The sequence below is a fragment of the Sylvia atricapilla genome, chromosome 22 (genome assembly GCF_009819655.1).
Source record: "Sylvia atricapilla isolate bSylAtr1 chromosome 22, bSylAtr1.pri, whole genome shotgun sequence".
Taxonomy (NCBI): domain Eukaryota; kingdom Metazoa; phylum Chordata; class Aves; order Passeriformes; family Sylviidae; genus Sylvia; species Sylvia atricapilla.
Window position 1 is genome coordinate 4711845 of NC_089161.1, and position 66247 is coordinate 4778091.

At 47.0% G+C, this 66247-nt stretch overlaps 5 protein-coding genes and 1 long non-coding RNA gene across 9 annotated transcripts in view; 2 read left to right on the forward strand and 4 right to left on the reverse strand.

Moving 5' to 3' along the window:
- Positions 1-7950, reverse strand: part of AGTRAP (angiotensin II receptor associated protein) — a 9225-nt gene extending 1275 nt beyond the window's left edge. The window contains exons 1-4 of the mRNA XM_066334343.1: positions 7856-7950; positions 2639-2673; positions 2307-2418; positions 1542-1740 (exon numbers count right to left, since the gene is read on the reverse strand). Coding sequence (XP_066190440.1) covers positions 1542-1740; positions 2307-2418; positions 2639-2673; positions 7856-7882 — 373 coding nt within the window. The 5' untranslated portion in view covers positions 7883-7950. The remainder of the gene's footprint in view (positions 1-1541; positions 1741-2306; positions 2419-2638; positions 2674-7855) is intronic.
- A 6662-nt stretch (positions 7951-14612) lies between these two features.
- Positions 14613-21162, reverse strand: DRAXIN (dorsal inhibitory axon guidance protein). The gene is made up of 6 exons (XM_066334344.1): positions 20648-21162; positions 19130-19317; positions 18634-18745; positions 18187-18276; positions 17855-17944; positions 14613-15637 (listed from the first exon to the last, which is right to left on the reverse strand). The coding sequence occupies exons 1-6, from the start codon at positions 21105-21107 to the stop codon at positions 15525-15527; spliced, it is 1053 nt and encodes a 350-aa protein (XP_066190441.1). The 5' UTR covers positions 21108-21162; the 3' UTR covers positions 14613-15524.
- An 8488-nt stretch (positions 21163-29650) lies between these two features.
- On the forward strand, positions 29651-36008 carry MAD2L2 (mitotic arrest deficient 2 like 2). 2 transcript variants are annotated; one of them, XM_066334349.1, is made up of 9 exons: positions 29651-29713; positions 31786-31837; positions 32062-32180; positions 32713-32784; positions 33630-33730; positions 33846-33940; positions 34043-34116; positions 35098-35190; positions 35501-36008. In XM_066334349.1, exons 2-9 carry the CDS (start codon positions 31798-31800, stop codon positions 35540-35542), a joined length of 636 nt encoding a protein of 211 aa, XP_066190446.1. In that variant the 5' UTR covers positions 29651-29713; positions 31786-31797; the 3' UTR covers positions 35543-36008. The 2 variants fall into 2 exon arrangements, with proteins under 2 accessions (XP_066190446.1, XP_066190447.1); XM_066334350.1 differs by lacking the exon at positions 29651-29713 and having other exon boundaries at positions 31440-31837.
- LOC136370765 (uncharacterized) lies at positions 32260-35582 on the reverse strand. Its single transcript, XR_010745236.1, has 2 exons — positions 35462-35582; positions 32260-34919 (listed from the first exon to the last, which is right to left on the reverse strand). It is a non-coding gene; the product is annotated as an uncharacterized lncRNA (long non-coding RNA).
- A 1055-nt stretch (positions 36009-37063) lies between the features above and the next one.
- Positions 37064-42287, reverse strand: FBXO44 (F-box protein 44). Of its 2 annotated transcripts, none has more exons than XM_066334348.1 (6): positions 42203-42287; positions 39984-40297; positions 39236-39362; positions 38448-38543; positions 37987-38122; positions 37064-37271 (listed from the first exon to the last, which is right to left on the reverse strand). In XM_066334348.1, the coding sequence occupies exons 2-6, from the start codon at positions 40240-40242 to the stop codon at positions 37125-37127; spliced, it is 765 nt and encodes a 254-aa protein (XP_066190445.1). In that variant the 5' UTR covers positions 40243-40297; positions 42203-42287; the 3' UTR covers positions 37064-37124. The 2 variants fall into 2 exon arrangements, with proteins under 2 accessions (XP_066190445.1, XP_066190444.1); XM_066334347.1 differs by lacking the exon at positions 42203-42287 and adding an exon at positions 40414-40467.
- On the forward strand, positions 40741-45978 carry FBXO2 (F-box protein 2). 2 transcript variants are annotated; one of them, XM_066334346.1, is made up of 6 exons: positions 40741-40763; positions 42073-42397; positions 43481-43607; positions 43706-43801; positions 44889-45024; positions 45430-45978. In XM_066334346.1, the coding sequence occupies exons 2-6, from the start codon at positions 42154-42156 to the stop codon at positions 45562-45564; spliced, it is 738 nt and encodes a 245-aa protein (XP_066190443.1). In that variant the 5' UTR covers positions 40741-40763; positions 42073-42153; the 3' UTR covers positions 45565-45978. The 2 variants fall into 2 exon arrangements, with proteins under 2 accessions (XP_066190443.1, XP_066190442.1); XM_066334345.1 differs by lacking the exon at positions 40741-40763 and having other exon boundaries at positions 41865-42397.
- The last annotated feature ends 20269 nt before the right edge of the window (positions 45979-66247 follow it).

Below are 66247 nucleotides of genomic sequence, written 5' to 3' on the forward strand. Positions count from 1 at the left end.
GAGGAGGCAGAGAATGTGCATGGACAGCTCTTTATCTGTGGGCCAGGCATTTGCCATGGGGAGAAAGCAACTTGAATTACAGATAGCCACCAAACTAGGAGGGATTTGTTCTAAACAGCAAGGATGCTCCCAAGCAACAAAGAAGGACTTTGTGTAGAAAGAAAACAAGACAGAAAAGGCCAGGAAAATTTCAACACTGCTGGGTTCAAAATAAAATGTCAGATAGCAGGAAAATGAGAGGAAATTTGTCAAGCACATGAAGCACAAAACAACATAGTACTGATAATCTCGTAAGAAAGACCATTCAGGAGAGGATATGAAACTACAAATGTCTGAATTCCCACCTGTGCCTGAGAGGTTTGGGATAGTGTGGTTGAAAAGAAGTGCTGCCAAATTCCAAGCAAAGAGATGAACTCCTCAATTGATACCTACACTTTCTATGGGATACATATGTTGAATCCCAATGACAAACGCAGTGAGCAGCTAATAGAAACTGACACAAAAAAAGGCACTGCATGAGGCTTACATGCCCCCTGACCTAGGTAAGACCTATCCATCTGGATTTTCACAAGTAACTGGCAGAGACAACATCCACACTCCACTAGCAGAGAGGTGCAAATAGCACACAGTGCCCTAAGCCATGGTTCCCCCTCCTCTGCAGGTTTACACAGGAGTGTAACTCCTCTTTTCACTGGAGTGTGATCTTTGCTACCACCAAAGCAGAATAAGAGATAGCTTCCAGACACTGTAATGCAGGTACACCATCTTTTGTCCTGCATAGCCTTCTTAGGATGACAAACAGAACTGTGACAGGCTGTAGGTTTTGCCAGCATGAATTGAAGCAACAATCTCTGGCAAACAATCAATCCCTGGCAGCTGCCCAGGCATGAGCTAGTACCAGGCAGGAACGCTTGCAAAGCTCACCAAGACCCAGAACATCTAGCCACAGCCCATTCTCTCTGGTGATTTTTCCAAATTATCATTATGAAATAGAACCAGGGGAAAAATTAAATGTCTGCAAGCTAACTCCCATCAGGAAAACGTTAGTCCCATTTTCCATGTGAGGAACAAAGACCAAAGCAATCAAGGTAAATAGGACATGTGAAGCTCACAGAGAGCATGGAGTTAGAAATCCAGCTTTATTTCCTTCTTGTTCATAATCCGGCCAGAGGAAATACTGCCTCTACTCTCCCCCATAAGGAAAAGAAAGGGTTGACAAAGAAAAGACACCCAAAAGTTTCCAAAAACACACACAAATGCAGGAGGAGGAAGAGAGGAAAAGCCTCTCAACACCATTGTGGGCAAAATAGCTGTCAAAAACTGTCTGCAAGGGGAGAGAGAAAGAATATAAATGTAAGGCCAAAGACACAAAAGAATGACAAAATAGGAGAACAAACACAAGCAAGACAGAGCAAGCACCCTGTCTGCCTGGAAAGGAGAGCAGAACCCAGTTGCACAGAGCTCAGGCTGAAGGGTTTAAAGTGCAAGGCAGTGCTGGGGAGGTGACCCACCCTGACATGGAAGCAGAAAAAGCATCCTACCTATGTTAAAGGTGTACTCTCCTCCACGCTCCCGATACATTCGGTACACCAAATAGCAGGACACAGGTTTGAGGAGGAGACTGAAGATGGCCATGCCTATACTGAAACGCTTCGCATCACTGAGGAAGTCGTGCGAAGGGTAGAAGATAGAGATGTGAATGATGTCTGTGAGGACTGTGAGCAGCAGTCCAATCAAGAACTGGAAACAAGGACAGAGAATGGGACAGGGTTTAACCACTGACAGTAACAGTCAGCTTCTGTTTCCTGCGAGATCTATATTGCACAGTCATCCTTCACCCCAGTATCACATAGCCCTCTTGGTACTGCCCCAGGCAGACAGATACTTCTAGATGAATGACCTTTATTTTGTGCCTTTTCCTGTCAGATATCTTCTCATAACATATTCTAGAATTGTTTCTTTCGGTTTGCCAGTCTTTCAATGTTCAGAGAAGGATTTTACAAAGCCCCTCCAACTCAAGCATATTAAACACTTTGAGTCCTCATCTGGCATTACAAGTCACAGCAGCAGATAAAAAAAAGGAAGAATCAAATATGTCTCATCTCTGAGAAGAAAAATAATTGATGTGAATGCTTCTCACCATGGTTTACAGAGCTCATAGATTTATATGCTCTCTTAAAAAAACCCAAACCCACCCAAACGGAACTGCTGTGTTGGGAACAGCTGAAAATCATCAGTAGCTCAAACATTCTGCCCTCCACCCTCTTCCTGAGCAGCCTGGGGGAGACCAATACTTTTACACTCACCATCGTTATGGCATCGAGGGAATCTCGCTGCACAATGGCCCAGATCCCCACTGCAAGGACACTGAAATTCCCCCAGGCATAGGAGAATGGCAACATGTAATTCATGCATCCCCTGCCAAATGAGACAAAAAAACCCCAACAAAACAGATCACATTGACAATAAGCCTGCAACAGTTTGGTTTTGTCCCTGTTCCCTTACAAACACCTCACTCTTAGATGGAGGATCTTCTTGCACGCAGGCACAATCAGAGAGTGCTGATTCCCAGGGAACTTCCCATCCCTAGTTTGAAGGAATACCCTCTTCTCCCCCAGGCCAGACACTGATCACTCACCACACTGTGAGCAGCCAATGTACCAGAATGATAGCCTATGAAAAAAACAAAACAGGAAGACAGGTCAGCATGTTGGGAGAACTCTGGGAGGATCAATGTGAAGCAGCACCATCTTGTCCCCAAGGGATGGCTGGAAGAGTGGCCTGGACCCATGAACTAGTGCAGAAAGATGGTGAGGCAATTGGGACAGTGAAGACAAAGCTATTTTTCTCCTTATCTGTTGCTGAGTATTTCCTGTGGTGCTACACTGTGGTCATTCATTCTTGTCACCTCTGTTGACAGCTGATTCAGGGACCACTTGGCCTTTTCTAAATGGGTTATTAATTTTGAAACTCCAGAGGAGTTTGCACAGAAAGCCAGGCAAACTGATTTATGCTGTGCTAGCACAGTTTATACATGACCAGTCTGGCATCCCATCACCAAAAAGCCCACGGATAGCCATGCTTGCAGCTCCCAGAATTTCACTCCAGTCCTCAGCAAATCCTTCTTTTACCTCCTTCCAGTCTGTTTAGAGCAGTGGTCCAACCTCACTGCAGTATTAACAGACCTGAAGCTTCTTCCAGGACTCTGAACCTGATCCTGGCAGAGCACACAGCTCTGTTCACTCCCAGTGAAGCCACCAGATCCAAATGCCAACAGTGCCCTGAGTAGCAGTAAGATAATGCTGTCACAAATCCTGTACTTTGCACGTGTCCTTAATGATCCTGGTCCTTGTGCTTAATGGGACAGATCCAAGAAGAAAGGATCGTATTGTAATAAGTGATACAAGGATTCTCTTCACCACCACTTGCCATTTTTGTAACCAAGGAAACATACCCTACACGTTTATTCAGAATGGGAACAATACATACTTCAGGCTTTTTCTACATCTGTAGGCTGCTGGTGACTCCAACAAAGGGAGATCACTCATATTTGCTCTCTAAACATTTGTGAAAACAAGAATATGGAAGACAGGCTCTATTAACAGCCTCACCAAAAGGCTGAAGCCTGGATATATCAGAGGATCCATGGGTTACAGGCACACTTTCATTCTTTCCTAGCTGTGAGAAAGGCTTCAAATTGGCATTTCCACTCGCCTTGGTATTAAAAATAGGAAACCCACATTATCAACACCTTGCTGAAGCACACTCCCCCTCAAAGAACAAAAAAGAAAATTGGGAAATGAGTATGTAGCAAAAGCCTGAGCTACTCAGTGGACACAGAAAAGCTGTATACAGGAGCATTAAGATACAAACAAGAAATTAAGATCTACGGACATCCTGCTAGATTCCTTGACTTAAAACGTGCTCTAACTTAAAACAAAACTAGTTGCTGGAGAAAGAGTGAGGCTGTCACCTCCTAAGTGAAGCACAGCCAGGAAGGCACAGGGGTGGCCCAGCTGCTGTGGCTCACACTGCTCTGCAGGGACACCACAATGCAAATGACTTCCTGCTCTTCCTTCACTGCAGTGCCCCATCACAGCTGCTGAGCACTCACTAGACTTTGCTGTAACTTCCAACACCGCTTAGACAGATGTTTATTGATTAATTTGTTAATTGTTCATGAAAGCTTACAAAATGCTTCACCGCCCCTCCTGCTTCCCCTTCTCCCCAACTGTACCACAGACACAATGGAAAAACTGCTAATCAGTAAAATAAAGATGTTCCTGGATAAGAATGGAGACATGCAAATAGTGTTTACTCAAGAGACTATCACAACATCAGGAAAATTCTTAATTAGCTACTATTTAATTGCACATTACATACCCACAAGACCCCTCAAGGCTCACCAGTTAATATAATTAGGCAGGGTGGGTTTTTTTAAAAGCTGTCTAGATCAATACTGCAGTTACTAAATTATGAAGCATGTTTAGTCATCAGCATAAATTCAGGTAAACTAGGGCTGATTCTATGAGTGACTGCTGAAATAAAATCAAGATATTCCCTTTTTAGTTATTAGTCCAATTTACCTGACAGTTTTTCAGCACACTATGGAATTGGCTGGTGGTGTTAGTATGCTTTAACATAGAAAATATAAGGTTAATGAAAAACTAGTTACTGTGTGAGGTTAGTTAATTTGCAAGCAGTCTCCTGAAAAGACAGCAGAAGAATTTAACATTTTTCCATCTGTCCAAGGACTTAAATGTGTAGCTAAGACAGGGATACATTTCTTCTTTAGAGAAAATAACTCTTAAGACTTGAACTAGTGGTGAGAACAAAAAATAAAGGTGGGTCCTTTGTCCCCATCTCTTCTGGGAAAAAGGATGGCCATGTAATTAAAAGCATCCCTTTAGAAACTGGGGAGAGCTAAGGAGAATTCTTACCTCCTTTGCAAATCCCAGCATGTGATGGAATTAATTGCCAAGCATAAAAAGAGCCTAGGTCTGCCAGGGTCTCATTAGACGGGAAACTCTGGAATAGGAACTCCTTTAAACATGCTTCAGCACAGAACTTAGCACAAGGTTGAATTTCGACCAAGTTAAAAATGAAACAGTTCCAAATGACAATTATTTTCTTGTTGTATCTAAATTTCTATTTTACTTATTTTTTATTTTAGAGTGAGCTCACCTACCCTATGAGTGACATTCACCTGAGAACACACAAAACCAAAATATGAATCTGAGTGGCCACCTGTGAGGATGCTCCTCATTATTATAACAGAGTGATAATAATCAGTGCTTAAGCAGTGGGACTAGCTATCCAATGGGGCTGTCATGGCTCTGTTCTTATTTTAAAACTCAGCTGATTTTTGAGTTGAGCTATTTGATCTCACTTTGCAGCTTGCCTTGCTTTGATCAGTTTTAATCACATGACATACAGACATCCTTATTATTCCTTGATTCTGTGACTTAGCATTTAAAAATGCCTAAGCATAAAATGTGTGTTTCCAGGCACATGGATTGTAGGGCATTGTCTAGGCTTGATCAAAGTCAAACGTTGTATTTCGAGGCTCTGCATGGTTATTTCAATAATCATAGGTGTCAAGCTGTCATGGCAGAAGCACGGCTGTGCTGCTTGCCCCATGTTTTGCTGAACCATGGCTGTCAGAACCAAGCCAGTAGATCCTGTTCAGTGAGAATGTTCCCCACCCACCCCAAGGCAAAGCCTGCTACATTAATTTTATAGCTCGGCAAGGAGCTTTAAGAGACACCCCGAGGCTAAGATACTGCTACATTCTGGCACAAACACAGCTCAGTCATGCAGCTTTCTTGGAACTACTTCTATCACAAGGCTCATCTTTATAATCTCACAGAACCAGTAAGCAGATCATGCCAATGAATAGTAGCAGTGTGTGTTCCAGGCCCCTTCTGAGCAAGAATCTTCCCTACCTTTATGGTATTTTCCAGGGAATCAGGCCCTAACTCAGGAACAGTATGAAGTGTAGGCACAACTATTAACTCCCTATTCCTGTCTTTGCAGCTCAGAACAGAACTGGCAGACTTGATAACAAGGAATTTCTTAATGCTGAAAACAGTTTGCCAAGGACAAACTCATGCTTATTTAGTAAGAGATTGGGGAATGGTTGTCTGAAACAAGAGAAGGAAGGCAACATTTTAGTTTTGTTGTCCATTTCACATGGTAGAACACGTATTCCGTGTTGGCAAACTTTTTAATTAAATGTCCTTAGTTTTTACTGTTGTTTTAGCATGGAAAAAGAATAATCAAACCAAGCTAAAAAACAAAGCAGAACGCAAGATCTTTTAATCTTCTTAATGCCCTGGGAATCACACAACAGTCCAAACTTGTCAGAGCAAAGTATCAGCTAGTTTCCAGAATGTAATATAATCCACATGCTGGGCCTTGAAAAATCTATTTGCTTACCTGCCTCTAACAAGGGAAGCTGCTTTTCTTGGTGAACTAGTAAGAGGGGTATTCATCATTATATGAACACCAATCTTTATTTAATACAGCCACATGAAAGCTGTCCTGTACAAAGCTAAATTAATAATGGTAGCTGAGATAATACTATTCTCCCATCCAACCCATACGCAGCCTGGTCCAAGGCCACTGCTCACAGCTTAACAAATCACCAGCAAAAAAACCCCTGATGTGATCCATGATGTTTTCACTCTCTGGGCAAAGCTTTAACCAAAGAAAGCACCTGAAATACACCATGCTGTATCAAATGAAATCACAAAGTAGTGAAGCTGAGAAACGACACACACACACCTAGAAATCTCAGGGCTCTGAAAATGTGACAGACAAAAAAAAAAAAAAATAGAGGAAAATGTCATGTGTCTGGTAGCACAGAAGACATCAGAATCAAACATCAACATCAAAAGCAAACAAAAGTGTGATTTTAACATCCACTGGCTTGTCAGCAAGGAAGTGCTTCTTCCAGAAATGAAAAATATCACATAACTGGCTAGATCTTGGAAACCCACAAAGTCTGTTATATCTCCTTTCTCTGGTTATTTGGTTATTCACTGAAATTTCCAAAGTGCCGTCAACTGGAGCCTGCCCTCCCCAGCCGAGAAGCAATTGCAGTTATGTATCAGATGCTAACCCCCAAGTGAGTGGGCTTATTTTCTAAGATACTTTGTCTGACAAAGCAAAAACTTTGTCTCCTCGGGATCTTGTGCAGTGTTTATCTTGGCTTAGCTCTGGTCAGCTGAGCTGAAAACCCCCATGGACACTAGTTAATAGCCAGCTCTGGTCTCTGCCCAGTCCTCGGCCACTTCAGCAATATCCCCGAAATAAGAACAGACTTTGGAGTCATCAACTAGTGGGTTTAACCTGGGTAGGAAGTGACCCATGAGGATCATCGACTTCTGGCCCTGCACAAGACACCCCAAGAATTCCACCCTGTGCCTGAGAACCCTGTCCGAACGCTCCTTGAACTCAGACAGGCTTAGCGCTGTGACCATTGCCCTGGGGAGCCTGTTCAGTGTCTGATCATCCTCTGGGGAAAACATTTTCCTCAGATCCAGTCTAAACCTGCTCCGACTCGGCTTCATGGCGTTCAGAAGTTCCGCAGTCTTTGCCCATGTGATTAAAAAAAAAAAAAAGGAACTTCAGTTTTTCCTCCTCAGAGCGCTCCGCAGCTCGGAGCAGGGCCTCAGCCAGGGTCTGGACCAGGCATACGGCTGGAGAACATGCGGGAGGGGAGGAGGGACACAGGGATGGCCGATCCGAGCGCCCGCGGCTCTGCTCCGCTCAGCCCACCCCGGCAGCCCCCGGCCGCCCTCCCGCTCCCCCGGCCCCGCTCCCGAGCCCCGGGGGCAGCCAGCGCTCCTACCTTGAGGCTGACGGCCGGCAGCTCCATGGCACCAGCCCCGGGACAGCCGCTCACGTGGGGCAGGGCCGGGCTCGGGGCCGGCCAGGGGCGGGGGGAGCCGGGACACCGCCCCCGGGCCCGCCCGACCCTGCCCTGCCCTGCCCTGCTCTACCCCTGCCCTGCCCTGCCCTGCCCGGCCCGGCCCTGCCCTGCCCTGCCCTGCTCTACCCCTGCCCTGCCCTGCCCTGCCCTGCCCGGCCCTGCCCCTGCCCTACCCCTGCCCTACCCCTGCCCTACCCCTGCCCTACCCCTGCCCTGCCCCTGCCCTACCCCTGCCCTACCCCTGCCCTACCCCTGCCCTGCCCTGCTCTACCCCTGCCCTGCCCTGCCCGGCCCGGCCCTGCCCTACCCCTGCTCTACCCCTGCCCTGCTCTGCTCTGCTCTGCTCTGCCCTATCCTACCCTACCCTGCTCTACCCTACCCTACCCCTGCCCTGCCCTGCCCTGCCCTACCCTGCCCTGCCCTGCCCTGCCCTACCCTACCCTGCCCTGCCCTGCCCTGCCCTGCCCTGCCCTGCCCTGCCCTGCCCGGCCTTGCTGTACCCCTGCCCTGCCCAGCCCAGTCCTACCTTGCCCTACCCCTGCCCAGCCCTACCCCTGCCCCGCCCTGCCCTGCTCTACCCTTGCCCTGCCCTGCCCTGTCCGCAGCGGTGCCCCGCGGTTCTGGGGTGACTGGTGAGCCCCTGTTGCAGTCCGCTGAGTGGCGGCTGATCAATCAGACGTGTTCCAGCAGTCTGGAGGAGGCAGTCCCGGTGCTCTGCCTACCTGATGTGAACCGCACAGCTTCTGATCTTGTTAGTGCTTTGAAGGCGGATCCTACGAGGGTGGGGACAGACTCTTCTCAGCGGTACCCAGTCACAGGACGTTGGGTGTAAACTAAAACACCAGAAGTTCCAGCTCAACGTGAGAAAGAACTTCTTTCCGTTGAGGGTGGCAGAGCACTGGGACGGGCTGCCTGAGAAGGCATGGAGTCTCTTTGGAGACATTCCAAACCCAACTGGACACATTCTTGTGTCACCTGCTCCCGGTGACCCTGCCTTGGCAGGGGGAGGAGGCGGCAGAGAGTTGGACTCTGATGATGATTTCCAGAGGCACCTTCCAACCCTAACAATTCTGTGATTTTGTTTCCAACACCACCACTAAGTTTAAAAATATGCACAGATCAATTTCTTGGCTGCAAACACGCAGCCAAAGTGTGTACAGATCAGTTTGTTGGCTCAAAACACCCAGCCAAACTTCCTGCTGCTTGCACATTCAATGTAGTGAGACAAAGTTGGACATTATACTTTGACTGTAATTAGTGTCCAGGAAAGCTAATGCATGCGAAAAATTCAGCATCTTTCTGCAGGAAGAGCATTATTGTGCATATTCCTATCAGTGGTGTGACCAAAAAGTGAGGAGTGACAAACTGCTGATAGACACCAATAAAAAGGTTATTTTAAGATGCTAACTGCGCTCAGCTATGTCATCCAACAGCTAAGTCAGGTTAAGGTCAGTCTTAGAGGTTGGGCCAGTTAGCTAGGACAGCTGGCAGGTACTTAAGTTACTTCCTTTGTCCCTGGATTTTCCCCTAGAACTAGGTGACTGAACCCTTTGCCTAAAAAACTGGTACAAATAACAAGTTCTTAATTTCTTATCCTGAAAGAAAGCTGGTTTCATTTTAGAGCTAGAGGAGTTGTTCAGTGACCAATTCAGCCCCACGCAGCTCAGCTGTCCAGTTCATACCAGCAGCCTTCTCCCCAGGTCTGCCAAGCAAAATAACAGAACCCAGACATCATGATGGCACTTGTCAAACCCTCCCATCCTTGCCTAATGTGTGCTGTCTGCAATGTAAGGCTGCAATGTCTTACTAGGTCAGTTCCTTTCTTGTCATTATTCCTTCTTACAAGAAAGATGGGGCCTCTTAAGAAATTAGCTGGGTCAGAGGTTCATTGCAGAAGTTGGGTGTGGAAACGGATGAGTCACCCTTCAGTCCCATTTCCAGTTCAAGCAGTGAGAATTGTGCAGTGCTGAACCTACTGTCAGACATTCTCAAACAAGCCACAAACGTAGTGCTATTCAGACTGTGTCCTGGGTGCTATTGACTGCTTGTATGCAGCACTCTTCAAGATTTCCCAAGGCAAAGCATTAAAAGCCAAAATCAAATTATCCAGAAAATGCTAGGAAGCATCAGGATAAAACTGACTGGCTGCGTTGCTCAGAACAACAGTAAAAAACCCCTCAGGAATCTCTGAATGTGTCACTTTCAAATGAAAGATTGAAATATAACTCATCTGTTGCCACATGACACATGAGCTGTGACTTCACTTCCATTATTGTGTCTTGCATGGACACATTACTGTGTCTTGCAGGGAAGTCCTGACTCTGTCTAGAGATGTAGTGGTATCAAATGAGATCAATGCTAGTGGTTCCAGAAATGTCGAGGAATGACTGGATTTCAATGTAAATGACGAAAATGTATGACACTTGTGATGGGGGGAAAGATAGAGAGACTGAATAGCCATACTGCTGGCTCAGTGCTGTGTGTGAAGTGCACTAGGATGCCCTTCTGCCAAGCCAGGTATCTATCAGAGGAGAACAGTTTGTTATGAAGACAAATCCCAGTGTCCCTGTTGAGTGATAAGCACTATTTGGATGCAGCAGCATGTGGGCGTCTTTGCTCCCTTCAGCATTCTCACTCAGCCTGACACAGAGTCTCATTATCATTTATGCAGCATGAGCCATAATTTGAATTGATAACACTGTTTAACACAAAGCATTTTCCCTTGTACAATAAAAGCACTTTACTTCATTTTGTTCATCAATGTATTGTGCAGTTAATTCATCCCTGCTTATTATATCCTGGGCTTGCATGTCATAGACTCAAGGGACTTAGAAATGTCTTAATGATCTCATGGATATGAAAACAATGAGAGCTATGACCGACATTATGCATTATTATGTCTCTCACACCTGTGTGATCTGGGGGTTGCTTGTTTTTTATTTCTACTTTGTGCTGCTTGTACCTTGTAAACTGCCTCTCTGTGTAACTCACCGTCTCTCTCCCCTTCCCCAGGTTTGATAAAGCAACACAACATGGCGAGGAAGACAAGCAGCAAGTCAAAGAAGACCTGCAGGGAGAAGCAGGTGGCGCAGGAGACAGGATACAGAGATTTTTGTGACTAGAAGACTGCTCCAGGTGAGTTCAGCTCACTGCAACCAACACTTAGCAATTAGCTGCTTTATTCAAAATCTATTGTTTCTAAGAATCTATTGGGTTGCCTTGTGCAGACTGAATAAAACCTAATACACAGCTGGATCCCCTCCTGATAGCATAAAAGTGAAGCTATTAAGGCAGAAATGCTTCCCCTTGCATTTTCAGGGCACTGTACCCTTGGTGCATAAGGTGATAGCAATTCCATAAGGAAATGAATAAGTTAATACAATTGCTCCTGCTGTCCTCACCTGGCCCATGAAGGTGGAGACAAGCTCACCCTTCATAGTTCTGCCCTTCTTCCCTTCTCTAGGGGTTTAGTCTGAAGATAACTAAAGGCTGCAGCTGACACCAGTGTCTCTGAGTTTTGCCCCTGGCTATGGAGTTGAGAGCAGTGAAGGCACCTGCTCAGCACACATACATATAATATTAGCCACAGAGCCCTTCTGAATAAGTAGTGAGGAAGGACATACAGTACTTGCCTGGCTCTACAAACTCCCTTTTAAATCCCACTGGGAAATCAGCAAACAGAAACATTATCTGGATTGGAGGGGAAACTAAAGGCATTTTGTAATGCTGGTGGAAAGCTTCCTCCTGCAATTGCACTGCAAAACAGACTATGGCAGGGTGATCTGGGGAGTGAAGAGGGTCACATTAATGTGGTGTCTTGACAATTGCATTTGGATGTCCTTCCTGCTCTCAGCAGCACAAGCTGCTCCTCTGATTTTTTAAAATCTAACTAAAACTTTGAGATATCATTAAGAGACCACTCTTCAAGATTCACTGACACTCCAGAAAATGAACTGACACACCAGAAGTGGTTTTATGGAGTACATATGCTCACTCAGAACATTCCAAGAAAACAACAGCCCTCGGGGCTTTTTTCTGATAAAAAATATGAAGCAATGTTTTTTCCAGGCTTCATGTAGCAGAGAATGACTGGCATGGATGTGAACAATTTGGTATAGCTTGGGTTTCAAATTGAAGCACTTTCACACACTGTGGGTTTACAACAGGGTAATTACTGGGGGAGGAAGGGAAGAGAGAGAGGGTTTAAATAAAACACCTCCAAGTGAAAATGAATGCAGACTATAACAGACCTGAGACAGAATGATTCCCAAGTGTTTTAATTTGTGCTTCCACTCCTTGCCTCTCCTGCAGTCATAATTTTGGCAACTACCAGCAACATCCCTGAGCTTCAACAGCATTTGCAGAGCAGGCAGCTGCTGAAAGGATTATGTCAAATCAGCATGCTGTTCTCTCTTTTCCATGTTTAATGATTCTCACCCTTGGAGAAGCAGTTTAAAGTGGTGTATAGCCTTTGGACTCTCAGAGGCTGCTAACAGCAGTAGCTGTAGAACAGGACTTTGGGTGGGATTTCCTCACTCACCTTTCTTGCATGTATGCTCTGTGATTAACTTTAGAAATTATTGCACAGAGCCCTACTGTGGCTGGTTTGGGCCTGGTCCAAAGTCCTTTCAAGACAATAGACAATCTTGCAAGAGCTCTGACTAAAATTCTCTGGGGGTAGCAGAGAAGCTGAGCTTGTGTGAATTTTTAATTTGATTTTCTTAAACAATCAGTAGAGAAGAACATATAAATCAAGTCTTGCTTGACATTTGTATCTCTCTCTTGTTCAGACCTAATGCCTCCAAAGGCAAAACTGTCACTGAAAGCACTGTGACAATGAGGTACTGGGAAGGAAGGGGAAAGCTGCTAAAAGTAACCCATGATGGTGATGCTTTGCAGCTGCTGTCATGCCTTTGAGACAGCACAGAGTGGCACTAAAAAGCTTTGCCTGCTCACAAGTGAGTCGGACTTGTACAAATGTTGCCCTGGGGTTTTATATCACAGGCTGCTCTTGCTTTCCACACCTCTGCACGTGATTTACTCAACAGCTTTCCTTTGTACCGCAGTTGTGAAGTCTGTAGTTGATCTGGCTGATCCATAATTCAGGCTGATTCCTTTTATGCTGCTATGACTATGCAGTATGTGCCTGTACCACTGCTCACCCTTCCTGCTTCACCTCTGCAACACCACAGCTTGACTCAGCAGGAATGACACTTGGTCACGGGCTCTCTTTCTGAGACTTCAGTGTGAGCAATCAATCCAGTAATCCTTGACTTTACTGATAACAGTTAACTGAATTTTCATGACCTTAACTAATCCCACCAATTAAGAATAATCTGTTCTTTATATTCAGAGTTAATAGCAGACTGAAGGCTGAAAAAGCAAGAACTGAAAAAGTAAGTCTCCTTTTAGAGTCTAAAAGCTGTGACAAATTTCAAACTTGCTTGTAGTTCACATGATTTGCAGAACAGCCTTGCCTCAAACTCCGTCCATGATCCTACAAGGATCCCATATGTAGTGTAAGAGGCAGGGAATACTTGCATCACCAAGGATAAAGACCCCTGCAAAATTTCCTGCTCGCTTTCAGTTGCATTGTTCTTCCCAGATCCTGGGTCCTACACTAAAGAACAGTGTGATATCAAACATGGTTTTGATAGTGCCTGTGCATGTGGTTCTCATCAGTGTCACACAGACCAGAGGCTGAAAGCTCTGCAATTGAATGTGATCAGTTAGGAGCCTTTTTTCCCTTTATGTTTCCACTGACAATGGCCCTGGCAGCACCACCCACTATTCTGCATCTGGGCTGAAGAAGGGGCTACATTGCTCTCCCTGGGTTACCAAATTGAATCCTTGCTGCTGTGGCATCAAGCTGAGAGCAAACCACCTTTCCTTACTTCTGTCTTTTGTGCTAAGACTGTTATGCTGTAAACAGAAATCTAAACAGCTACATCTCAGCCTGTGCGAGGTTTTGCCTAAGTGCTCCCATACAAATTCCTCCTTTAGCAGGTGTGCACAGGTCAGATGTGGGGTTGTATTCACAGCATCTCTCTGTGGCCATGACTGCAAACTCACGATATTAGAGATGTAAAGTGTAACACTCACTGGCTTTGAGTGAATGCACAATACAAAGTGGCACCACAGCATAAACAGGATTGCAATCTGGAAGTTTGACTAACTAAATGGAACACAGGGGGTTTAGGGAAGCTGTGTAAAGAGGATTCTGCCCACAGCACCACGATTAATATTGCTGTTCCTAAACAAAGTGCTATACATCTCCAGGCTCTTGGATATAAAAAACTTCACAGCTGCCTCCTCAGAGAAGTCAGGGTATTGGGGTGATAGCAGTAGCAAAGAACATCTTCACCAGCTACTACTACTCCAGGTTAACACGGGCAGCTTTTGTTACTCCAATGTATCACTGAAGCCAGTAATTAAGTATTAATATAAAGAAGTTGAAAACATCTGGCTGGCTACACTAGGCAGAAATAGTTATCTGCAGTTTGAGTGAGAATACAGGCAACTTTGGGCAGAGAAATTTTTCTACTAGTAGCACAATTTTTCTGTGTGATTACCTCAGGTCATCAGTGTTACTGGCTGACCAACTTATAGGCTTTAATGGCTTCTCCACATCCTCGGGTGCAGTCAAAAAGCAGAAGAGTTTCACAAAGGATATCCATCATATCTTTATTTACATATCACAGAAACACACATGCAACATGTCACAGGTTTTACTACAATGGAACAGCCTGTCCTATCTTCTGTTACAAAAACCTTTATTTTTGGCTCACTAGGAAAACTATCACTTCCCCAGAAAGCTCCTAAAAATAATTATTTGAATTAACAGACCTGGCAGGATAGCTAAATGAATGAGAGCTACAGGCTGGGATGTCTTGCCACACATCCTTGCAGAAGCCAGGTGGTTCTCTGAAAGCAAGAAAGGAAGGAAGAATGGATGGAATTGGATTGTCCCAAAGATGACAGGTAGGAAGTGGTAATGTGTAACATTTTGGGAATACGTCTGGAGCAGTGAAGAAGACAGAGAGCAAGAGGTCTACCAGGGGGTCCTCTCTGACCTAGGCAGGCAGCTTCCCACTGATCCACTTCCCATCTTTCATTCCACCTGGACACTACAAATTTCCTCTCCTCTAGGAACTTCAGTCCTTAAGCAGGATCTATTTACCTTTATTCTCAAGCAATAATTAAGGGGTAAAGTTTAAGATCATATCCCCTTTTCCCTGAAGAATCTTCCACATTTTGCCTCTTTTGAGAGAAGGAGATGAAACTGCAAAGCCTTTTCCTGCCAGGACCATCAGAATGGGAGTCATGATCATTGCTTACTAACTAGGAGAGAGGGACTCAATTCAGTGGCAGGAATATGCTGAGGGAAGGGACAGGGAGTGCAGTCCTGCAATGGAAAATGCTGATGCCATTCTATTTATAATGAACATGAGTTTCAGTCTAGCTGGGACCTGGCATGTTCAGAGCCTGCAGCTTCCATCATTTGCTCAACTTTTTTCCTCTAATTCCCATTGCTAGGTATAAACAGTTTGACCCCAGCTCCTGACCATACAGCAGGAGTCTCACCCTCCTAAACATTAATGAACGATCCCTGCTCTCCGTTGGCTGAGTCAGGCTCCACACAGCGCCCTTTCCTCCGCGTCACTCTTCGGTTACGGTGGAATTTGGCATAACAGCGTAGCCCTATGGAGAAGACACAGAGAAGTGAGGAGCAGGGCTCACTACAGCAGTAACACCAAATCTCTCTCTCTGTTAGATATTGCTGCACTGAGGACAGTTCTAGTGCTGTGTCAAATAGGGTGGCAGAGAAATGCCTCACACAGACAAGGCATATTGCTCTCTGGGCACTGGCATTCTGTTTGGTTCACTGTTCTGGTTTGGGATTCATTGTTCAGACAGGTTTCACTGCCTTCTTGAAATACCAATGAATTATTCCAATTGTTTCCAGTGATTTTATGGAAGCCCTGCTTGGTTTCCCCCTATTACTTCCCATTACTGTCTAAGCAATCTCTCCATTGGGAAATTACTGTAGACTTAATGTGCAGCAGCAATGACTAGGGACCTCCCCTTGCTATTTATTTCCTTGAAGCTTCAAGGGAGAAGAGACTTTAAAGTGTTATTACTGGGAGGTCCAATCCAAAGCCCACTGCTCATCTCCTTTAATTTCTCTGTTTTAGATGCTCAGTGTGCAGGGTCTGAAGGAAGCTAGCTAATACAGCATGGGTGAGTGTGAAGGGGAAATAAGATCTTTTACTTGTAAAAACCATGAGTACATATTCTGCCATGGCAGTGGAAGGTAACAGGAGCCTCTAGTCATGGTAACTACTTGGTTTCTGGCCCCAAGAGGTAGATTTTATGGTGTTTCTGTTTGACTTTGTTACACCAGAATGCATAGCTACTTGAGCCAGACAGGATGCAGTCTATGAGTAAATAATTCTCATGAAAACCCTGCTTTTCAGTAGTGCAGGATCTTGTAATTTGGGTTGGCAGGAGCTGATTTGATTATTCTAGAAACCACAGCTCTTTTAACTTCCAGAGGAGACAACAGAGGATTTATAGCTTTTGTAATAAGACAGCTCAAAACTGTCCTTGGTTGTACACTGGAGACCCATATGATGTCACAGAGCAGTCTTTTGGAATTATGACCCTCGGCTACATTGAGACCAGCTACCTTAAAAGTTGGGTTTGTGTCCCTCATTGCCAATCATAACAGGGCAACCTGGTCTCCTAGAAGGACAGCATGCTCTTATCAGAGCTCTGCTCTTATCTAAGCCTCTTGTCTATTTTACCTGGATCTTCCATCTCTGGATCTTTTTGACACTACACAGGATGCACATTTGCTGTCAACTTATAACTAGCTCAAGGACAAAGCAGGGCCTGGGGCAGCCTCATTAGGGATTGCAGAAACAGTTTCTAGGCTAATCTATCAGAAGGTCATCTTTGATTAGGATCTTGTGGTGTTACACAACACACCCCAGGTGAAGACTATCATTTCACATTGCAACTCCAGGAAAGCTGCCCATTTAGTAAAAAGTAGGCAAACAGCCTGATCAAATCACTGGGTACCTCCTGCAGGTCACAAAACTTGGCAGAGTTTTTTGTTTTGGCAGGCAAGACTCAGTGCCTGGAGCTGATCTTGAACATGTTTGGACTAGAAGAGTGCCTTTTAATACCTTCATAATGCACCTGCCTACTAAAGGCTGCTGTGGATTCTTCAGAAATTGCTTTAAGAAACAAAAACCTGAGTCCTTCCCACATCTACTAAATTGCTACAAGTTCAGTTGAAATTAACTTGGGAAAGTCATGTTAGGCACAAGGTCAGACAAAACAGTGTCTTCATAGTCTGTGGTATTTGAAAGCACCACTGAAATGTTAATATATTGTAGCTTCTTCTGTTAGATTGGTAGAAATCAGGAGTCAAGAAAGAAACAAGAGAGAAAGCAAGATATCCTAGAAGACTCAATAGGCACACTGTGAGTCAGTGGCAGAGAGAGCCTAAGAGCAGGAGAGCTTGGTCCTGTTTTCACATACAAACACTGTTCCAAGTCAATGCTACAAAGTTGGGGAGTGTCTTGGGGATGGTTCATATCTCATAACCATGTTTGCTTTTGGTTTTGTTTTGTGTCCAGAAGATGCCTGTGGCCAAGAGAGGGCTGGCATTGGGTTCCTGGTTCTGTTTGTTGCTGTTACCATTGCTGTTGTTTGTCTTCTTATACATATACATATTAGTAAAGAACTGTTATTCCTTTCCCCATATCTTTGCCTGAAAGCCCTATAATTTCAAAGCTATAATAATTCAGAGTGAAGAGGATCATATTTTCCATTGCAAGGGAGGTTACCACCTTCCCTGGCAGACACCTATCTTTTGAACCATGTCAGGGAGCAAAGAGCTGGACTCACCTTCAGTGCACATACAGTCATCATAACACTTGTTGTTAAGGCCTCGATTGTGTGGTTTGCAGAGGTGTTCACGCAGGTCACAGCAAGAGCCTGCAACACAGCACCAGGGGTCAGCACAGCTCAGGTATCCCTTACCTGTAGTGCTACTGACACCCCTGACAGCTCCATCATACAGACATCATCTGGTCCCACAACACGCCTAGACAGTCTCTGCCCTCCCCTTGCATAACACTTCCTATCAGTAGTAGAGATCAGGATGCATGTCTTAAAACCTGGGCTAGATTTCAAACATCTCATGTTTGGAGAAATGACTCTGCCAAGTTGATCCTGACCTGGGAGGCAGTCAAGGTGGTGATCACATGGCTCTCCTTCAGCTGTCATGGTTTCATTTCCACTGTTGGGGCTCTTACTGCGGCGTTTTTCTATGGAAAAAAAAAAAAAAAAGATGCTGATAGAAAATTTCATACTGGTGTTTTCATTTTGGAGAATATATTGTTCCAGGGTAAAACCAGCCTCAAATTTCAAGAGTTTGAATTCTAAACCTTCATAGTCTAATCTCCCTATTTCTCAACTCTCCAATTCATCATTTTTCCTCTGCCCTCCAAATATGCATCCAAAATGAGAAACATTCTGAAACTGAGCACAAAACTCAGTCACCATTATGCTGCTTCTCTTTCCCCACCACTATGATCTCATGTCCTTCAGCACATCTATGAATACTAACCGTAGACAAACCTTACAGGATGACTTTTGGGAAAGAGGACAGGGAGATTTAGCACCTTTCTTTTTAGCAGATGGCCACATTTCTGGTTTGAGATCCTCATAATCGGTCCAGTCAAAGAGTGCCATATCCAAGGTGGGCATCACATCCCCATCTTGCCTGAGGCGGGCCTGCACACCACAAAAAAACCAGACAGACAATGGATTACACTTCTGTAGAGACATTGAAGTATTTGCAAATTTTCATGGTGCTTTTACACATTAAAAAGGCTTTATGATTCCCCCTCCCCAAGTCCACTCCTGTCTTATTCACTCAGGATTCCTGGCATTTCATTTTCAAAAGCAAAGAGCTGTCCTTTGTTGAGGCGGAAGCCAAGAGGGAAGTCCCCACTGCTTCTGTGTGAGAACAAAAGGTGAGCAGTGAGCATGAGGACATGCTGGGTCTTCAGCCAAGGGTTCCTACTGTCTCTCTGGTCCTTGAAACTCAGTGAAGTTGGATAGCTAAGGGAGAGGCAGGGCTTGGAGGTACAGAACAGTTTCCAGCTGTCTCTTTACCTGTGACCGTGGTGAAGTGGCTGGAAGAACAGGAGGCTCTTCTGTGGAAACAGCTGTGTCCAGTGCACCAATGAGGAGCATGGTGGGAGTCAGATTTGTAGCTTCCTCTGCCTGAAGATTTTGAAACTGTTCTTCAAAGCTTTTGGGTTTCTTGTACAGGGAGCTTGGCCCAGCATCAGGATTCTTCCCTGCAGAGGGCAACAGGTACAGTGACATTACTTTTCTCATCCCTTTTCTTCATGTGACAGATTCAAATCAAAGGATTCTGTGTTTCATCCAGTCACTGACCACTGTTCCATGACCTTGAGACACTGTTTAGATCACTGTAAAACACAGTAATGAGCTATTACAGTCATAAAACACATCCAGAGTATATACAGCTTGATTTTTGCATGCTTAACACAGACATAATCGCACCTTCCTGAAGATATGTCTATCGCTTGTTTTAGAAGCAAAATATGTCATTTTCTGGTCTCAAGAGTACAAATTGTACCTGTTTAACCATTTTTAAACCAATGGATTAAGCTGTTGCAAATCCCTGTGAATACATTCTTACTTGATTTTAGTAGTGAGTTATTTCAATTTAGTTCAAGTCAGGACTTACTTAACTTGAAATTATCTTCACAGATATAGCCCTCTTCTTTATAAGTATTAATTTAAATATATACTTTAAGTTAACCTCAAGAAATAGGCCCTGTTTGTAGTCTGCAAATACTGCTTCAAAGCAGCTTTGTTGCATACTCTTCTGTATTGCTAACACAAGCTGCTTAGTCGGTCCCCTGAAAAAACAATACAGCTCTTCTTACTGAGGCAGGGAGGAGAGATAGATGGAACTCAAGGACGTGACACCCCGCTTGTTACACTGTAGATTGACACAGAATGCCTTGCTTTAACAGAACTCAAGGTTTACCACAGTGAGCTCATACCACAGACACACCCACAACTTGACCTGCAAAGCAAAGCAGTCCCAGTCAAAATCAAGCAAAATTTTAAAGTTAGCAGTGCAATTCAACATATGCAAAATCTGATTTGTTGTTGTTGTTCAGCATAAACATAGAAGAATACAAGTTCTGTTGAGAAGGAAATAGCCTTCTCAGCAAAATAAGGGGGTTGTGTTTTTTCTCATTTTCATTAGTTTTTGAAGTCAGTGGAGAGATTGAGCATGGCTCAGACATACTTGTTCTTAAATTGGGCCATTTGCTGAAAAGGAAAAAAAAAACCCAACAAAGCAGGCCACCCCAAAACAGCCCCTCAAGTCCTAGGGACATCTCAGAGTCCCTGTAAGACAAACCAGGTCATTTTCACAAAATTGCAGCCAGCACTAAAGTTCTCTGGTTCTGCAGTTCCCCTTTCTTCTTGTGCCTCTTTTGTTCGGCAGATTTCTCCCCAGAGCAGCACACACTCCACACCCTCCACACACCCATGCGGCTCCACCACAGCTGCGTCTTCTTGCCCTCACACAAGAGACGCTCGTTTCCAGTGACACAACAGCCCCAGCTTCCCTTGGAGCTCAGATACCTCGGTGGTGTTTGAGCCTGTCCCTGCGGCTGTGTCGACGATGCTCTCGGTTCTGCTTCTTTCCTTTCTCAGAGCCTGGAGACTGGTTTTCCCTCTCAGGATACAATTCAAACCCCAGGAACACGTCCTTATTCTGTTTCAGGGCTGCTGGCTGTCCCTCTGCCACCAGCTCTTCCACAGCTGAAGCTCCACTGCCCACCTTGAGGGTCTCTTCCCCAGCCAGCTGCCCTCTTGAAGGCATGGCATGGACCCTCTCCTTCTTGGCCAAGCCTTGCCTGTGATGACGCCCAGTTCTGGGCTGCTGCAGCCACATCTCTTGGTTCTGAAGGTGGTTGTTGTTCTCTGGGGCGTTTTTGAGCTTTGTGCCAGGGTTCAGGGAGACTGCGAGACTGATGTCAGAAAGAACCAGCACGCACAGGAAAAGGAAAGAAGAGAAGGTGGAAGAAGTTTCCATAATCATGGATGCTCTGTCTCACCTGCAATTAAAAAAGAAAAAAAAAAGAAAACGACCAACACTTAGGAACTGTAAAGGCCATCAAGATTCAGTCCTAGGACACTTAGATGGTGTCCTGAGCTGGAAGCAAGTTATTACCTCTGCTTATCTCCTCTTCTCCCAGCCCTGGTTACAGCAGCTGAGACACATGTGCAGGGCCTGCAGGGCTGAGAGGTCCCAGTTTCATGTGCAAATGAGGCCATCAATCAGTAGGACACTTCCCTTTGATTCCCCACTAGCCTCCCTACCCTCCTATTCACAGCCCACCATCTGAGGGGCTGGGGGGGCCGGCTCCTGCCCACAGCTCCTAAGCCTGGCACAGCACCAGCTGCCCAGCCAAGGCTGTCTGCTGCCAGGTTGGCATCCAGGGGCACTGGCCCCTCCTCACAGCTGGGTTCCTTGCTATGAAGATGTCAAAACGAACAGAACTAAGGGGCAGATGGTGGCCTCACAGGACCAGCAACAGCTCTGAGCAGCTCAAGACAGAGACTTCCACACGTGCTTGCATACTGCTTCAGGGGGGCTGAAATTGGTCAAAGAAAGAAAAAACACTGGCGATTTTGTGCTGATAGCTCATGGCCTAGCAGGGAAATAAAAAGGCTGTCAGCAGAGCAGGGGATGCTGGTCTAAGGACCAAGGGACAGAGAGGCAGACTGAGGTTTCTTTAGCTTGTCCCACTTTGCCTCCTTGATCCTGCACAGGCAAGGCTGTCACTGGGTGGGTAATTTAAGTACCAAGAACACTGAGACCATTAGGAGTCCACCAGCACAGTGGCTGCAGACTGTTCTCATTCATTCTGCTTCACTGTCATATTTTTGAGGGTCTTCTTTCATCCTTGTGTTTGTGTTACAAGACACGGTTTTGGGATGTTGCACAAGTCAGAGCATTCTCTAATTAAGTTATTCAGTCATTCTCCCCTCTCCTTTCCCACAAAATGGGGAAAGGGGATTTGCAGCATTTCTGGTGCAGCTTTTCCAGACTGACTCTCTCTCTCTGGGCAGCATGAAGACATGCTTAAAAACAGTTCCTTGGAATACTGACTGCCAGAAAGCCAGGCCTGTGCTTACATTTGAGAAATACTGTCACAGAGTTATAGCCACAGCTTTTCATTCACGCTCATGCCAGTCTTTGCTGCACTTCAGCCCTTGGCTACACCTGATTTTCGTCTGTTTGCCAGAAGAGCCACTTTGCTGCTTAATCACAAGGGCTCATACTCCCTCCTCCAGGTGATTTTCTGCTTGACCAGTGTGTTGATTTGGCACAGACTGGTTTTTGGTAGTGGGGAGGGCCACAGAGGTGCCTTCTGTGAGAAGCTGCTAGAACCTTCCACCATGTCTGACAGAGCCAATCTCTGATGGCTCTGAAGATGGACATGCTGCTGGCCCAATTAAAAAGGTTGGTATCACCTCTGTGATGCCATATTTAAGAAGAAATCCAAAACAGCAAGAGTGCAAGTTTTTCCAGGGGTGCTGAGGTGCCATAGCCCGTGGTGAGCCTTGGCTGCCTGGCTGCCCCCAGCCAGCCATGCCACAGACAAAACGGCAGGGAATGTGGCTTCTCCTTGTTAGCCCCTGCATGGAGAGAGGCATTAAACAGTGCCAGTGCCACGGTGGGGCTGCCACTGCCCTCACAATGGTGGTGGGGCCACTGCCCTCATGACAGTGGCGGGGCCATCAATCCCCTGACGATGGCGGCAGGGCTGTCACTGCCCACACGACAGCAACAGGGCCATCAATCCCCTCATGATGGCGGTGGGGCCATCACTGCCCACACAACAGCGGCAGGACTGTCACTGCCCACACGATGGCAGTGGGGCTGTCAGCCCCCTCACGATGGCAGCAGGACTGTCACTGCCCACACGATGGCAGTGGGGCTGTCAGCCCCCTCACGATGGCGGCAGGGCCGCCGGGCCGGCTGTGGAAACACAAACCCAACACAAAACCCAGACAAGATCAACTTCTCAGCATTGTGAGATCCTGCAAGAGTTTTTCAATTGGTGGAACTTGTTGGCCATGGTACCTACGAGCAGCAGTTTTTCTTCTAGTCAGAGAAGAGGAGGAAGTGAGGACATGTGAGGGAAAACAACATGGCAGCACTAAGGTCAGTGGGAAAAAAGGAGGGGAGGAGGTGCTCCAAGTGTTGGAGCCGAGGTTCCTCGGCAAGCCGTGGTGAGGAGCATGGTGAAACAAACTGCCCCCTTGTAATGAATGAAGTCCACGGGGGATGCAGAGACCCCGCTGTAGGAGAAGGGCTCAGGGCAGAGTGGGTGGATGCCAGAGAAAGCTGAGGTCTAGTGGGAGACACATAGAGAGAGAGAGAGAGAGGGCCCTTGCTCCCAAACTGGAGCAGCCCATCCTTCAACTGCACCCCGTGAATGAGTGACTCACGCCACAACAGTTTTGGGAGGACTGTTTGTCCGTGGGAGGGACCCCATGGCATAGCAGAGGGAAGATTCCCCTCTCTGAGTGAACAGAACAAGATCTTGAGTAACAAACTGACCAAAACCTCCATGCCCTGTCTCCCTGTGCTGTCGGTGGGAAAGGGGGAAGGGTTGGCGAGGGGAAAAGGTACTTTAAAGGCTTCTTTTATTTCTCCTTATCCTAACTCTGTTGATAAGAAATTTACCTTATACCTTTAAATTTGAACCTCTTTTGCCCATCCTCCCAGTCCTCATCTCAACTCATGAGCACTTCATTATTTTTTCTTCCCTCTCCTCTCCCCAGCTATAGCATAAGAGGGGTGAGCAAATGACTTTCATGGGTGCCTGGTGTTTGGCCAGTATCAAACCACAACACCAACCATTGTCACCTGTGAATGGCAGCAGGTAACAGCCTTTGAGGCCAATTCTGACTCAAATTTTTGTGGAGTTGACAGAAAATACCCTAGGAGTATCCTAGGCTCTTCCTTTGCCCTTTTCTTTCAGCCTGAGAAATGTGGAGAATTTTGAGTCAGTGAAAATTCTGCCATCACAGCAGCTCAGCATCTTGAAGTTAAGAGAGAGATACCTTCATCCTGTTAACTGAAAAAAACCTGCTCATGCACTCACCAGCCACTCCTGCCTTTCCAAGATTCCTCTCTGTTGCTGTTCATAGCCTGGAAAAATGTTTTCAGTTCAGCCATTCCCTGGAAAGAGGCAGGCAGCACAGGGGCCTTCTTTTCATGCAGTTTTCAAAAAGCAGGTCTTTCTACTGGCCATAAAAGACAATAAACTGCTCCTTGAGGACTGATTTAGGAGGCACTGGGAAGCTCACTTGCTGAAAGCATAATGCTAGAAACACTATTTTATTGGCAACTTCCTGGAACAAAGGAAAACCAGACTGACAGATAAATCTATTAAGAAAAGCATTTGAAGTTCTTCTTCAAAACTACTAGAAACAAATAGCAACACCCCTGCATGGGGTCATTTGCTTTTTCCTCAGACCATGTGGACTTCATTTTTTTCCTAGGATTTTCTCTTAAAGAACCAGAGCAAACCAGCTGGATTAAGACATCACTCAGAACAACTCAAAGAGCTAGAAAGAGCATCTTACCTTTTCATCTATAGGCAAAATACCAAGAGGAGAGAACAAGTGCAAAGAGAATGCAAGGGTGTTTCCAATCTCACTCACAGACATGGCCCTTTGATGGTAAACCTGACAGACACATTCTGATTTTCAATGGGAGCTGGGAGGCAGCTAAATGCTGCAGGGCAGTTAAACAGAAGGTCTGCTTCAAAGCACAGGGGGTATTTATTTAAGCTGCCCAGCTGTCTTGTTGGCATGAGCCAGGGTGAAAATGCAGGAGGAAACACAGATTGCCTCATCTCTTCACTGGCAGAGTGGGCAGGTTAATGTGCTGTGTTACTGTCACTGAGAATCTTGCATTAATAATGCAGATAAGTACCTGTGCTACACTGTTTCCAGGGGAGACCCGAGCTGTTTACAAAATCAAACCAGTGCATGGACAAATTGTGGGTTAATGCAACACTGCTGTGCTAGAGGCAAAGTGGTCCCAGCCTTCTAAGCACTTGTTTCCATGTCCTGATCTACCTTTAATTCCAGAAACTTCTTTGTACCTCCTTCATTTTTCTTACCCTACAGAGTTCACACTTAGAAAAGACAGCAAGATAACACAACAGCATCCCTAGTTCTCAGTGCTCAGGTTCCTCAGTGGCTGAGCACCAAAGTAAACTTCACTCTCTTTCTAGCAGGACCACAAAAGAAGCACATGCTAGCCCTGGGCTCATTGATGTAGGTGACAGCGAGGTTCTCACCCTGCTGATGCAGCCTGCAAAGGATGAAATTCTGCCCAAGACACACAGCAGCCAGAAGGAAGTCTGGTCTTGTAAGGAGTTTCCTTTCTTAAATTGCTATAAACAAATACACATGTTACAACAAAGCCCAGAATTCATCCTTTTCTTAGGGTTCATATATTAGTACGGGAAATTTGCCAGATAAAGCTGCCCCTGTAGTTCTTCACTACACCAGACCTACATCCTTATTGCTGCACCCCTCTTCCTGCACTGCCTTATAGACCCTCAGGATTACAAGCCACCTGGGGTAGCAAATCTGCCTCTTACATGAACATATGTACAGCAAAGAGCTGCCCAGAATACTGACTCAGGGGTGGGAAGTGAGTTGCAGTGCTGTTTTCCAGCCACAATTTCTGATCTATTTTGGGTTAGTAGTGGATGGTTACAATCCTGTAAAGTAAATTGTGGGAGGGGGGATTGAATCTTGGATAACTTTCCCTGTGGGAAGTCTCCTTCTCTGGACTCACTAATACAATTGCTATTTCTCTGCTCTTAATCCTGCAATGCAGCCTTGCACTGAGCAGGTACACAGAAATTAATGTATGTTTTTTCCCCTATAAATACAGTTGTGTTACCTTGGCTCTGAAATAGACTCTGAAACTGTCCTTGGTATATTTGTTTTGTATTTGGCAAAGCAGGAGCATCAGATCATCTACAGTCATTCACATATCTCACTTAAAACATGGTATCTGACAGTCCTAGCTTTAACTTTTCACATATGTTCTTCATGTCACAGCCAAGAAGAACAAAACCCTTGAACTGAGAGACTGTCAAGATGCTTGATGCATTTAGTTTGCTCAAGGGCTGAACCAAGCTGGGCCCAAGCACGTGTGCTGGGCCAGATTTCTTTTTGGCTCTGATAAACTCAGAATTTGGCAGGCTTATGTTAAGATTTCCTGGACTCCAGACAATCCCAATCTGCAGCAATACACAAAGTGTACGGGCATCTACATGGGTGTTGTGTGTATGTGCCTGTGTGGCAGGGATGACAGACAATAAACCCAGCTTTGTGTGCCAGGCTCCCTGTAAATAAGAAGCCATGGGGTGATGGATGGGCTTGAGAAGGCCTGGAGCAGAATGGATGGGGCTGGGTCTATGGTGGCTGACATGCAGAGAGCTGGCTGGAGCCATGAGGATGGCATTGTGCAGATAAATGAGATTTCACTTCCCTGCTAGGTCTCCTTCCATCTGTTTTTCTGTTTTTGGAAGCAAATGCTGGGAAGGCTCATAAACAATCTGCCAAGAGACTTTCCCATTTCTAAAAGCTCAATCCCACCTTTCTAGGGTCTCCCAAAGCAAGCAGGTAATATTTGCCCTTCTCTTTTCCTCTCCAAGGCAAAAGTACTAACACTTTTATTCTTTCCAACACTTCCTGCATGTTTGATTTGTAAAGAATTTCAATTGTTTTTGCTGTTGTTACAGACATCCTTGGGATGACAAAACAGTAGAATTCCCTGGTCACAGATCTTCAGTCCTTTTGTGTTCCTTTTCACAGCTGCCTTGCTTTTTAGGTTTTCTGTTTCCATCATCACCATTCTTCCCTATCTTGCCTTTCATACTTACCAGACTCCAAAGTTTCCTTGTCCCTCATGAGTGTGATGCAAGACATTTCCTCTTAGCAGATATTCAGGCTACCTGAACTACACCACCCACCTCCCCCACAACGTCCCTTTTGCCCTATGAAACATCTGGTTCCTTCACCTGTGCTTCACCTGTTTTCTCTCACTTTTGCCATCCCCAGACAGCACTCCAGAACTGAAAGAGCCAAAGTCAGTAATACACCAATTGTATTAATGGCACAAGACAGGACATAAGGATTCAGGTTTGCAAGGCATTAAGTAGTGGCTATAGCTGCCTCTTCACAAAGCCTCTCCCAGAGGCAATTTGTATTCTGTGACCACCTGAAACTTGATTCACCCAACATTACTTGTAGGGCTGGAGCTGGGACTCCCCTCACCCATCAGCTCTGGCTGACAGCCTGTGCTGCCCTCCTGGTCAGGACAAAAGTGATCTGTTCACACAGCACAACCCAGGGAACTCCTCCTGCAGCCCAGGCTTGTGAGCTGCCCGAGTCCCTGCTGAGCTCCAGCACCCCGGTTTTGGTCAGCACTAGACACCTTCAAGTCACTACCTGCCCCTGGCCACAGGTGTGTGACCCTTTCTCCTGAGCGTAGCCCAACCTGCCCTGACAGCTTCCCAGCATAACATCAGCCAGGGACAGCTCGGCCCAGCAAGCCACTGCATGGAAGGGGAAGAGGGGCCCATGAATGAATATGTAGTACCCTCTGCACTGCTTCCCTCTGGGACTTCAGAGTGAGGCTGACGCAGCCATCACAGGCAACCTGCTACCAAATAGAATGTACTCTACCCAATAATGAGATTAAAATAGCAATGAGCCTGAGATTAGCATCCAAGATATAGTTGCTTGCTGTCAGCATGGCAGAGAAGACTCTTCAGTTTCACACACAATGCCAGGTGACAAATGGGACACAATCAATAGGAAAGGTCATTGTTCACCCAGCTGGGAAGTACTCGCCTGTGTTACAGGGAAGAATGGGGCAGGTTTGCCCTGATCTTTGCTGGGAGGGACACATGGATGTGTCCTGACTGGCAGAACAGTTAGGCTGTGCTATCAACATTCTTCCTTGCATGACATTCTCACTTTGAACCATGTATATAAAATTAATGCCTCCTTCTTCAAGGGAGAGGAGATGGGAATACAAAACCACTTCCATTAAACCCTCCGGCTGACAGAAAACTTCAGGTGTGAATTGGATAAGTGTCACTTAAATTCTACGTGATGAATTACTAGCTGCAATAAGCCATTAACTGATGCCAAATTGATTAAATTCAGAAATGAGACCTCACTTTTATAAACAGAGGAAGAGCAGAGAACAAGCCGCGGGTACCAGGGGCTCGGTGTACGGCAGCACACGCTCTGTAAACACAATGACTCGGTGGGAAAAGCTGCCTTCACCCCTCGGCATCTCTGGCTCGGAGCCGGGACATACCCCTGAGGTGCGCGAGGGGCTCAGGCCCTGCGAGAGGGACGGTGCCTCTGTCCGAGGCGACTTTGCTTCCAAGAGCGATCCTGGGGGAGGGAGCTTGCAGGAGTGACCCACAGTGGGGCGGTGGGACGTGAGCCCCAGAGCCCGTACCGAACATCCCCGCCGGGCACACGGCGCAGGGCACGGGGGCGACCCGTGTGACGGAAGAGTCCGGAGCCCGCTCCCCAGTACGGGTGACAATAGGTCTGGCCGAAGGCACCGCGCCCCGGCACCGGCGCTGTCCGAGCTCCGTGCCCGCTCGCACCGCTGAGCGATGCCGGCGTGACCGGAGCTCCGCGCGCATCCCGGCGGCGGCGGGACCGGGGATCCCCGTCACCCCGTGTCTTTGTGTCCTCCGCGGCGCACGGAAAGTGGGAAGGTGTCCCCCACTCGTGCCCGGTCCCTGCGACAGCAGAGGGGAATCGGCTCAGCGGAGCATCCACCGGCGGCCCCGGGGCGGGGTGAGCGCGGCGCGAGCAGCGCTGCCTACCTGTCCGGAGATCCCGATCTGGCGGAGCCCGGCAGGCAGGGCAGGGCAGGGCAGAGCTGTGCGAGCGGCGGAGGGGAGGCAGGTCTGCGGGGGGCAAGGGGTGTTCAAACCCGAGAGAAGGAGGAGGAGGAGGAGGAGGAGACAGAGGGAAGGCAGTGGGGGAATGTGGAGAGGAACCGGGGACGTCAGGAATCCCGGGGGACCGGGGTGCATGGTGCGGGAGGAGGTGGGGCTGGGAGGGGTGGAGGGGCTCCGGGCGTGCGGCGGGGCACGGGGGCAGTGCAGGGACATGCCAGGGGAGCGTGGTGCGGGGGTGCCCGGCGCTAAGGAGGAGGCGGGTGCGAGAGCGCAGGGTGCTGGTGGCAGCAGCGGTCCCCGCCCCGGGCACGGACGGGACAGACAAAGGCCGGAGACAAAGGCGTGGCAGCCGAGGGGAAGGGAGCGGGTGAGCCCCGCTCACCTGCGCGGTGGGATGGGCTCCGCGCACCCGCGGAGTTCCCCCGCGTTATGGTCATGGGGCGGGAGCCCCACTGGCGGCTCAGCGTGCTCCGCTCCCTGCACCGAGTGCCCGGCCCCGGTGTGCCCCGGGAGCTGTGGCGGTGCCGGGACCCCGCGGGGGCACCGGGACCAGCCCCGCTCCCGCTCCTCCCGCCCACCAGGGGGCGCTCGCCGTCTCCGCCCTGACGTCACCCGCACGCGCCGCCGCCTGGCCCCGGCTGGGCGGGCGTGACGGGCGGCGGGCCCGGTAAGGGAGCGGGGGACAGCGGGGCGGGGGGACACCGGGAGGGGACACCGGGACGGGGGGACACCGGGAGGGGACACCGGGGCGGGGGGACACACGGGGGCGGGCGGCCGGGCTCAGGCGGGGCCGGTCACCGGGTGCACTGGGCGGCAGTGGGGGCTGTGGGGCGTGCGAGGAGCCCCGTTTCGGGAGGGAGCGGCGGCGAACGGGCGGGTCCCAGGCTCGGGAATGCTGAGGAGAGGCGGTGCCGTGCGTTGTCTGGGACCGCGGCGCTCCAGGGATCTGTCCCCGTCCGCTCTCCCTTCTGCTGGCGCGGTTGAGACAGCGGAGTGGGCGAGGGGGCGGCGGTGACCGGGAGCCCGGGCTGCTGGGCTGGGCTGGCCTGTGCCGGCTGTTCTGGGCTAGTGCGGGCAGGATGGTGGGTTACAGTTACGTGATATGCCCCATCCCTGGAAATGTCCAAAGTCGGGTTGAATGGAGTTTGTATCAGCCTGGAACAGTGAAAGGTGACGCTGCCTCTGGCAGGGTGTTGTAATAAGATGAGCTTTAAGGTCCCTTCCAATCAGAGTGTTCTGTGATTCCGTGATCCCCCAGGCTGCACAGTCCTGGAGCGTGTAGTGCCTAGTTCCTACTTTGTGACTGTGTGGAAGGGTGGATCCCTTCCAGTCCATTGGGTTGCTTGGGCCTCTCTTTAAGGAGGGATGACATTTAAGTGAGGATGTGAACCCAAACCTCTAACACAGATTGTTTATGATACTATATAGGTCTTTTGTACTAATTTGAGGGACACTGTGGCTGGGGTGCTGGAGAAATACTTAACTATCCTAATTTTGTTTTGTGTAGCAGATCACTAATATTACAGGAAGTCCTTGTATACAGTGGTATAACTCTGTTTTAAAAAACTGGGGATGAGGGTAGCTCCCTGTTTTGTGCATTGAACGAATTCTTTGTAGGTCTGAAAAACATGATTTGTTGCATCTGAAACAGCTTGAAAATCAGTGTCTAAAGAGCTGAATGGAATATCTGTGGTTTGGAAAACGTCTTTGTAGGATACCCGAGTTACTGGTGGAGCCAGGGTGCTCCAGGGGCATTTAAAGTTCATGGACCTCTGCAGTTCATGAACGGTGCTGCTGTTAGTGGTTAGAATTTGCTTGCATGCAGAGAGTGTGGATAAAATAATGAAACAAATTAAAGTTTCTAATAGATAATTATGTACACTGTGGCTTAAATTGTGTAAGGCATGGAGTCTGCTGTGCAGGGAAAGCTGTTGGGAAGCTCAACTCCAGTGTCTGCCGTTTGATTGTTGGCACATGAAACTCAATTTGTCACAATAATGTGCTGCCCTTTGTAGCTCACAAATTTCAGGCTCCCCGGGGATGTAGTCATGCCCCAAGCCTGTCAGAGTTCAAGGAGCAGCTGAATGATGCTCTAAGTCATGTAGTTTAGTTTTAGGTGGTCCTGCAAGGAGCAGGGAGTTGAATTCCATGATCCTTATATAAGGGTGCCTTCCAACCTGAGGTATTCTATAGTCCTGTGTGATAAAGTTGACTTAATTATGCAGCTCTGCAGGGTTTGGGTTCCTTGGGACTGCAGAGAGAAACTCAGAAGCTGTTGGCAGTGGCAGCAGATCAGAAGTTGTGTGAAGGTGTGTCAGTGGAAGATCTAACTCCAGGCTTGGACAAGCAATGGTTAGTGGTGGTATTAGAATAAACCCAAAAACCCTGAGGAGTTCTTGTGTTATAGTAGGAGATAGGGCTTAGAAAACACAAATACTATGGAGCTTTAAAAAACCAGTGTTTCTTCTGTTCATAAAAAGTATTTGTCTGAAGTTTCCTGTATCCTAGAAAGGGAGAGACTGAAAACACCAGGAACTGAATTATGAATAATCTGTCTTCCTGAGGTGTGAGCACTGGTTTGTGCACTGCTGGTAATCCCTGAGGATGTGCTGTGCTTATGGAGGTGCTCACACCTCTCACTGTGGGCTCGCAGGGTGTTCTGGTGTACAGCTCCATGAATTGACTAGATGAATAATAAAGGAGCCAGAGGATAACTGTTCCTTTTGTGGTTCCTTCCAGGGCCTGGGGAAGATGACTACTCTCACACGGCAGGACCTTAATTTTGGGCAAGGTAATGTGTTGTAATAAACTGCAGCTGGTGTCCTCGTGTGGCTCCTCCTGGGCATTGAGCTTGGGGGAGTGTTGTAGGGTTGCTCTGTCTTTAAACTTTCTGCAGCTAAGAGGAGGCAGGTGAAATTTATGCAGAAAATACCTGTAAAAGAAGTTCCCCTGAGTCTATGGTATTCCTCTACTTTCCCACACCCTATTTCAGCATCCTTTACTTCTGTTTTTCAGTAGTTGCAGATGTTCTTTCAGAATTCCTGGAAGTGGCTGTTCACCTCATCTTGTACGTCAGAGAAGTTTACCCTATTGGGATCTTTCAGAAGAGGAAGAAATACAATGTACCTGTCCAGGTAGGAGATTTTCCTGGAAGCTGACAGCCATGTGGACAAGCGAAATAGCAAGGATCAGTGAACACTCACCAGAACAAACTTACACTCTGGAAGTGATTATTTAATGTACAGACTTGTTTTTGAGGAGAGCTTAGTTCTTGTCATGAGAGAGAACAGCCCTGTAGCTGAGGGTACAGCAAGTACTCAGGGAACAAGCAGGTCATGGACAACAGTAGTAAAAGGCTGCCCCAGTGCAGTGATGTAGCAGGAAAGCATGTTTCCTAGGAAGTAGAGATGGTTGGAATATGCTATTCCAAATATGCTGTTGTGGGTATACATTCCAGATATACAACAACTCTGTGGGTGCAGTGATCTGCCTCAGCTGATTAACCCTTCCCTGAAAGAATTCCTGGGTTGAATGGGCAACTCAGCATTATTTGAAGCATGACTTGAATGCTTTCTACACACTGGTGCTTCTGTTGAAATCTTCCCTTTTAGCATTGTCCTGCCTCGTATTAAACACAGCTCTGACTCTTCCCTGTGTTTGCTGCAGATGTCCTGCCACCCAGAGTTGAACCAGTACATCCAGGACACGCTGCACTGTGTAAAGCCACTGCTGGAGAAGGTGAGCTTAGACTGGGGACCTGGACAAAAGTACTGCAAGTGGATTTGATAGAAAGTAAGAGAACATAAATATTATATTAACTGCAACATTTTTTTACAAATTTACCGTACACAATATATGAGGTGATAAAAGTTCCTAACGAAACTAAAAACATCACAACCTTTCCTGGGTGTTAAGACCCTGCTTTGCTTGTCTCACCACACAAGGACACATGTCTGTGTATTTCCAGTTACATCATCCTACTATTCTGCTTTACAATCCATCCCAGTTTAAGCACCTGTTCTGGCAGAACAGTTTGAATGCTTTGCTGTGAACCAGCAAGCAAAGGGAGGTCTGGACTCCAGGTTTTGTGAGAGAGGGGTGTGACTGATGAAACACTCCAGGGGGCTGCAGGCAGGTTTTGTATGCCTTGCTCTTTACAGACAGTTTTAATGCACATGTAGAAAATGGAATTAGGTTTGGTTTAAATTGTGGTTGCACAAAGCTGTTCTGTTTGGGCAATGGTCTGAATGTATTTTCACTTCATCAGTGCCCATCCCAGAGTGACACAGTGGCTGTGCATTCCTTAGTTCTCAAACAGGATCTAGAGGAATGTACAGTTTAGCACACTTCATCCCCTTCAGTTTCAGCCAGAAGCTGGCAGCTTAACATCCAGCAAGAAATGGCCTTGAAAAAAAGCATTTTTTCTGATTGCTAAGAATAATCTGAACTCAGGTTTTTGATAAGGGCTTGTGCTGTCGGGCCCAACAACTGAGTGTACTCCTACTGCATCAAAGTATGTGAAGCACACTAGGCAACAGACAGCTCATACTAAGGAAGGGATTTTTCTGTGTTGGTTCCTGCAGAACGATGTGGAGAAAGTTGTGGTTGTAATCCTGGATAAAGAGCACCACCCCGTGGAGAGATTTGTCTTTGAGATCACCCAGCCACCTCTTCTTTCCATTAGGTGAGGTTTCCATTCCTGCTTGCCCATGGCATCCAAAACCCAGCCCTGGGAAATATTCTGGAAACAACTTCAGGCCTTTGCTGCATGCCAGTAACAACTTCTGTCTCCTCCACAGTTCTGAGTCCCTGCTGTCCCACGTGGAGCAGTTACTGCGTGCCTTCATCCTGAAAATCAGCGTGTGCGATGCTGTGCTGGACAACAACCCCCCAGGTAAGTGTCACTTGGATCCCAACAGCCTAATGCCTGGCATTGCTTGGCTTGGCTGATCCTCTGGAAGCTGTCTCCTGAGCTGGAACCTGACACTTCTCTTAGGTTGCACCTTCACAGTTCTGGTTCATACACGGGAGGCTGCCACACGCAACATGGAAAAGATCCAGGTGATAAAGGTGAGTGATGTCCTTGGGCACCTGAGATTGTGTGTGAGAATGCAGAGCAAAGACTGGGCAGTGCAGAATTTTGGCACCTCTAAGGTTAAGGCTGAGAGGTATTTTGAACGTGTAGGTTGGTGTCACATGAGGCACATCATAACTGTGGTGAAATGGTTTATGCTGGTGAGCTGGCAGCACATTTTCCACACACAGCCACAACTTCAATCTTGAAATAGATTGTAACAATGCTCACTGCCCAGTGCTTGCTCAGACACTTAGAAATACCCAGGTGTGTAGAATAGGTACTTGAATTTAATCAAGCAAAAAAGAAGCCCTCAACCACCATCCACTGTGTGGTGGCTGATTTTGTATGAAGAGCAAGACAGACAGATTCAAGTAACTAGTAGGTTTGGAGGCACAAATACATTTTATCTTACAGGAAACTGTGTGCAGAACACTTCCTAAAGGAAGATTAGTTTTAAAAAATCATTGCTTAGATACAGGGAAACCTTTTCCTGAGTCAAGTTATTTTAGGTCTCCTAAGGAACAGCAAATAAAGCTAGCGAAGTATAAAATTGTTTCAAAATGAAAGTCTGTTCTGCACTGCTTAGTAATGGAAACTCATGGTGTAGTAGACCCACCTTTAGACTTCCAAGGCAGGATGGAAACCTATACCATAAGCATTCTGGAGTTGCAGTTAAATCCTGGTGTAATGAACTGGGCATGGTAGCTCAGGACAGCTGAGAGTGTATCTTTTAAAGAAGTGAGATGTCACTTTTGCAGTAAGTGAAGTGGGTCGATGTCACAGTTTGATGCTGTAACTGAAGATAATTATGCTGAGCATCAGGGACAAGCATGTACATGTTAAGTTTTGTTGTTGTGGAAGGTTCATTACCTGTTCCTCCCCTCAGCCAGTCTACAGAAAACAAGTGCTGAGGAGGAGCTCACCTTACAGCACTGCTGGGCTCTGCCAGTGACACCTTGTGTTCCTGCCCCCAGGATTTCCCTTGGATCCTCGCTGATGAGCACGATGTGCATATGCACGACCCCCGGCTCATTCCCCTGAAAACCATGACATCTGACATCTTAAAGGTGAGCAGAGCATTCTGACCAAGGGGTGCTGAACCTGCTGCATTTCTGAACTTTGAATGCTCTGACATCAGCTCTGCAGTTTTCTGTGGTGTAACTTCAAAAAATACTGCTGGGCAGTAGCTTAGTCTGGCAGATGTCTGTGCCAGTAATCAAAGCAGGGCAAGACTCCTCATAGTAAAATAGAAACCTATTTTATTCCCCTGGTTATTGGGGAAGGTGTAAGCACTTCCTATTCAGCCTGTTGCAAGCTTTTTTTTCCCCATTCACTTACCTGTATGCCAGCAGGACTGTTGCTTGTTTCTCTCTCCAGATGCAGCTCTATGTAGAAGAGAGAGCTCACAAAGGCACCTGATTTCAGATCTTCCTTGCCTTCAACCCTCATCTGATCTTCCAGTGGAGTAAGATCTGTCACAAACTGTATCTTGACAACCATCTCTTCAGCTGGCCTTCCGGGTGAATGTAGAGCAGCTGCTGCCTCTTTATTTTAAGTGCTCTTACCACTGTATAAAGAAATGACTTGGAATGGGGAATGGGGAACCAGAGCCTGTTCCCATGCTGACTTGTGTGAGAGTACAGGTGTTGATACAGTGTGTCCCTGGGGAGTCAGTGCTTTATTACCAGTTCTCACCTGAAAAGGGCAGCTCCATTACACACGAGCAGTGATAGACAGCAAGGAGCTGTCACACAATCCATGAGAGCAACATTTGTGCTAAGGGGGAGTGAGGCCTTATGTAATGTCTGTCCACTGTGACTGTCCCAAATCATCTTCAATAAATATAAGTTTGATCCCAGTTGAACTGGGCTGAAATCTGTCAAAACTAGGCTCCCTTCTACAGTGAGGAAGTATTTTTATTTTCTGTGGAGCATCCACTGCTTTTCTGGCCCATATGTGAACTCTCAATTCCTATAAAAGGCTGTACAACCTTGGTCTCTCTCCTTTCCCTCAGAGGTGGCATTAACAACCTGGAATATATCCCTCCAGCAAGCATCTGCCAAGTATCCTACTCCTAACAGAGAACAGACAAGGAAAGCACTGTTAATCCTACACCTGTCAGAGGAGATAGAACATGGCCTTAGCATTAGTTCTGGGTATACAAGAGTGGCAGCACAGTTCATAGGGAGCTGAGCTTGTTTGTCAGAGAATTTGGTACACTAGCCTGTCCACCTGCTTCCTCCAAGTAACAAGTGCAGGAACATTACATATCAAGGCCAGGCACTGCTTTAACATTTTACGTTGGGTTACACTGCTCAGAACAAACCAAAGGTGATGTGGGAAAAGCCCAGCACAAGCAAAAGGCACTTGTGTAGTTAGGCAGCTGCCTGAAGGGACTCTTTACCTCCTCTTTCTCTACCTGTTTATTCAAACACCAAAGGACTGTTTTGAATAGTTTTGATCCACACACACTTAGAGAAAAGGTAAGGAATTCACTACCAGTGACACAGCACTTAGGAATAAGGGTGACAGTTTCCTGATGCTATGAAGGATTTGATGCAGATCATAAATCTTAACTGAATCTTAAAACTGAAATAGGAAAGAAAATACCATACAAAACAATCAGTGGCAGAGAACTTGTAGATATTGGTAATCTGAAATCAGACATTTTAGCCTTATCTTTCTTAAGTTCCATAAACAAGAAAGTGTCTTTACAATTCTGTGTGTTAGCATAAGAATATATTAACTAGAAAAGATAGACCTCAGATTAATTGTCCCAGTTTTCCTCTGGAAGGGCACCAGTAATTGGAGTAGCATCCATGGTAGAAGAGGATGGAAGATGAACACAGAAGCCCTTCCAAAGGGCTGGGCCTGCAGAAGTTCTGCTGTGAACAAGAGCTGCAAGACAAAGCTAGGACACACCCAGAGAGTGCAGGCAAATAGTGCATCTGAAGCCATTTGGTTACAGTCCTGAGGTAAAAGCAAACCCTTACACTGTGCTTCATAGTGATGTCTGGGGCCCAATGGTGATGCTGCTGTTGGTGACACGGATCCCATACCAGCCTGCCCAGAACTGGGTGTCCTGGCCTCCGTGCTGGAACCAGATGTGACGGACTCCTGCTGGGTAATTCTGGAAGGTGTGAGAAATCTGGAGAGAAAAGAGAATTCCTCTTAATTTGCCTAAATAAACCAGTGCTCACCTAGAAGCTCAGAAAACTACAGCGTGTGAGTCTTAGAATGAGCTCTTCCTGAGCCCAGGTATCTTTCATTGAAAGTGCACCATACCCTGGGTTTGGTTTTTCTGAGGGGGTGGAGGAGCGGAAAGAAGCCTTTCTCATTCAGCCTTTTCCCCAAAATCCTATCTGAGTTAAATTAACATTAAGCTTGATTCTTAAGTGCATGTATAACTAACATCTAACTCAGAATGTACATCAAATCAAACCAGTTAAAGACTTGTAAGAGTTTAAGAAAAGTTAAGTCTGCAATGCTTGGCTATCTAGGCAGTAGTTTTAAAACAGGTTTTTGATCCAAAAAAAAACCCTGAAATCTGCTCGTTACTTAGTTATTTAGACAGAATCTTACATAAAACCAAGAAACATTTAAAAAGACTACACTAAAACAACACAGAAGACCACAGGATACTCTCTAGAAAATGCTGGGCACCTAAAAATAGCACCTGTCTCATTCAGGACACTACTGCTTCTTCAGCATCATCAATAGCAAGGACTGACTCACCTTCTCTATATCGTAGAGGAGGCTGAGGAGCAGAGAAAGTCCACCGGCACTTTTGGCCAAGTAAGACTTGAAACATCCAAGTGTCACAACACTGCTGTAAAGCTCCTGCCTCCAGGGCTGCTGCTCACCTCTCTCCACTGGGCATCACTCCACTGCTCAATGACTATTGGCTCAGGGCGGAATTCCTCCAGGACCTTGTAATCTTCGGAGAACAGCCTCACTGTGAGCTCATATTGGCACCCGCAGTCACACCTGGCAGCGTACCTGGAGAGGCAGGAGGAATCAAGGAGCAGGGCTGTACATACAGCATTCAGTTTTCTTTATTTTTCAAAAGCAGTCTCCAAGGGGCTCCCTGTCTGCAGAAGAAAAGGAACGTCATCCTCATAGCTCTAGAACTTCCAGCTGTCCTACCCTTTACAGGATTGCCACCTTGTAGTCCACTGAGTGAGTTTAGATTTAGCTTATGCTTTACTCAAGAACTACAACTCCCAAAGAATAAAGAACTGATTTTATAGTACGAAAAACCCCAGGAGTCTAGCTTACCTCTAGACCAATGCCAGAAATTGTAATTTTCAGTGATTCCACTCACCAGTCCTTGACTGTAATTTCAGGCCGTTTTTCATCCATCAGCTGATTCGAATAGCCTTCTTTCTTCAGGGTAATGAGTTGAGACTTTAAGCATGACCTGAAACAGACATAGAAATACAGTTCCACAGAACACATCTCTTCCCTCTTGCTGTTTTCCCTGACAGCTTTCATACCCACCCAGATCCTGAAGGCCCACAAAGCTGACCTGGCTAAACCCTGTCTTATCCATAGCCAGAAACTGAGAAGAAAATGAACTGAGTTGCTTCAGCTCAAGATAAAAGGAATAGTTACCTACAAGCTGGATTAAGAGGGGTCCCTATACTTACGTGTTGGTAACAGGAAGCCAGTGCCTAGTGCTTGTTAAAGCTGTTGATCCTCCTCTGGTGACAGCTTTTATTACAAGTCATTAGTGGGACACACCTACCACTGGTGGAGGTTAGAGCTTTGACCTTGTCAGGTAAATGAAGTTGATTAAGTTTGCCAGATCCTTAACCTTTCCCTACCACCTTTGAGAGAGGAGAAGCAGGGATCCCACGTGGGTTATCCTAACTAAAAATTACAGGAAGTTCCTGGTAGGCAAAGAAATTTAGCACCTGCTATGATCAATTCTTTCAGCAATACCCATCTCTTTAGATTAACTGGCATAAAGGGTTAATGAAGCTCCTTCCTTTTCCCACAGGTGGTCTAAGGTACAGTCACCTGCCACCACCCTTCTAACCATGGTGCCTTTCCAAACAGATGGGAGGAAGCAGGTTTCCCAGTTCTAGGTTACTGGAATCCAGTTCTTACCTATATGAAGTGACGAAGTATTTGTGTACTGTGGGGTCTGGTGTATTATTTCCATGACCTCCAGGCAGATCCTCAATTCTCCACCGATCTCCTCCATTAGCATCAAGTTTCCAGTGCTGGAAGTTCTCTAAAAACACAGGTGTCCAAGGTGAGGGTTAGCACCTCATTTCAGCTACTAGCTGGATCTCAGCTTTCGTTAGAATCAGCAGTAGGAGAATTCTAGGAAGCTACTTGGTGTTTTCAGATCCACTATTTTTCCTACAGCTGTAAGTGACTCCTGTCATTATGCTGCCATTACCTTTAATGTGGCTGTTAGCATCTAGGGCAGTAGGTAGCAGATTTCTGATCTCATCAGAAAATCAGCAGCACCAATAAAGTAGGATTACTGTGGTCATATTAGTCAAGTCTTTGGTAACAAGTTCTCCAGCTGCCCAGATGTTTAATCCCAATACCTGTTCATTTCACTGCCACATTGTACTTATGGCGCAAATTAATTGTCACTGCCTGCCGTACTGGGGCCTTACGACTCCAGATTTTTCTGGCTAAACCCACAGAGTATTAGTAAATACATACTTATCTACCTAGAGCAGTTTTATTGCAGGAGTTGAGCTGTGCATCTGACCTGGCAGGGCTACACACCCACTATCTGGAAAGCCCCAGAGCACCAGCAATAGCTGAGGCATGCAGAACACTGACTCATTCTGACTGCTCGAAAACTCTTAGTCCTTTATTAAATAATGAAACAAACCTTCAGCACGAGGGTTTTTGATTAAGTTTCTCTTCTTGTGGCAGAGCATATAGAAGACCTTCCAGTCCGAGACACTTCTGTCCAAGCTCTGACGGTAAAACCCGTCGCGCTGACACTTGCGCTTCCACAGGGTAGCCAGGTCCACCACGTACCGCCACTGCGTGCACACCAGCCGACAGGCGTGGAGCAGGTCCCGGGGGGGCAGCAGCGACAGCAGCTCCACCAGCACATCCTCGGGGAGGTCGCCGATGGTTGTCATGGCAGACCGCAGGCCGCAGGAGTGCGACGGGGAATCCCCGGCGGTACGGGCCGAGCTGCCGGAAGCAAAGGCAGTTTCCCCTCGTTACGGAGAGAGAGAACCCCGGACAGAATCACGGACACCGGGCCGACCCGAGACCCGCTCCCCGCCCGGCCCCGGCCCCGGGCCCACCTGGCTCCGCCCATGGGCGCCTCCCGGACACGGATGTGCGGCCCTTCCGCGGGGCGGGGCGATCCCCGAGGGGCGGGGCGCTCACAGGGGGCGGGGCTATCACCGGGGGGCGGGGCGATCGCCGGGGGCGGGGCGAGCACCGGGGGCGGGGCGATCCCCGCGGGGGCGGGGCTATCACCGGGGGCGGGGCGATTACCACGGGGGCGGGGCGATTACCACGGGGGCGGGGCGAGCACCGGGGGCGGGGCCGCGGTCCTCCCTCAGCAGAGCCCGGAACGTTCTCCCCCTCAGAGACCCTCAGACCCTGATCGGGGTCAGAGTCACCTCCGGCCCGGCCGCGCAGCAGTAAGGTAAGAGCTCGGTGCCTCCCCTTGAGCCTTTGCAGGTTTTCCGAGCACGTCAAGGCATGCAAAGCCCTTTTATAGCTCGGATGCTTAACTGGCGTGGGAAAGGAAAGGTACCTGAGCCCTTCTCCTGAGTGCGGGAGGGAGCCTGGGTAACAGCCCTCTATCAGCAGGCAGGGAGCAGGAGAGGCTTCTGAAGTTCCTGTACGAGATGAAACCAGCATGATCCCTCCCGCCCGCCTACTTTTAAAAACTTACATTTTAGCCTTCGGGACTGTGGTTGAGGGTTGGAAGTTTGGGGAGAATGGGAAATCACTAATGCTGTCTCCATGAAAGCCAGGGAATTTTAAATTCTAGTTTGTTCTTGATGAGTGCAATGCAGATAGAGGGCACATCTGAATGTCAAGATTTAAGATGCTATTACAGCAGTGACTCCCTATTTCTTCCCCTCCGTGCCAGGTTTGGCACCGTTGTATTTAGTTAAGTTGCATGCCGGGATATTTCACCTCTGTTCTTAGTCCTCTCCCAGGCTTAATGAGTCCTTCCTGAGAAGTTTGGCTGCATCCATGCCATCTCAGCAGCTTCCCAGCACCAGGACTCAGCTGCCATAAAAGCAGTGTCATAGTGCATCCCTCACGGATGACACGGGCTCTGAATCTGCACACTCATCTCTCCACAGTCCTGCAGCACCTGCACCTGGGACTCGGGGCAGCAGAGAGCTCCTTCGAGTTCAGAATTAGCACATGAAGTTAGAGCAAACACTTCTGACTTAATTCCTCTGGTTTTGAGGCCAGAGATGATAGAATATTGGAGAGTATCATCTGAGTTATTTTCAGTTATGCTCAGACCTTTATTTATATAGGCTCCTGACTAAGGTGATTACGTGCCAGCACTCTGAGGGAAAGCCTGTCAGGTACAGAATGAACCACTGCAAAGGTGACTGGCAAGATGCTTAATGCTGATATTTGGGTACTGCTTTGCAGCATTTGTTATCAGGGATGTTCCTAAAGGCAGAACAGACACCCATGTACCTCCCTCTGCAGAGGAAATCATTACTAAGAAGATGATTTTTGCAGCAGCAGAGATTCTGGAAGGACTGATTCCAGCCTGGAAAATTAACAGACTGTCCATAATTGCAGTTGTCAAATACATACATTTTGTAGGCAGATTCAATTCAAGGCTTTGACTTAGAATACAAAAATAGTAATCTGCTTCAGGATATTAACTTAATAAGGAACAGGAGACCTTGAGGCTAGGAAGCAAAATCATGCCTTCAGATAACATATTTCTTTTCCCTTTTTTTCTGCTGCATCAGCGTCTGACATGGCTGTGGGTGGGAAACTCTGACCACTCCTTTCCACCCTCTCTCTCAGACAGGGCCCTGCCTGCCCCAGGGATGGAGTCCCTCCCCGAAGCAGTCCTGATCCGAATCCTGGCTGCCATACCTGCAGTGGACCTGGTGCTGGTGTGCCGCCTGGTCTGCTGCCAGTGGAAGAACCTGGTGGATGGAGCTGAGCTTTGGATCCTGAAGTGTCAGCAGGAAGGCCTCACCAGAGCAGAGTCAGATGCAGAGAATTGGCAAAACTTCTACTTCCTGAGTAAGAAAAGGAAGAATCTCATCAAGAACCCATGTGGTGAAGGTAAGAGGCATCACAACAAGCTTCAAGGCCTCAGAGATGACCAATCACTGAGAATTGCATATCTCTAGTCCTTAAAAATAGATCTTAGTTGCTGTCAGGTTGCAGAATTTTCTCTCTGCCCATGAGTCAAGCCATTCAATCTATGCAGCCAAATAATTTAATGAGCACACAGGCCTTTGATAATAAGCCTTTGCAAAGGGCTTTACCTGACATTAACTTTATATAACCTCTGCAGGGATCTAAATCATGTTTGAGACACAAAGATGTCCTTTGCAGAAACCATCCAACACAGTAATGGCTGTGGCATTTGTTTCTGTAGTGCTTCTTGCCAAGCTGTGAGAGGAGAGATGAAAGATTTTCCCAGCTCAGGGACGAGTCTGCCCTCAGCTCACCAAGCCCTTCAGGCTTCTTTCCTCAGAGAAGCTCAGGCCAATTGTGTTTTTACCCTCCTCTCCACAGCCCGTGTTAGAGACTGGACACACACTCCATGCGCCATTATTCTGAATCTATGAATTTCTCTTGCCAGAGCTACAAGCTGCTTAGCAATAAGCAGCAGTAACCAAACCTCACAACCCAAGCAGCAACAATTTCACACATCATAGACCAAAGCAGTATCAACACAGCTTCCCCATTTTGTATACAGATGACCTTCTGCAAGGTTTTCCAACATCCAGATTTCCCTCTAGAAAACCCCAATGTTTAAGGTCTTACTGCTTCAGAAAATACCACTAAGTGCTTTAGTAAACTTAGAAATAAAGCAATCAGCATCTGTCCCCAGAGTCTGTGTGCTGTGACACTGAAAATGCTGACACACTTCAGAATACCCAAATTCTTTCCCTGGAGCACTTTCTTAAACCCACACATACACAGCTGCTTTGCTGGGGAATGTTAAAGTTTGGTGTGATTAGACCCAGTCAGACTACAGGTTTTTGCCTGACCTCTACTTAAACATATAGTCTGCATACAAAATCAGTGGTGTGTCTAATATCAAACCTTCACAAGCCAGAGGAAGGTTCCAGTGGGAGATGGTCAAGTTTCCCACACCCACAGGACTCATCCAAGTCTCTTTCCTGCCATTTGCAGAAGACTTGGAGCACTGGGGAGAGGTAGAGAATGGAGGTGATGGCTGGAAAGTTGAAGAGCTCCCAGGGGACTTTGGAAAAGAATTTCCTAGTGAAGAAGTCCATAAATACTTTGTTACATCTTATGAGTAAGGCTGCTTTCTTCTGTTATTCTGGAAAGGGGGCAATTTTGGTTCCCCCTAGTCCCATGAGAGATTGTGATACCAATTAACATCTTGTGTTTCAGGTGGTGTAAGAAGGCTCAGGTCATTGACCTTAGGGCTGAGGGCTACTGGGAAGAGCTGATGGATACAACCCAGCCTAAAATCATGGTAAGAGACTGGTAAGTATTGAGGAAGGCTCTGAGGACAGATAGGCACAGGGTTAAGAAAAGGAAGAGCGAGAGTGGGCATAGATTTCATATATATTGGCCCTTAAAACCTCAGCTACCAGGATCCTGGATGTGGGACAGGGCTCACAAGCAGCTCCCACAGGCTTTAAACTGTTGGAGCACATGAACTCCAAAGCCCAGGATCCTGTGGTGAATGAGGGGAGGTGGTGGGCTGGGCTAAGAACAATTGCAGTTTTCCATCTCAAACCAAGGCCACAGTGACTTGGTGAGTTTGGGGGAGCTTTTGCTGAGCTCTTACAGGTAATGCCATGTCTTGGTTTGGAAAAACAAGTGTCTGCCAGGGAAAGCTGCAGCTTCCCTTGGAATGGAGAATGTAAACCCCCTCCCTCCAAATTATAATTTTGCAATTAAGATGCTTTTAGGCAAAGATATGGGACTAGGAATAACAGTTATTTACTAGGAATATTAAAAAAATACAAATGTAGTAGTGCAAAAAACAAGCAAACAAAAAAAAGTCCTAGAAACACTGACAGAGTCAGAATATGACCTGACCCCCTGTTGGTCAGGGTGTTGGGAGCAGTTCAATCAAGTCCCCCTGCAGTGACAGATGTGGTTCTGCTGGAGCAGAGATGATCCTGGAGAAGGGCCCAGTGGTGGTGAGGTGGGGTGAGGTGAGTCTGATCTCCCTCCAGTGCACACAGGCTGTGCTGGTTTTCTGAATCCCAGGGGTGATCCAGGTGGGAATGCTGGGCTCCTCCCCCTGGGTGGAGCCTCTCCCAATGGGATGATGGAATTGTCTCAGCCCTGCAGTGAGCCTGGATGGCCCATGAACAACAGATACCCCTGGAGGGAGGATGGGCTGGAAGAGATAAGAACACTGCTCCACTTGGTTTGAACGTCTGAGCCATTAACACAACACACCCTGCCCCTCCCCTCGGGAGTTCTGAGGAATGGGTTATGCAAGAGATAAATAAATAAAACACCTCCCCAGCCAGTTTCAACATATGGCAAATAGAATACACACTTTTGGTTGCATGTTGCAACCCCAGACATGCCAGCAGATTGGATCTCCTTGTAGGTATGCAGGACGCAGTGATGCTGGCTGTCTTTACGAGCTGTGTGTGAAGCTGCTCTCCGAGAATGAGGATGTGCTGGCTGAGTACAAAAGTGAGACTGTCACCATCCCACAGGACAATGATGCCAGCTGGACTGAGGTGAGTTACAGCTTTGGGCTCAGCAGATGACACCCAACCTACATGAACCAGGAACATTTTTAAGCAGAAGAGTTCTCCAAGGGGAGGAGAAGGCTCTGTTGTATGTTCTCTGGAGCCATGACCCTATGACTGAAAAAAGAAAAGGGAGGCAGGGAGGCTGCTTTATAGGGCAACTTGCTGAGTCACCACTAGCAGGTGTAAGGTGAAGGAGATGTCCAACTGGGAATGATTAAGTGGCCTTGGAACAACGGGATCAAAGCTTCTGCCACTATAATAAATGTCCCCACTGTTACCCAGCCTGGTAGGTCTGTCTGTGTGTGGCCAGTGGGGCTGAAGGCTCTGTGCACTGAACAAGGGCAGGTTTGTGGTTTGACACTAACAGCTGTTTTGTCTCTTGTCCCAAAGATCTCCCACACCTTTTCCAGCTATGGGCCCGGGGTGCGTTTTGTGCGCTTTGAGCACGGCGGGCAGGACACGCTGTTCTGGAAGGGCTGGTACGGTGTCCGTGTCACCAACAGCAGTGTGACAGTGGAGCCATAGCTGAGCTTAACCAGGATCTGCATGCTGGAGCTGACTGCCCTCAGGGCATCCCCATGCCTTTGGATGGTTTCTGCATGGTGCTGCTTCTGGCTATAAAGCCTTTCTGCATAGGAACGTGCCTGCAAGATGCCAGGAGCCACCACCCATCCCTCCTCAAGAGGACTGTGCAAAGAATGTGAATGATTTTGTGAATGCACCACAAGACTCAGCCTCAAAACTTGCACTGATATTCTCTGTCAGACAGATCACCTGAAAGTCCTGCAGACCTCTTAAGTCTCTAATCCCTGGCACGCAGCCTGAGTCAGACATCTCTCCTGCTCGCTTCCCAGACTGGGCACTCCTTAACTTGAAGGGATATTTTAAGTATATTTTCTGGAAGTCAGAGTGGAAGAAAAGAATAAAGAAAACCACAGACACTGTGTCTCAAAACATACCAGGGAAACCCAGAACCCTGTCCCCGACTATTTCCATGACCTGCAATGAGAATCTTTGCTTCTCTCGTTTATAAACAGGTAACATTGTTTACCATAGAGGGGCTCTAGCTTGGCTGTCAATGCTATTAGTTTAATTTTTAGTGATAATGCAAAGCAAGAGAGATTGAATCCTTTTGTCTTACGCTATTCCCAGCATCCATTTATCAACGAAAGTGTTGGAAAGAGAAACCTGTCTGGTGTCTTATCCTGGGGCTTCATTTGGCTCCCTCAGATAGATGGCATCTGAGAGGAATTGCTGGGGGGGAGAGAGAAAGAAATGACAACAACCTAAGAAAATAAGTTAGAAAAAATTTGGGGTATGTCTAGGAACAAATGGAAACAAACTCATTTACCCCTTCCTGGCTTCTGCCTGCTTCATGCAACAAGCATCCTGGTCATCCAGTGTGACTCTGTTAGCAGGACACAGAAAGCTGCTGGCCTCGCTCCACCTCCACTGCCCGTGTCTGCAGGAAGTGCACATCTGCCTCTGCCATGTGCTTGCTGACAAGACAGCACTTCAGTCTTCCACTTGTGCTCCTTGATATCAGTCAGGGCTGTGAGCCCATCCTGAACAGACCTCTAAAGCTTTCCTGAGCCAAGACTGTCCCTGCTAGTTACTCCACTCAGAAGAGCATCCCCTAACAGACCTGGTGTTGCCTGGAGTAAGTATTTATATTTTTTGTGTCTATCTCTCTGTCTTCCCTCCCTGGGCAGCCGTTTAAGTGCCCCCTTACACATGCAGTGACTGGTACTGCCTGCAGCCAAAGGAAAGAGCTTTCCCACCTGGACACTGTGCGTGCTGCTTCCTCAGGCTTTCTGCACAGCTGCTCCCAGGTGCCACACACACACACACCACAGTCCAGACAAACATAATAATAAAGTGACACAAATGTGTGTGGATTTCCTCTTGTGTATAGGGTATTTGTCCCCTGTGCTGAAGCATTCTGATTATGTGGAGCATGTCAGCCAGTTCTCTCTGAAAGCAGGAGTCACTGTACCGTGTGTAATACCGGGGGTGCCCCTGAAAGAGGCACCTGCCCTGTTCCCCAGCACTCTGGACTCATGGGAAGCACCACATGTACAATGGGTCTGCAGTGTAACAGCCAGCAGAAGTGCATTTCAAATGCAGTGGGAATTCATTCAAGGGACAGAGAAGGTACAGGAAGTTTTCAACAGAGACCAACCCTGCTGCACACACTCCAGGTCATTTGTCACTAGCTCTACTGTGAGCTCCACCTTAGTTCTGACCCAGGAGGCACCAGAATCAGTTCAGAATTTGTCTCCCTTTACCCCTGCACACAGTGTCATACAGTGCTGCTTTACCCACCCTTAGCCTTTAATGCAGCTGTTAGTTAATATTCAGCTCACTGCCAGCTTACTGCCCCACAGAAGAAACAATCTGTCCATTTGTGCCTAGGGAACCAGTATATTAAGGGGATCAATATTTTACACCTCAATGCAATTGTTAAACTCAACCTCTCCTAAATCACCATCTTAGAGTCAGGATAAACCTCAGGATTAAGCCTTCAGATATTGTGGGCCTTGTACATACAGGGTAGGACCATGGTCCCCACTTTGGGTTTATCTGGGCTGAAGCACTGAACACGCACAGCCTTCCCAGCAGCTCTGTTGGAATGAATGCAGCTGCCTCAGACCTTTTGTCCCTGTACTCCCTCTCTATACCAGCACCCCCATGTTCCCACTGGCTGTCAGGGGTAGCCTGCAAAGCTTGTGCTGAGCTTCCCACTCCCCTCCAAGAGGTGTTTTCCCAGTGCTTGCCGCCTCACTGCAGAGAACAGCCATCTCTGCTACACAGAGCTGCTCACAAAAGCTACTTCTGACCTCAGGGGAGCAATTACTCCTCACATTCAGCCATGTCAGTACTAGATTCCCAAAGCAAGTGAGTGTCTGGGTACATGGGGGAAAAATAGTCTTGCTCACATTATAAATATTTTGTTCCAAATGCCTTTTGAATTTTGATCAAACACTGTAAGTCTGAACACACTGCACCATACACATAACACCCAAATCCATGTCAATTTACCTATCAGAGACATGGTGCAGGAGGGTGATGGCTCCTCACACCTTATAGCCTTCATGGAAATTGAGATGATGACATTTCATAGGATTACAGAAACTAAATGTAACTGGCAAAAGGCCTTACATGTATTAAATCTCCCAGCTGCTGCAGGGCTCTGTCACTGTCCACCTCAATGAGGCTTCCTTCTGTTTTCTGCTGTGCCAGCACCAGCAAGCAGCTGTGTGACACTATACAGCTTCTGGGAGCACTAGTGACCAATGCAGATGTGTGCTGTACAGACAGAAGGAGATCTGCCAAAGTGACATATCAGATATTTGCCTCCCCCAGACTCAGTGTATTTAGAAATCTGAGCATTAAAACACAAAGATTGAGTCTTGCTGAAATGTTCATGACGAAGAAAGAAAAACAAAAACGAAAAGCCAAAACCACATAAAAGGGTCCCCTCCCAGTCTTGATCATGGCAACAAGAGCTGCAGAAAGGGCTTGTGTTCCTTTGTGCATCATTCCCACAAGGCAGTGGGAATTCCCAGCAGTGCTGAGCTACACTGAACACTGAAGTGTTTTCCAAACACCCACAGTGGAGTGGAACATTCCCACTGTGAAACATCCACAGGTGGATGACAAGACTGGAGAGTTTAAGACAGGAACCTTTCACTCTTTGCCAAGACACTGCAGAGCATCTCTTACCCTGGCTGCTTTAATGCTCAGAGGCTCCAAGAGAAGCCCTGGTACAGCACAACAATCCTGTCCTGCTCTTACCAGCTGGCACCTGATGTCCTGGGTAGCTGATTATGCTTGGTGTCTGCTGTTGTATGAGATATCACTATCATTTTCTTCACTACATAGCCCACCACAGTTAATCTTGGATATAAATGCCATTATAGTTAAAAGGGATTTGTTGGCTTGTTTTCTGTTTTGGTTTTTTTTCGCCTTTGGGGTTTTTAGCGGATTTTTGTTGTGGTGGTGGTGGTTAGTTTTCATTGGTTTTTTGCTTTTGTTTTGGAGTGTTCTTTGTGTTTTGGTTGATGGGTTGGCTGGTTGATTTTTTTTATATTAACTTCTACAGCAAGTCTCTTGCAGAGGAACAGAACAGAGCAATATGGGGTCCTGGCAAGGAAGCACTATCATACATCTCCTGTCAAGTCTAATTGAATTTTTCTATATGAAGCATCTATTATTACCCACCTGGGGGGGTTGTGGACAGATTGAGGAGTTTTCTCCCCCACTAGGCAATGCAAGGCTGGGGATGGGACTGTTGGGGAAGAAAATAAAAGTAATCTATCTGACAATTCCCTGTTGCTTGTAGCCCAGCTGTTCTAGTTGTAAAAGGGAGGGTAGTTTAGGAACTTGATTCCTCCTAAATAAGTTTACAGAGGCTGGAAATGGCACTTCCTGCCAGACAGGATAGCAAAGCATCAATAACTGCATCAGAGAAATTCACCTGAAAGCTGTAGCAGAGATAAACAGATTGACAGATTATTCTGAGTTGGAATGGACCCAAAATGATAAAAAGTGAATGGCCCATACAGGGGTTGAACCCACAACCTTGGTGCTATGTGTTATTAGCACCATGCTCTCTAACCAAATGAGATAATCTCAGGGTCAGGTATCAGTAGGGTCACAGGTAGTGGGATGGAAAACCAGGGACTTACCCTCGCCTGTCAAGAGCAGAAACCCTCCCAAAAAGGCGAAAGCACTGGACTAGTGAAGAAACACTCCCTGAGGCACACATCTCCCTTTGCAGCCACTCCCACACCTTCATACAGGTACCTCAGGGGACAAAATCCACATGTCAGTGCCTGGGCACTGAACTCACCTGCTCCCTGCTTCTCTTTCCATGCAGTTATTTCCTTCTGATGTCCTCAGAGCAGTAACTCCCCTGGCCTCAGTCTCCTTACGTAGCAGGGAAATAAGGACCTAAAGATGCTTTCCTCCTGGGGAGACACTTTGGAATTACAGAGAGAACAGGTACAGCTGGAAAGTCTCACAGAACCTGGCAAGCCCAAGAATTGCTCAGAGAGCCGAGCTCCTTACACAGCAGCCTGTGCTGGAGTCCAGGGCATTCCTTTGGGTACCTGACCTCAGCAGAGAGGTTTGGGACACGAGCAAGAGGGTCTTGGAGCTGTACAGGGGGGTAATAGAACCTGGCACAGAGCCCAGGAGGACACTGCCTTTGACTGCAGCCCATGGGAATGGCTTCCAACATTGAGAGAAGAATTACAAACCACAAAGATGTAAAAACAGTAGTTTAGCTTAGTGTAGGATGAAAAATTATGTAGTTTTGAGTTTTTATAATGCAGGAGATTGGGTCAGAGTAGAGGTGACCCTTTCAGTATAGGTGAGAGGTATTGGAACATGACTGCAAACAAGTGATATGTAGCTTTCTGTATAAAGCAGCTGCGACATCCCACTGCAGGAGGAGTCACCTCGTGTCCCAGCTGCTGCTCAGATCTCGGCCGGACACAGAGAACATTGTAAGATATGGAATAATAAACAACACAAGAAATCGAGAAAACAAGACCTTGAAAACTCCACTTCTTTCTTGCGACCTGGCTCAGGGCTTTCAGAGGCAAAAAACTCTTAGCCACCTTAATCTCGGGCACCAATGCCCTGGACTCCAACAGCCTGTGTGTAAAGCAAAGGTCCACAGACAACCAGAACAACACGCACGTGGTCAGGACAGACACCTGAGGAAGAGATGGCACAGGTACAGAGGAGGCAGACACAGCTGGAGGCTGTCACCCTTCTCCAGGCCGGCCCCCGGGCGGTGACAGCAGAGGGCACTCGGGCTGCAGCCAGGAGCCGCCGGGGCTGCCGGCTCTCTCGGTGCCAAGCGACGCACAAGAGATGTAATTGTACCGGTCTGGATGCTGCGTTTCAGATCTGCTTCTGAGCCCTGCACATTGTTTTTTCCGGCTGCAGCTTAGGCTCGAGTGAGGGTTTTCTTCTCATACTCTTGCAGTGCCTGCTGGCGTGGTTTGCAATGCAGCCTCTGCTGCACAGACTCCAGTGCTTATCCCTGCCGTCTGGGACACCTCTATATGCATTTTGGAAGGATTGTTGACTCCTGGGCAGCAGACACAACACACTTCTATTGGATGCAAGCAGCCTTTTAAATTGCAATGAGTAATCAGAGCAGTTTAAGCTCTGTTTAAGCAGAAAGTAGTTTAAGCAGAAAGCTCCCTGAACATAGACCAAGGCCTTTCAAATTAAAGTTGAAGCGGCACAATTCGCTCAACACTGTCCTAGAGTGTTGAACTCTCTCTCAAATTAGTAACATGCCTTTCCTTGCAGAGTATTTTCTAACCTTAATGCAGCCCACAAGGCTCAGAAGAGTCCCACCCAGAGCAGCAGGGCTGGCTGTGCCTCCTGGTGCCCCATGCCCAGGCACTCCCAGTCCCTCTGCCCACCTCCTCTGCACGCAGAGTTCTGCAGCCCTCCCCAGCCAGGCAGGAGTCCCAAATACATCACACATGCCCTTGGCTGACCTCCCTTGCAGGCATTCAGAGTAACTCATCTGGAGCTGGTATCCGTGCAGACCCATTAACCACAGTGCAATCAGTGCTCCCAGAGACGCTGCAATAAAGCCATAAGAGTGCTCGTTGGGCTGATGGATGGTGGGGAAACACATCCCACTGCAGCAGGAACAGGGGCCGGGCACTGACAGGGAGGGGAGGGAGCTTTGGCTGCCACATGCCTCCCACAGAACATATTGCAGATGTTCAGAAGCACTGAAATGCAGTGGGATATTTATATCCAACTTTCCCTGAGCATGAGGCTTCTTCTCCGAAGAGCTGAGGATAGAGAAAGGATGGCATCAGAGCTCTGCTACCTGCAATCCTCGCAGAGCGTCCTGAAGGCAAGCAGTGCTATTTCTACCTCACCACACATAGTGCAGCTCCTCTCGTTAATATTGACACAAGAAGCACTGCAAAATGAAGCAGATAAAATCCTGATCCAGATATGAGTAACGACTTCGCATTTTATTTGAAAATTAAACTTAATCTTGTGTTGACTGTGCTGTACAAGGCGAAATAATGAAACAGATTAAGATGAGATCTTGTTCACTCTTGCTGAACAAAAGCCAATTAATTGTCAGCAGGGTTATTGTGAAGTCTTTCTTCTCTCAGACAAATACAATCAGATGGAGTCTGTGTGCTGGTGCAGGAGGCTGGCTTATTGGTAACTCTGCCTGGGCAGCTAAAAGCACTGCAAACACTCAGTTACCCACACAGACACTCCTCCCTTGATTTTCCCCAGTCTCTCCTGCCAACTTGCGCACAGGAGAAAGATGGTTTGGAACCAGCACACACACTTCCAACCATACAACCCAAGTCCACCTGCTCAAAGTCCCCTTCTCCTAACTCAGATCTCTTCCCATATGTGCATCACTCCTGACACAGATTCATCCAGCCTTTTTTCAAAGCTTTCTGGCTAGAAAGGCTTTACACCTACAAATCCTTTGTTACAGTCCTCCATCATGCTGAGATGTTTCTTTTATCATCCAGACAAAATCCCTGTTGCAGTCTTTCTGCTATTTGCCTGGTCCATGGCAGAGCCATCTTCTACCTGTCTGCTGTGATGACAAGCAAGGAAGTAATTCCTGCCTCTCCTCATCTGTCATTCTTCCAATATAAAACAGCAATCTGTGAAAAGGCAAAGATTGTGTGAAAAGTTTCTAATGTCACTGCTCCCCCAGAAAAATGAGGGAAGACTCAACAAGGACTGACCATGAGACCTGATGAAAGACTTCAGCACTGCAAGAAATACCACTTGGGAGTCATTCATGCACTGCTGGGTACATCCACCACTGCACAGGAGCCCTAAGACAGCACTGGAGTGTGAGACACAAGGAAAGGTGCAACAGATTTTGTGGCACTGAAGGGTGGTGGTACATCACAAAAACAGCTGGCATGGAAAAACAAATCCTAATTTTAGCTGAGAAGCTTTGAGATAGGAAGAGAAACCAACACCAGCATATCTGGGAAAAGGAGAACACCTGTGCTGAAGTCACTACCCCACTCCTATGGCAGAGTGAAGCTAAAACACACCCTACCTTGCCAACTCATGACAATCCCCCTTTTTCTGACTGTACCAAGAGCTCCACCCAACTCACTAGGGAAGGAGTCTGCAGCAGCTAGAAATGAAAGGCATTGAGAGAATTTGTGAACAATTTACTTGGAGAAAATACTTCTTATTTTCACACCAGGTTAAAAAAAAAGTAAATTCCCGCCAAAGCCTGCAGCACCAGCATTGACAGACAAAAATGACTTAATAGAAAAAAAAAGAAAAAAAAAAAAGCATGGGCAGGGAAAGCGATTTTCTTTGCCTGCATTGCCAGGGGAATTAAATCTTGTTTTTTCCCCATCACCACCAAGTGGAATAATCCAATATATTAAAGTTAATGTGCTTCTTGTATTTATTGCTGTGTATTTGACCTAACAGAATTTTATTCCTACATCAAGAATAAAACCATTCCGGAAGGCAAACTGCAAAGCTCTAGATCAATTACTACCGTCTCCAACAGCTGAAAAGTGAGTTATTTCTTGTAAGAGAGGAAAAAAGAAAACCACCAAAAAAACCAACAACAACAAAAATCCTTTTCCCTGTGCAGCAAGTTCTGCACTGCAGACCTGGTGAAGTTCAACAATATTGAGTTTGGTATCTAGGCAACTTTTTAAGAAATCAGGCAGCATCCTCAATCACCCACGTCAGATGCTCGTGTCCCCCAGTCCTCACGGCACTCAGTCACCCACTCTGAGCAGGCTGGGCAGAGCAGAGAGCACAGCTCCAGCCCACACTTCCCACTGTGCCTCCAGGGACTACAGGGGATTCAAGGCACCCAGCAGTTACAGATGTATAATGACCTGTCCAAGGCAACTTCTGCTGCCAAGCAAACAACACCACGGGCACAACATCATGAAGCAGCACTCGGGTGTGAGAGGGCCAGGCAGAGCTGGACAGAGTCAGGGGGATGACTCATTGATGCAAAATCACTGAAATAAATATGAAAACACTCCTTGTGTCCTGTCTTGGGCCAAGGCTGCAGGATGCCACCCTGTCTGGGAGGGGTCTGGACCAGCACACACCAGCTGAGCCTTCTTTCTTACTATTGAGGCTCTGATGCTTTGTTTGGGGGTGGTTAACTGGCACACCCAGGTTTGGGGATCCCCAGAGGCAACACAAGCTCCTCAGTGACACCTCAAGGGGCTGTTTGCTGGAATAACTGAGCTAAGACCCTCCAAATCAGCCTTGCACAGAATCCTTCCTGAGGCACTCTCATGGTGTTGGCTGCACCACCCGGGAAAGGGGGTGCTGAAAATGTGGCACATTTGAAGAAGCACAGGATTCCCCTAGATTTTAATGGTAGCAGCATTTCTGAGGAAAACCAGATAAAACAAAGGAAATTATACTGATTTGTTGCTATTGATTGCTTCAGCTTGAAGAAATGAGAAGCTGCAGTACTTATGATTTGACACATTCATTACAGAAAAGGAGATGCTGCTCACAGACAATCATGAAGGTCAGGGCTTCTTTTCTCAGCAGAGAGTTTGGGATTCAGTATGGATGAAAAAGGGTGAAGAAAGGTGCACTGATAAAAGGCAAGACCATATTTATTAAAAAAATAAGCAAGAGATGCATTAACCTTTAGAAAACAGGAAATGTCTCATTAAAAAAAAAAAAACCAAAAAACAACAACAACATGCAGGGCTTGCAACACCTGTGTTCGTACAGAGTGCTAGGGCTGGAAAAAGAGAGATAAAAGAGCAAAATTCCAGTGAAAAGCAAACTCAGTGGTCCTCCTGGCATGTGCAGGAATGCAAGGGAATGTAAAAAAATCTGATGGTACTACTTCAATACCGTTGGTCCTTTGGGGACCTAGACACAGGCTGAGCCACTGGGATTCTTCCCAGCATGGTCAGCAGGGCTTTTTTGCATCCCGCTGCAGTCTTCTCATCCCATGTTCACAGCCAGAGAAGAAACCAGGTGCTGGACACCAAAGACAGCTTCAATACAAGAGTAGACACCATCAATCACGAGTCGATTGACTTGGAGTGCACTGAGGCATTTATTTGCCACCTGGAAATCTTTTAACCACAGCTCTGAAGACTGTTTAATGACAGGGATGTTTCTTTACACTGCTTTTCTTAGGGATTAATTGTAGAAGCTTCATGATAAAGAATAAAAAACAAAGGTACATGACAAAGGGCACCTTGAAAGTCCATGGGACTGAAATTCTCCTGTTCCTAGAGACATTCCCAGTAAAAAAAAAAAAAAAAAAAAAAAAAAAAGTAATGTTCCTGAAAAGATCAGTAAATAATGAACAGGAAATCTTTTCCCACCCTGCACTAAGTCAGTGGAGGTCCATGAATAACTCACATTTGTTATGAAGTAAAAAAATGAACAGAAATGCTTTCCTGCCTCCTGCACCCTCCTCTCCACTGCACCCTCCAGAACTAGCATAGCTGAGCACAGGGTTTTCTCTGCTAGAAGTACATAAGTAAGTAAATAAATAAATAAATAAAAATTGGAGGGAAAAAAAAAAAAGTTGCTCTGCATGGTTTCCCTGCATGGCTTTTGAATGTGTAATTTCATTTTCAAGGTCTCAAATGCCCACTTACAGACCTTGAAACAACTCTATCACCTGATCCTATCCAAATCAATGAGGAGGAAATAAATCTATTTAATGGCATAGTCATGGACTCCAGGGAGAGGACTCAGGCAGATGACTATCTGCTGACATCTGCTCTCTCCAGCCCAGCTAGCCACGTCTTTCTAGTGAGAGACCTGTCAGAAAGGTCTGAAAACTCCAGATGGCTGAGCTGCGTCACTCCATGGTTCATTCTCAGCAAATAACAACAAGTTACCAAAGATGAAGGAAAGGCTGAGATACTTAACATCTTTGCCTCAGTTTTCAATAGTAACACAGGTTGTCCTCAGGACAAGTTGCCTTCTGAGCTAGGAGATGGGGACAGGGAGCAGAACAGTCCCTGTAACCCAGGAGGAAGCACTTAGACACAAGTCTGTGGGACCAGATGGGGTCTGTCCTAGGGGCATGAGGGAGCTGGTGGAAGAGCTCACCAACAGCTCTCATTATTTACCATCAGTCCTGGCTCACTGGGGAGCTCCCAGAGGGCTGCAGGTGCCAATGTGAGCCCATCCCCAGGAAGGGCTGGCAGGAGGATCTGGGGAGCTCCAGACCTGTCAGCCTGACCTGGATGCCTGGCAAGGGAATGGAACAGATCCCCTTGAGTGCCACCACAGGGCACCCACAGGATGGCCCAGGGGTCAGACCCAGCCAGGGTGGGTTTAGGAGGGGCACGTCCTGCCTGACCAACCTTTTCTCCTTTTATGACCAGGTGACCCACCTAGGGAATGAGGGGAAGGCTGTAAATATCTACCTGGACTTCAACAAAGCCTTTGACACGGTCTCCCATGGCACACTCCTGGAAAAGCTGGCAGCCCACAGCTTGAACAGGTACATCACTGGGGGAAGATGGACTGGCTGACAGCAGGCCCAGAGAGTGGTGCTGCATCCAGCTGGTGGCCAGTCACTAACGGTGTCCCCCAGGGATCAGTGTTGGGCTCCCCAGTCCTAATTAGTGATGATCTAGTTGAGGGGATTGAGTCCACGATCAGCAAATTTGCAGATGACACCAAGCTGGGTGTGAGTGTTGATCTGCTGCAGGGTAGGAGGGCTCCAGGGCCCAAATCCAACCATGGGAGGTTTAACGAGACCAAGGGCCTGGTCCTGCACTTTGGCCACAACAACCCCTGCAGTGCTACAGGCTGGGGACAGAGTGGCTGGACAGTGCCCAGGCCGAAAGGGACCTGTGGGGACCAATGAACAGCAGCTGGACATAAGGCAGCAGTGTGCCCAGGTGGCCGAGAAGGCCAATGGCACCTGGCCTGCATCAGGAATGATGTGGCCAGCTGGAGCAGGGAGGTCATTCCTCCTCTGTACTCGTCACTGGCACACCTTGAGTGCTGTGTCCAGTTCTGGGCCCGTCAGTTTAGGAGGGACACTGAGATGTTCAAACATGTTCAGAGAAGGGCAGTAAGGCTGGTGAAGGGTCTGGGACACAAGTCCTGTGAGGAGCAGCTGAGGGAACTGGGGTTGTTGAGCCTGGATAAAAGGCGGCTCAGGAGAGACCTCATCACTCTCCACAACTCCCTGACAGAAGGGTGCAGCCAGGTGGGGTCAGTCTCTGCTCCCAGACAGCCAGCAATAACACAACAGGACACAGCCTTAAGCTGCGGGTTTAGGTTGGACATTAAGAAGAAATTCTTCAGAGAAGGGGTGATTGAGAATTGGAACGAGCTGCCCAGGGAGGTGGTGGAGTCCCTGTCCCTGGAGGTGTTAAAGGAGAGACTGGATGTGGCACCCGGTGCCATGGTCTGGTGACAAGGAGGTGTTTGGGCATAAATTGAATTTGATGATCTCTAAGGTCTTTTCCAACCTAGTTGGTTCTGTCATTCTGTGTGAAATTATTCTCTCTAGTCCCTGTCAGTCCCACAGCCCAGAACACTTTATGCTTCCCAACAAGCATAAATAAGGTAATTAAATGACATTGCTGCTTTGAGGTAAGAGAAGGGTAAGAGATCTCCTCAGATCTCCATAAAATACATTCAACTCTAGATGGAATTAGGGGCTGAGAGTACAACAGGTTATGCAGATACATTTTGAATCCTAAGACTCCTCTAAGTTTTGACTCAGTCAGGACATTTTCCAATTACGGCATTTGAAATTAAGTTTCCACCATAAATACTATGGATAATTTTTGTGATGTGACTGCAGGAATTAGAACTCCTTGCTATTTGGATGACAGGTAGGAAGAGACTTTCTAAGTCCTGGGACTTAGATCCACCACACCTCACAGATGTTAGTAGGGCTGGTATTCTCATCCTGCCTTCATGTTGTCCACTTCACTGCATGTCCCTATAGGTTAGCTAACACCCTCACCAAGTTAAAAATCAAAGCAGAGCTGGACATAATAAAATTCACCACTATCAAAGTTGTTTGTGTGTTTTTCTACACCAAGCTAGTTGCACAGGAATGTACCTCAGAGCAGGTAAATTCACAGTTTGCTCCTCTTCTTCCTGGGCCCCTTGTCCACTCACATAATCCCCCAGCACACACCAGCACATGTCAGCAGCCTGTAAGGGACTGGGACTCTCAGGCAGGCAGCATCTGCCCTCCCCTCATCACCCTGTCCCCTTTCTTCTGGAACAACTGCAGGCAAATCTGGCTCACCATTCACCCCAGGTCAGGAAGCAGGCAATAGGGATGTCCCGGAGCCCAGCCCAGCCCCTGTGCCATGGAAAACATCAGCCTTTCAACACAAATGATCAGCTGTGCAAAGCAGCTTCCACAGGGAAGGGGGAAATCAATTCCTCCTGATTCCCCTCCTGAGCTCAGCTTATCCCTGAAGCATGAGATTAAATTACCCTTATCATTACGGTAGCTTGCCTTGCTAGAAATGTTATTAGCAGTGATGAAATTATCCAGCCCTGTTTTATGCTGGAAAGAAATGCAGGAGGCTCCTCATGACTGCTACAAAGAGTGGGTGCACTCTTCAGCAGAAAGGGAAAGGTTCTTCTCCAAGTGCTATAATAGGCCCTCCAAAGGAAGGACCAGGACCTTGGCCTCAATTTATGCAACACACTTCTGTCACTGAAGTCACCAGCTGAGGACCACAAGCAAATGATGGTCAAGTTTTTGATGGCCAAGAGACTTATACCCTCAGAGAGCTGTGACCTCCAGGCCTTTCATGTAAATCCAGGTATTGACATTACAATTCCTGACCCCATTCCCTTTTTGAGCTCTGGCCCAGGCAGGACATTCCCACATTGTATTGTTGAATTTGGCTTCATTTCAGTACCACAAGTGATGGTTGACCTGAAGTTGTGCTGGGCAGAGCTCCAGCTGTTTCCCCTGGGTATGGAGGTAACAGGAGAAGTTTCTGACCTAAGGGACTGTGAGCTCTGCCACAGACAACTGGGAAAACACACCTCTCAAGAAAATTCAGGCAGAGTTTAATCCACAGAGTTCAGGAAGTGATCTGGAAGATGCAGCCCTGTAGCTTTGTCTTGGGTCACCACAGGCCACTGCAGTTCACAGGCTTTGGAGATCGCTTTCCCAGCTGGACAACACAACTGGGACACTGCCTCCCTTCCTCTGCTCTCTGCCTCCTCTTGGGAGACACCTGGGAGCTGCCACTTCTCAGCACAGGTAGCCCCATGCAACAGCAGCTCTCAGGGCCCACAAGGACATGCAAACCAAGCTCAGTGCATCAGCAACCAGCACATCCAGTAACTAATGGGGAAAGCAAGGCACAGACAGCAGGGAGACAATTTTGAACCAAATCAGTAATTCCCACCACATCTTGTTAAGTTTGTTTTTAAACAGAGGTGGAATCAGCCTCAGCTTTGCTTGGAAAAAGCAAGCAATAAACAGTGAGAGCTCAGGAGTGTGAGGGGATTTGGGGTGCCCTGGTAAAGTGGGAACACAGATGTTTAAAGGGATAAAAAGGGCAAGTGTGGGCCTGTGTGGAGAAAAGGAGTGCAGGTGGGCAGGCATGCACACAGGTAGCTGGTCAGCCACAGAACACACACAGTGCTGGTTACAAATACATACTATATTATTGGCTTTTTTGCAAATATTAAGATAAATGCTGTATGTATAATGTTGGAATAACTTTGCTCTATGAGTGTAGTTTTCATTTCTACTATTAACAAAACCTAAAAATAGTAATGAAATAGCTGATCTATAGTTATGCTTATAATTGAACTGTCTGTTTAGTTAAGATAACACCTAGTAAACCTATAATGAAGACCCTACTGCTAACATGTTAACTATCAGCATCTACCATCTGTGGAAAGTATAGACAGAAGTCCAAACTGGAGGTGATAATAAAGAAAACCACAGCCAAAAAACACACATACTATAAAAAGGCAGACCCAAGGAGAGGCCATGCTAAAACATATAAATTAGTTAGTGGAAAAGTGTAAATATACATAAAGGCCTATGAATATGCAACAGGCTAATGTAATGAAAAAATATTTAAGAAGTATCTCTGAAGATGATGTGTACTCCTAGCTAAATACCAAACACCCAGCTGTTTAACCCTTTACTTTATCTCTCGGTCCTATTATCTTTTTATTAAACCAAATTTTACCAAAAAATTAAACCTCATTTTCCACAGTGCTGGAGTCCAGCTGTTCCTGCATTGGGGAGCCCCCAGCTGTGACTGCATGTGCACACGTGTAGGCACACAAAATGACACCTGAGAGGACCAACATGATGGGCACAGATCTGTGCTGGGGGGGTTTAACATCCACCCAGTCTCTGGCTTCCCCCTGCACACTCAGCAATCCCTGAAGGGTCTTCCTCTTTTCCATCAGCTCTAAGACTCGATTGGTTTCTTCTCCCTTTGACCAAGTTTCAAATTCATTACTGTTTTTAAGGAAACACTTAAAGAACAAAGCAGAACTGATGGCTAAATTAAACTTGCTGAGAGTGCTTGTTTAATTGAAAATGCCATCTGTAATTTAAATGTCAGGCCTGGGATGGTTATTAAACCCCTCCTTGATTACTGCACCTCATTTCACAGCTTCAAAACAGACAAAAAGAAGTTACAAGTGGGTCACATAACACCAAATCACCAAGCAATGAATAAGCCTCCCTCCCACACACCAGTGGGGACCAGGCCAGCTTTTCCCCCATGGCAAGGCTGGCTCTTGTCCCTGTCCAGCACCAAGCTGCTGGGAGATCATTTCTCAGCTGCAGAGATCAGATTTTCTCTTGGAGGATGCACAGGAGAGGCAGATAGAAGAGGCAGTTCAACTCCTCCAGGCCCAGAAGGCAGGTAGCTGCTCTTGGAACAGTGGGCAGGGTCGAGTCCCCCTCCAGGGGTCCAGCTGGAGAGCTGCAGGGGCAGCTCTGTGTCCCTGCACTGGCCCTGTGTCCCTGCACTGGCCCTGCCCAGCTGCCAGGTCCCAATTCCTTCCCCCAGCAAAATCACTGGCACTCCTGGGGCACTACCCAGCTGTCCCCAGACACTCACCCAGGGTGTTCCTGCTTCTCTGTGCAGTGCTCTCTGCCTTTATCCTGCTCTTCCCAAGGCATGGGGGAAAGCAGGTGACTGGTGGGGTGGGAGGAAAAGGAGCAAAGCTCATGCTGAGCTCAAGGTCAGAGAAATCACTGCCTTGTCCTGATCCCAGGCAGCTCTGATGCAGGGAGGGAAGAAAAACAAATCAGCAGCTGCTGAGGTAGCAGCACCAAAGGCAGGCTTGCAATCCATCATTCCAAGACTGCAGTTTATAAACCATTGGGCCTCGGTAAATTCCAGGAGGAGCCAGAGGAGCATGCAGGAGCATGAGCACAGGCTGCAAGGCATTTCCTTCCTGCTCTCCTGGGGCAGAAAAGCTGCCAACATCCCCCAGTGCTGCTGCCAGGGAGGAAACTTGTCCCAGCAGAGCTGGATTTACAGACATCCAAACCCATCCCCAACCCTGGGTACTGCAGCACACCTGATTCCACTGGTCTGGCTGGGGGTGTCCTTGTGCCTGCAGGGCCCCTGCATGTCCCCTTTTCTGTATGGGGACCCTACGCAATGGCAAGGCTGGTTAAATTAATCAGTACTGCAGTGGGGGCACTGGGAGACACTAATTAATCATTAATGGCCATTGTGAGGGTTGGAGGAGACTTCAATGAGCACCTGGCCACAGGAACTACAGCCAGGTGCCTCTTTCCATCTCCTCTACTCCCTCACTTTACCACTAGGTTTAGGCAGTGGTTGAGGTTAGGGCATGAAATCCATCGCTCCTTTGACACCAGGGGCAGGAAGAGAACAGGGAGCTGGTGAACCAGTGCATAGTTCTGGGCCCCAGCCCTGGATTCCTTGCTGCAGCAACACAGACAACAGTAAAAAATCACAGTTCATGAGATTTTGCACACAACTCCCCCCTCCCCAAACCCTGACCTTCCTAGTTGTTCTTAATTTTCACATTCCCTTCACAATGCAAAGAATGTATAGAAATAATTGAAAGAGAAATAATTGAGATATTACAAAATGTATCAAGAGATGAGCTAGGACAAAGGGTAATTAATATTGCCCCTCAGCTACCTCTATGAAGTCCACTGTAATTGGATGGTAAAGCAGTCTGCTTTATGTTAGAAAAAAAGGAGCACAAAGAGACTCACATTACAGAAGGCGCATCCCACATTAAAAATTACAGTAATCAAAGCCATAATGAGCTGTAACATTTAATGAAACTTTTCAACAATATCTTTAGGCTGTAACATTAGAAATGGTAGCGTTTAAAGAAAAACATGAAAGGACACTATAGGAGAAAGATCACTGGGGAAGGATCTGCTGGCTGTCAGTGCCAAGGAGCTGATCTTATCCATCCACAACGTGCCAGACCCCAGTGACAGTCTTGGCAGTCTCCCAGGAGCACGAGGTGGGAAGGGGTTGGACCTTCCACAGTTGCTTTGCAGCCCAGTGTCACCTGAACAGGTACAGGGCCCTTGGAAAGGCCACACCTGAACAGCTGGAATGTCCCCACCCAGCAGTGCCCCAGCTTTAGCATCCCAAATACACAGCCCCACAACTGCTTACAGTACAAGCAGTCAAGGGTTAGAAAGGCATTTTAAAATCATTCTCTGCATCAGAGCTCAATGGGGGAGTATCAGAGCCTTGCAGGAGAAACTCAGCACCACCAAGCTGGCCTAAAATAGAGAACCAAGAGACAGGGCTGCTGTTTAGGAGAAAAAGTATGCCAGAAAGAAAGGAGGTACTTCATCTGCATGCTGCTTTCTGTTCTGATCAGCAGTCCCATGCTCGAGTATGTCACTAGTTTTTTTTCATTTTTAAGCCTTTGGGATCTATGGCTAATGGGAACTGGTAACATGCAGCACCTACCCTATTGCTGGTGGATTTGATGAGAGGACCATTCAATCCAGCTCAGTCTGGACTAGAACATGCAAACTTTTTCTAAGGTATGCACAACTTTTTGTCTGCGTCATCTCCAGGTTTGCAGTAAATGACATCATGGCTCAGAGGTAACTCAGCATCACAAAGGCTACCACACACACTGGATTCACCTGCAAATATCTGGGCAGAGGGTACAATGTTCCCCCTACTAATATGACAAGGACCAACTGCTGTCTTCTGTCACATAGCAGTTCATGAATCTGTGGGAAAAGAGACATGGGAGAAAAATGTTTTGCCCTTTATCTGTTTCTTGACTCATTCCTCCCTTTGGTCTAGGTAAAAAAAGTATTTTCCTTTTGGGTGGGCAGACTCTGGACAGTCAAAGCCATAAAATTTCAGATTTCTTTCTGCATCAGCTATTCCATGCAACATTAAATTAAGATAGTTGTTAATGCTCCAAAATAATTGTCTTCTTTCTAAGGAGTTAAGTAGTGTCATGCAATGAAAGTAGATTAGATTCTATTAATTAGGAGCAGGATAAGAGTCTGCAGATTTTCCTAACTGGAGATGAGAAAGGCTCACTTCCAGCTCTAATACTGAGTTTTTCCTCCCCTGGCACACAGTAACCTGGAGGAAGTGTGTTCTTCTGCCTCACAGCAGAAGGACTTGAGAGGCAACTTGATTCTGAATGTGTTTGAGTGCCCTGGCATCAGTCCAATGAAGCACTTACAGCCCTGATTAACTGTAATCACAGGCATGTCCTAGAGACATGCCCTGGTGTTATTTTAAGATTCACTACTATATATTTGTGAGTAGAAAAATGCTAAACTAAATGCTCAAAACCATAATAAAGGCTGATTCTGCAGATGGAGAAATTGCAGTACAAGGAAGGAAAACAGACATGGTTGTCTAAGGCTACCCATGAGTCAGCACCACTTTGTGTGACAATGATGGACACACAAATCAAAATGATGAAAAGGCCTGGGCTGAAATGGCCCTTAAAGATCATCTAGTTCCAGCCTCCCTGCCATGGGCAGGGAGATCAACCACTAGGTCAGGTTGCTCAGAGTCCCATTCAACCTGGTCATGAACATTTCCAGGGATGGGGCAACCACAGCTTCATCACAGGAACCTGTGCCAGGGCCTTTACCACGCTCTGAACAAAGAACTTCTTCCTAATATCTAATATAAATCTCTCCTCTTTTACTTTAAAAACATTCCTCCATGTCCTATCAGCATCTGCCCAGGTATAAAGCCACTCTCCCTCCTTTTCTGTCAGCCCTTTTCATGTTCTGGAAGGCTGCAATGACATCTTCCCAGAGCCTTCTCCTCAGCCAGCTCTCAGTCACCCACCAGACCCAACAGTCCCTTAGGAGAGAGGTGACTCATCCTCTGTCATCTCCCAGAGCACAGATCATTCACATGGAGGAAGAAAGAAAAGTCTGACTGACCAGAGGAACAGTCCCAAACCCCAACCCTCACTGCAATCCCCCCCTTTACAGCAATCACTGCAAACTCTCCTCCAGAGCCTCAGCCCTTCCCCAAAGACAGAAACAACACAGAAGCCCTGGGCCAGTGGCACACATCAGGCACCAGGAGACTACAGGGAGGTCTAAAATGTTGGCAAAGAGCACACTTACCAGAGCCCAGTAAGATTCCACAGCCAATATTCCCTGTATGGCTCACAGACCTGGGTTTCTACCAGAGAAACCAAGGCACAGAGAAGCAGCAGTTTCCCCCCAGTCACACAGAATGTGACTTGTGGAGCTCAGATGAGTAAAAGTACTCTGGGTTCTGATCTCTTCCTGCAGCCCCACCAGGCTGCAGCAGCTATCATACAGCAGATCACATTCCTGCTCTCACCCTGCCACCACCAAATTACATTCCTGCTCTCACCCTGCCAGGCTCCTGAACTCACCTGCTTTTACCTACCATGCCTCAAACACCACCTCACCCACAGAAGACTCTGGCTTCAGGTGTTCCTATCCCTACTCAGAGCACTGGGACAACTTGTACCAGCCCAGCATCCTCAGAAAGTCTTTACTACATGTTCTACAGAAAACCAGATATGCAAAACTGGTTAAGTCTAACTAGAGCAGAAAATGGACTAGATAGTAAGAAATTTCAGATTCACTTATGCCAGACACCATTTCTTGTATCAATAACTGATTTTTTTTTGTTTTATAATGGGAAGATGCACTTTTCCAAGTCTGATCTCAGCAGCATAGCTGAGTTATTCCTTAAGCTCTTTTAACTTACTATTGTGCACTGTATATCATTAAATCACTTCTATTATCACTTTTGAAAGAAGCCAAGCAACTCAAAGAACATCCTTTTATTAATCCTAAAAAATACCCTAAGGATTTTTTCCATTCTGCACCTGAGCATGTATTTACATGATGGATTCATTACACCTCACTGAGTGAAGGATGGTGCATTTTTAAGCACCCTTATAAATATGTATTCATCTGATAGACTGGAGGAACTAATCTAGGTTTGAGAAGGTCCACAATTATGAATTTACAAGCTCTTTCCTAATTGCCCCTAAGGGATAGGGTAGAGATGGAAGAAAGGATGAGCATCTGGAGCTACAGGGAGATTGTACACATTAGTGATGCTTCTGAACACAGCAGCTCAGTAGAAGCACCCAGTTTTCAGTGTGGAAAGAACTGCCTAAGTACAGGAAAATGGGAATCAGGCTGATGGCTTCACTCAGAGCAATCCACCATACAAGGGATACAAATAACTTGAGTTTCCAAAGCTGTTCTCTCCCTTTCCTCAGCATCTCTGAGCAATGCCACCTTCCCTTAGAAAAGACAGCAACAAAACCACAGCCCAGCTCTCCTAACAAACAAGCCACATAATTAGCAAAGTGTTGTTGTACTTCTAGGTCTTCTTGTCCTCATTTGTTTTAATTAGAGATTCTGCTGCTGGCAGGTGACAGCAGACTGACCTTCACGTGAGCAAGGAAAAAAGCCAGTTATACATAAAAGCATTCCAAGTTTCTCCCACCACGGCCCCCTTTTTGAAGGGGAGAGGAGATTTTGGCCCAGTCATCTCAGCTTTGTGACTCCAAGGGCAGTTGCCCAGTTCTGTTCCTTTCCAGCACCTCTCTCACACCTCCCAAGCAGCTCAGCTAAAGGCAGACCAAGCAGGTCAATGGCAGGAGAGCTCCAGAGTTTCATGGCTGGACGAGGAAAAGGGACTTGATCTTTCAGATCAAAAGCTGA

Bases quoted from the DNA above. Each gene is read 5' to 3' on its own strand.
- FBXO44 (XM_066334347.1), bottom strand. The intron at 39,363-39,983 runs GTTTGTTTCATT...CTGTGTTTTTAG, and splicing joins CAAAAACCCTCGTGCTGAAG to AGAACTTCCAGCACTGGAAA. The intron at 38,123-38,447 runs GTGAGTGGAATC...CTGCCTCTCCAG, and splicing joins GAAATTACAGTCAAGGACTG to GTACGCTGCCAGGTGTGACT.
- DRAXIN (XM_066334344.1), bottom strand. From the start codon at position 21,107: ATGATTATGGAAACTTCTTCCACCTTCTCTTCTTTCCTTTTCCTGTGC. The intron at 18,746-19,129 runs GTAAAGAGACAG...TGTGGTGTGCAG, and splicing joins CCACTTCACCACGGTCACAG to GCCCGCCTCAGGCAAGATGG. The intron at 15,638-17,854 runs GTGAGTCCAGCT...TCTTCTCCATAG, and splicing joins TGACTGTATGTGCACTGAAG to GGCTACGCTGTTATGCCAAA.
- FBXO2 (XM_066334345.1), top strand. From the start codon at position 42,025: ATGCCTTCAGATAACATATTTCTTTTCCCTTTTTTTCTGCTGCATCAG. The intron at 42,398-43,480 runs GTAAGAGGCATC...TGCCATTTGCAG, and splicing joins CAAGAACCCATGTGGTGAAG to AAGACTTGGAGCACTGGGGA. The intron at 45,025-45,429 runs GTGAGTTACAGC...CTTGTCCCAAAG, and splicing joins ATGATGCCAGCTGGACTGAG to ATCTCCCACACCTTTTCCAG.
- MAD2L2 (XM_066334349.1), top strand. From the start codon at position 31,798: ATGACTACTCTCACACGGCAGGACCTTAATTTTGGGCAAG. The intron at 33,941-34,042 runs GTAAGTGTCACT...CACTTCTCTTAG, and splicing joins GCTGGACAACAACCCCCCAG to GTTGCACCTTCACAGTTCTG. The intron at 35,191-35,500 runs GTGAGCAGAGCA...TTCTCTCTCCAG, and splicing joins TGACATCTGACATCTTAAAG to ATGCAGCTCTATGTAGAAGA.